Source organism: Haemaphysalis longicornis, unplaced genomic scaffold (genome assembly GCF_048455015.1).
Source record: "Haemaphysalis longicornis isolate Haplotype H1 unplaced genomic scaffold, Haemaphysalis longicornis Haplotype H1 scaffold_2, whole genome shotgun sequence".
Classification (NCBI taxonomy): domain Eukaryota; kingdom Metazoa; phylum Arthropoda; class Arachnida; order Ixodida; family Ixodidae; genus Haemaphysalis; species Haemaphysalis longicornis.
The window spans coordinates 72399576-72471664 of NW_027526295.1; the positions used below are offsets into that span (position 1 = coordinate 72399576).

The 72089-nt window shown below is 48.8% G+C and overlaps 1 protein-coding gene across 1 annotated transcript; it reads left to right on the forward strand.

Annotated features, from left to right (window-relative positions):
• The first annotated feature begins 4114 nt into the window (after window positions 1-4114).
• LOC144167187 (uncharacterized) lies at window positions 4115-23595 on the forward strand. The gene is made up of 4 exons (XM_077696536.1): window positions 4115-4203; window positions 13147-13247; window positions 17309-17470; window positions 23052-23595. Exons 1-4 carry the CDS (start codon window positions 4152-4154, stop codon window positions 23460-23462), a joined length of 726 nt encoding a protein of 241 aa, XP_077552662.1. The 5' UTR covers window positions 4115-4151; the 3' UTR covers window positions 23463-23595.
• The last annotated feature ends 48494 nt before the right edge of the window (window positions 23596-72089 follow it).

Here is a 72089-nt window from a genome sequence, read left to right on the forward strand (position 1 = left end):
CAATGGCGCATAGAGCAATGTCTATCCGTTACAGACGACGACGAAGGCGCTTGCAGCCCGCAGCCTTGCTCGGGCTGTAATGGCTGCCTTGCCACTTAAGCCATCCCGAGTCATCTTGAACCGCCACGTAGCATGTATGGTGGAGATTGCCGAGTCATCCCCATCCTGGCCACATCTTCGTACCATATTGGCGTGGACACAATCGTCCAGAGTATGCTGGCGGTGCCGGGCAACACTGCCACCGCGGGAACAGTAACTCGACCATGGCCCCACTCCGTGTTACCAACACGTGAGACGCACATAGAGGCCAGCCGATACCAGCCGGGGAAGCGGACAGCCGAAGATATGATGTCCTCCAACGGCTGGCTCGGAATGGTTCTATTAACATTCCGTGCGTGTCCATTGCGTTGAAAGTAACTCTTGTTGGACCCGTAATGTAGTCTAAAGGGACACTGCAACACTTTCGATAAGCGCTTTCACTCTTTCCTTTGCGTCTGAAACCACTGCGAAAGCTATAGTTATAGCCAGTACGGAGCGGCACTGCGGGATTTGCTCGTCGCACCAGATACACCTTCCATTTGTCCGTTGTTTTTGTTGCTTTTTTTGCTATTGGAAAGCGTTCATTGCTGCAACTGAAGGAAAACCGGCCAACAGGCGCTTTATAGACGTAGGGACGTAATTCAAACCGTCTAAGAACGTCAAGACTGGGAAAGAGAAAACAATTTTTTTAGCAAGTTTACAAGTTTTCTGATGGGCATAGAGCAGTAATTTTTGGCTGCGCTATTTTGCAACCCCCTAATCTAAGTACTGGGTGTGTTGGGTGACTACGTTCTGCAAGCATTTAAGATTTCAAAAAAAAAAAACGTTGTAGAAAGTGTTGCAGGGTCTCTTGAAGAAAAATAACGAGAAAATGTCTTGGTGACAGAGAAAGTGCCCGTGGGTAAAACATTTGCGACTCATGACAAATACCATTGTTGTTATTAGGGGCCGCAGTTTTAGAGCAAAATCTCTATTAAGGTACGTATCGAAATGACGCCTGATTTCGGCACTGTGACCTTCAAGCCCAGCCAAGATTACGCCAGCACCGCGTACGCTTGCGTGAAGTGAAAGCGCTTAATTATTATTTCGTCACAACGGGAGTGTGCGCAGCAGGAATACAAGGAAAGAGTGAGGGCGTGTGCCATGAGCATATGTGCGCGTTTACTGCGCTCTCTCGACGCGAAAACCGAGCTATCACTTGTCAAAGTTAGGCTTCACTTCACGTTCTGTGCATCTCCTACGATGTTCAATGGAGTGGACTTAGAAGTATGTGGCGGGTGCTTGGTCGGCCACCCGTTACAGCTTCGGCTTTTACTCCCTTGCACGGTGTGCACGGGCGCATTCTTAACTGTTTATTGCCATCCCATTAGAATGCTTCGTCTAATCGCAATCATCACCTTTGTGTGTCATTGTCTGGAACGGTCATCCTCGACCGGCGGGGATCTGTGACACAAGAAGTAGATGTGGGGAATGGCGCAGTGTGTCATGCTCGCCTACCATTGTCGACGACGAAGGAGTGCGTGAAACGTCGCCTTGCTAGGGGCGGTCATCGGAGCCTTGTAAATACCTCCGGCCCTCTTCAACCCTGCTTCGCCTCGTCCTGCCGCCACGTTACAACGTATTTTTATGCCTCTGCCCCGCAGATTCGCTTCGCAACAAACAAAATATTGGTTCACAAGCGCAAACTGCGTCGAGTGATGGCGTCCAAAGTTGAGGTACCTTCTAGAAATGATATCCGTAATGTAAACGACTCTTCAGTACTGCCAAATACGTAGCTGGGATGGTAACCAGCATCCCTTCCGTTACTATATTGCCTCCCGTCTGCGATAGACAAGGCTAGGGGTTCCCACGCGTAGTTGCATTTCTCTTATTACTGCTGGCGCCTGCCGCTTGTAGACGTCAAGTATGGCATGGAATACTGCCAACGTGTGCGTTCAGAGTGGTTTCTCTTTCTTGTATTCCATCTACCTCGGCCGTGCTCGCACAGATGGCCGTCATGGAGGGTGTACTGGGAACAGCGAAGGACGTGTACCCAGTACTCCGGCGGCGAACGCCCCTGACGGCCCTTTTGGCGTGTTCGGGCTGCTTTTGCGTCACCGTGCCGATGGCCTTCCAGGTGGGACTTGTCCTTGTGAATTGTTGTTGCGTTACAGGGTGTCTCCAAGTGTCTCAGTGTAGCTGCCCCCGCTTGCTCAGGCTAGGGCCAAAACGAGAACCACAGAAAACACATCCTTAACATGGGCGAGTGCGAACACAAATCTACAGTAGCGCTCTACAGTGATTTACGTACAACAACAATGCGCCAACGTAATTGCAGCTACGAAGAAGTACTTGAGGCAAGTGCAGCAGCTTGAATTTTGGAAATTTCAGGCACTCTGTGCGAAAATGTCTAAGAGAAACCGGAAAATATTGGTAAAAGGCGAGGCCTCAGCCAGGAAAAAAAAATTGTTCAAGAAAGGCAAGCATAGGGGGACTGCTTCCGTCCTGAGCGCTTAGAGTTAAGCTATCCGCTTTACCAGTTGTTTCGCTTTTTTGTACTTAATCTTCCACGCTCGCGTTCGTTGACGACTGCCAAGATTGCCGCGAAGGGCAGTAGTCAATCACTGAGACAAATGTTAAGCGCACATATATACGTTACCAATTTTACACTGCCCTAATGGACAGGCCCACAATTATTTTATGAGCAGCAGTACACCTGTAGCACAACGCGTGCTTATGGCGTTTCAGATACGGCCTTCCTGCGCTACTTCAACGCAAAAATTCTAGCCTGCCCGTACGCGTGTCCTCCAGTTTCTCGAATTAGACGCCCAGCGATACGACTAATGAATGATGCAACCGCACGTTTATATAGGCAAACCCAATCTGAACCACTAAATCGTGTAGTATTATTCTTGTGAACACTGTTACATATAAAAAAAGCATTAGGAATATTTGCGGCAACGCACAAATACATAACTGATACTAGCACTGTTCTTTTACTTTGCACGGGCGCGTATTTTTTGCATTAGCCAACAAATAAACGCGTTCGAAGCAATATGTCAACCCATATATTCAGAAAGGGCTCCCGCCTGAGACACATATTTGTGGCCCAAAGGACAATCCCAACAGCGACAAACAAATTCAGAGTTCTTCTATTTTGTAAGGAAGGAAGCCAGAGAAGCTGTTGCCACGATGGGTTTTCGAGTGCCTGGTGCATCTCCCCGTACTTCTTCAACCCGATCATCGACACTCCTTCAATCCCCCCGAAACTGTTCTATGTGTGAGGACAAGTCTTTAATTACCGAAAACCCAACTGAATGCGAATAAATCTCCTCACATGGGATATTAATCACTTCACCTTCGTGCTTTTTTTCTTGAATGCGTATATTCAACGCAAGAGCATTGGAACTGGTTTGTTGGTACCCACTTACAAAGATGGTTTCCTATAAATTGTTCAGATTCAGTGGTACACTTTATATGGCTCTGGCTGTCGTCTACAGAGTCTGCTTTCACGGTATAAGTATTGCTTGTCAAAAATCGAAGTGTTTCAAAGACTTCAATACTTCGTTGCTGGAAATTCTCAGTATAGCTACGTGCCATATGTTGGAGCCTATTTGGTAAGCGGCCAGCATTAGTAAAGTTCTGTTTATACTGACAGGGCGATATTTAGTCAGGATTACTGAAGCATCTAAAATTTAACAGGACAAAACCGCGAGTGGAAGAAGCTTTTCGATTCATATCGAGTACTTTGAGCAGGAAATTACACTTAAAACGTTGAGTACTTTATTTTGTGCAGACAACTGTGCGAGTGCCAAGTTTCTTTAACAAACAAATCTGAACATGCAACCGCGAGTTCGCCCTAAGAGATACCACAAGTAAGCAATGTGCAAATCTCGTATAGCTTATCTGTACCTGCGTATCAACGTTTTTCAGCGAGATTGAACACTGCACCGATTGTAAGGCGAATTTGGATTCCACGCGTACACTGCAATCTAGCTTGCACCAGCTCAGTGTTGTCTGCTATAACTTGAGTTCTCTGCTAATAAAGCGAACGCATACACAACATGCACTCTGTTCGTACGCAGGGTGGCTACTACGTGAGTGAGCTCGTCGAGAGCGTTGTCTCCAGCGACATGACTCTCTGCATTGGATTTGCTCAGCTGATGGTCGTGGTGTACTTCTATGGTATGCGTTCCAGCGTCACCAGCCCTTTTCAGCGAAATGCAAATCTGTAGTTTGAATCTGGTTGGGACGAATTGGCGCCTTTGGGCATACCCACCGGAACCAGCATCCTTCTTGCTGCGGATTCGCATTGTCCCTGGGGATTGGTGGGGTACAATTCGAACTGGGATGGCCGACAGGAGGTCATTGCTATCATTAATGGCGAGAATGTTTCCAAAGAAGTAGGGAAAAGCAGAGTGGCGGCAATAATAACGTGGAACGAAACAGACAAGCCTCTACAAAGAATACAGGCTTTTCTGTAGGTGTTTTAGCTGAAACCGCGCGAGAGGCATCCCTATTGTGCATTCCCGTAAGGCCTATGATTGTGGCAAGAAGTACTCTGATGGGGCATACATGTAAGTCTTCCGTGCACCGCACAAATCGGCTGAAGTCGCTCGTTGAGACGCAACGCTGCTTTACTATAATGCGTAGCATTCTTTGCCGAGTACCCGCCACAGCCAGGACCGTGTAACGCCCTGCATTTCCACAAAAAGGCATATATCGCGGAAGTTCCACCTGTGATTACTATAATAGAGTAAACGAAGACAACTAGTCTCCCGAAATGTTGAAAAAATAAAGAAGAACATGCAAAAAATTACCGAAAATTGCAAAACGTATGACGCAAGGCGTTTCTGTATTTTGAAAGACTAAAAAATAACAAAAAATTACGGAAAACGGCGGACCGTGTAGCGCCTCGCATTTCTCCAATAATGCAGATTTCGCGGAACTTCCAAATGTAATCATTATAATAACGTACATGGAGATGATTGGTTGGACAATAACTTGAAAAATAAAAAAATAAGGAAATAATAAACGTATAGAAAATGGTAAAACGTATAAATCATAACATTTCCACATTATTGTACATTTCGCGAAAGTTCCACCTGTAATCGTTATAATAGCGCAAATGGAGATAATAGGTCTAACGAAATTGTGAAAAAATAAATAACAAAAATATGAAAACAATACGGACAATGAAAAACCGTATAACGACCTGCTTTTCCACAGTAATGCAGTGTTTGAAGTTCTACCTATAATTGTTGTATTAGCGTAAATGAGATAACTTGTAGAAAACAAATTTGAAGCACTAAAAATTAAAAACAATAAAAACTAACGGAAAATGGCGATTCGTGTTACGCCCTGCATTTCCAAAATAATGCGGATAGCACGAATGTTCCACTTCGAATCATTATAACAGCGTAAATATAGATAATTGGTCGGACAGGATAGAGAAGAACCAAAAAAATGACTGTAAAAACTCGCACTAAACACAAGCGGCATAAGAATGCTACGCGTTAGTAGATAATTCCCTGAATTTCTGGAGAATTTTTTTTTACTGGAAACGTGTCAATAGTCTAATTTACAAATTTTCACTCGCGCTGATCCGAAAGTGTGTGCTTTTTACCCGAAGCAGAGCGTATGCCCAGGGCAAGAGCCGATTGTATAATGCTATCGTGAAGTAACAGCTGTCACGAGACAACCACTAAGACTTCTACGCGGTAAACCTACGTTCTATTAGGGGTACCTTTACAATCGGTAATTCGTTTTCTCGTGCTAAAGCCGGGAGCAAGGTGCAGCTGTCACTGAAGTTGAATCATATGAGGTACAAATTCCGGTTTTTAGACGGAAAGCAGCATCAGCCTACCAGGCTGTATTTCATCCATTTCTTATTAAAGCCGCCTCTGAGCTAGTGAAAAGAGAGAAAAAAAAAACAGAGGCATTGCTAAGCATACTCCTCACGATGTAGTGAATGTGTGATGTGCGAACAGCAAGTATCACAGAGAATGCGGTCCTAAAGCCCATTACTGCCCTTGTAGATGCTAACACACTGGTTCACCGGCACCACAAGGGGGGCTTAGCCTAGATGTTTTCCCTGAGAGGCGCATCTTCCAAGGTGCAGTGAGCAATGCAAAGCTATCATTAACTAGCATTTGGGGCGAATTGTAATAATAAATCATCAACGCATAACCTTAGCCTTACCCACAGATGTGGTTCTCTCGTCAGCACAAAATTGTTTCTGGCGCATTGTTTCGACAATGTAGCTGTAAATGACGCAAACAAATTTTATATTTGCAGATTTCTCTAAAGCATATCAGAAGATGCCTTGTATAAACCTAAGGATCGAGCTACGCGTTATTCTTCAAAAATGTAAAACTCTCCAAATGGATCCATTCACTCCTTACTTCATGTCACCCATAAACCACAATCAGCGACAGGTATTCTAAAATGCTTCCTGTCATCTCAAACACACCTCAACGTTCTTTCATGGGTCCGCCATTTTTCGCCTTGTATTCATGGCGTTCATGATGCACATCAATGAAAATTATGGCTGTACGCTACTAATGAGCTTGCAGAAGCTTTGATGTCATCATTGCTGCCCCACCGATTACAGTAGCATCATCGATGCCGATCATAACGTAGGCGGCTCGCTCGAGCTACATCACCCTTCACTAATCACCACTAAAACGAGCGATCTCCCTTGTCGCCCATCTGCATGGAGATCATTGTCCCTGAGCCTAGACTGCCACAATTGGTGCCGACACCCGGGAATTGATGTCGCGGACTACGAGCAGCAGGACCGGTACCTGATTACGAAGACTCCTGCTCCAGTGGACCAGACTCTAGGGACGTACAATGACCTCTGTTGGAAGGAAGCAACGGCGGCGGAGCACACTGCTTGAGAAGCTTGAAGGCATCGCACGGAACGTCGAAGAGGGCCTTCGGAATGGAAATCATACCACGCAAATGGATATGTCCATTTCTCATGAACGGACCGAGTTTCTATTCCGACAGATCCAGAAGCTAGACAAGAAAATTTTTGTGGGCACCTGCGATGACCTCGTCCCAGCGGCAACATCGAACGAGGCGACGTTCAATGACCGAGTTGTGTAAGGTATGGCAGAGCTTCATTTTCGGTCGCGCGAACCTCCGAGCGGTGATGCTTGCATTATACCTTATGACGCAAGCCCACCGCCTTCCCGGACCGTGGCAACGTGAACGAAACTATCAGTCCTCGAGTTAACTAACTTTGATGGAAACCGATGATGCTGGCTTCAATTTTGGAATCAGTTTGAGACTACTATAAACATTAACCCCGAACTTCTACCTGCAGAGAAATTCCGATATTCAGCCAAACTTTTAACTGGAAAAGCCGCTTCCGCAATATCTGGAATGGCTCCGACAGAGCACTGTTACAAGGACGTGACAGCACTACTGAAGAAGAGGTTCAGAGGCCAGCCGCTGCTTCTGCGGGATCATTTGCAAGCCCTGATTGAATTGAAACCGGCTGCTTTATCCTCCGACGTAGATGGATTGCGAAACCTCTATGACCACGTTCAAGTCCATTGCAGAAGCCTAAAAGCCCTCGGAACGAGCCCCACTACATACTGCTCCATGCTTACAGAGATTCTGCTCCGGACGCTATCTCCACATCTGGTGCTTAGATATCATCAGTGGTCAAAGACGGCCATGACAACCACCATGAATAAAGATCCTTCGCAACATATTGACGTCCACGAGAATATCTTTTAGCAGCTCATGACTGCTTGGGGGCAAGAGCCTGAATGCTGTGAGGAAATGACACCGACTAAGTCGAACTACGAGTTCGGTCTACGAGTTCAGCTGCATACATGTCCCCAACTGTCATCCGTAGCATCCCTGCACAGTACTACATATGGGACGAGAAAATGCCTGTTTTGTTCAGAGAAGCACAACCCAGTGTCTTGCTTCTCTGAATCCATAACTTTACAATAGAAGAAGGCGCGTCTCACTCGGAGGGAACGCTGCTTTCGTTGTTTGACGCAAGGGCACCTTCCTAGGCAATGCAGGAGAAAAGTCACCGGCCAGTAGTGTTCGTGGCGACATGCTTCTTCGATGTGTAACGAAGACCAAAGGACGAACGAAAACCAGGGCGTCGCCATAACTCCAACGCAGCTGTTGAACAGACACAGGAGGTCTGTTGTGCTCCTACAAACGCTAACCGCCAACGTGTCAGGACCGACAAGAGAGTTAAACGGCAGAATTTTTCTCGATAGAGGCAGTCCGCGGAGCTTTATCGCAACGGACGTCTTCAAAAAGCTGGGTTGCGAGTTGGTCGGAAAAGAAACCCTCACTGTAGGAGTATTTGGAGGAAAAGAAATCAGAGAAACTTTCAATAGAGTACGACTACACTTGCATAGCTTGACAACCAAATCTACTGTAGTAACAATAGAATAGCTTGAGGTGAAATCGACTTGCAACCAGTTAATTCAGTTTCCAGATGAAACTGGGATCGCAGCTTTGCGAGAACATTTCATCGACACTACAAGTCTCGAGCGTGAGAATGCTGGCTACAGTGCCAACGCTGTCCTAATTGTATGGGATGCTGTGACTGGCAATATTCAATATTTAGTACCCAGACTAACAGCAGTCGTGACTCTACATGGATGGACAGTGCAAGGAAAAGGACACGAACTTTCAAGTAGAGTTCATTGCTCAAAGGTCGTAGCACTCTACACATGCACCAAACAGGCTGAATTGATACAATCTCTTGAGCAAGGTTTGGTGAAGAAAAGTATTCAAAACGAGGACAAAGCTCCGAATCATCAAGATGACTCCGTTATGTGCGAACTTGATGGGCTCATCTCAAACCAGGATGGCCGACACGCCGTTACCGTTCCCTGGAAAACGAATGCAAACCTTCCCGACAACCTACCAGTTTCCGAGAAGCCGCTCCACCTGATCCTACAAGTGGATTTACTTCGAAGAGACATAAAACATTATCTAGAAGGCTTACAATTAGTTTACAGGAAATTTGGTCGTGGCGAGGAAGAGGGTACTCACATGAGCCCCTCCCGCAAAGCAGGAACCGTCAAAGGGCATCGGACGAGCTGAAAACACGACCAATTGTGGTCGGCAACGGCGATACGAATCCACGCGCGTTTTGGACTACAGCTCGCAACGGAAGGCTAAGAAATCAAACTTAGCTCGTAAAGCAATCGGTGGATTTCAGTATGGACAGATGTTAAACCGGAAAGTGCAGCACCTCTGCCTACGGGAAATGGACAGATTGGTCTTCTAAGTGGCCGGAGAAGATGCACAAACTTCGGTATCATCATTGCTGCTCCACTGATTACAGTATCACCATCGATGCCGATCATCACGTAGGCGGCTCACTCGAGCTACTTCATCTTTTACATAATCGTCATTAAAGCTAGCGATCTCCATGGTCGCCCATCTCTGCATAAAAGTCATTGTTCGTGAGTCTAGATTCCAACAGAGTTAGTGTACTCTAGTGTTTGAAATTTGCCAGGGCAGAGTAGTCTCAATTTAATAATCAATGACGTCATTCACTAGTGCGAAATTTTTAAGGTCTATGTGTCTATCACAAACCAGGAGCAACGCCTTTTGTGCAATCGCATGGCTGGTAGTCACACGAGAGCACATGTAATCAGGTATGAATATTCTAGGGTGCCAATAATTCCGCAACCTGCGATGGTGTCAACAAAGTTGAAGATTTTATGCTGATGGAATAAGCTTCACAATGGGGCCCCGACGGCAAGCGCAAGTTTCAGGGTTACGCCGTTCAGTTTCAGGGTTTCAGGGTTTCAGGTTACGCCGAAAGCGCCCAATGTGGCGCTTTTGGCTCCAACGGCATGCATGCGTGGAGCTTGTCCACTCTGCCACGTCCGGTTTGGACGAGCCCAAGCAAGCGCGGGAGTCGCAAGCGACACACGCGCCACCGCGGCGCGCCGATGTATTGCGGGAAAGCCTGCCGCATGCCTAAGGCACGGTGTAAGAATATTCTTACACCGTGCCGAAGGAGAGCGAAAAATCCCGCGCAGGAGAGTTCGATAATATCCATTGTGAGCAAAATCGCGTTCGATATAAAAAGTTTTAAATGCTTGTAATTTTTACCAGAATTATACAAAGGTTCGATATAGGCAATAATTCGATATATCCGTGGTCGATATAAGCGGACTTTACTGTAAATGAAGTAGCAGTGTCGTACCGTTGTGTCGCCAGAAATCTTCGTTGGTCAACCACCTTCGCAGAGTGGAATGGCGGAGGAATATTTTTCTATTGGGACATTTGAGATGTGTAATCTGCATATTCTGTTATATGCAATCAGTTTTAATCTGTGCTTCGGTGCATTTTCTCCTTTTCCTTCGTTTTTGTATGAATTGTGTAAAAACGTTTTGGACTCCACATCGACTACCTAAAGGAGCCGTGAAGAGAAAACGCAACTTTGGTTCATTCAAAAGATTGCCTCGTTAGAATCATACTGACACCACTTTTAACGTAAACTTCGCTCAAATACGCTACATAATTAGGAAAAAAGGGAATGGCCATGTGACCCACTGGCTCATCCCCCGCAACACAACCTATGATGTCATGCGAGGCAGCTCTGCGATTGGGGGAGGGCGCAATAGCAAACGCAAACTAAGCAAAGCTTGCCGAACGAGGTATTTGCGCATAAATTTAGGGAACATTCTTTTTAAAGCCCTAAGAATGGTGGGGCAGACAGTGGAAGTTACGAAAGCACACGTAAACATAGAAGTACCGATGCGTATGCTGCTGTTGGTACTGCGCGTATTATGCGTGGTTTAGCTGCACAGGACTGCGGGGCTTTGGGGTTGTTTCAGACGACACTGGCCGATTGACGCAAGCGACGATGTCTTACGTGACCGTATTTGTCGAGCGAGCACCATGTTTCACGAAACGATTGTCTTTATGAACAAAACAAGCCAGGTACAAATCCGTTCACACACAAACCAAAGGCAGAAAACGGCTTGCCGCGGTGTGGTGGCGCCATCTAGGTTCCCTAACGATAAAAAAGGCCCTGTGATGTCATTGCAGACACGAAAACGCGCGATTTAGCGAGAAAATCAAAATTTTAACTTATAATAAATAATTCATCAGTGAATAAAGCATCGTTTACATTCGTACAAGCGCTGGGGGCACAATAAAACACGAAATCTTTGGAATAACACAAACTTGTGTTTGGTCTTCATGCATCGCATCCTGTATTTTTACAAATGCCAAACGCATCAGCCCAGACTGGCCAACCAAACCCTCTCCTTCTACTCCGGCCACTCTTCTCCAATCTGTAGCCTTCCCAGCGCTTTAGTCACGTGACCAGTTCATCTCGGGGTGACGCATGGTAGAAAGCGGCAACGTTGGCAAAACGTGCTCCGCCGCGTCTCTGAGTTTTCTAACGCTGCTGCGAGCGCCATTGTTTTGGAAATCTCGAAAAACTGTTGCCTTGGCAACCAGGCACAGCCGCTCTCGAATTCAGTTATGGTTGGGTGGTTGCCCACCTTACGACAGGTGGGCACGGCAGGTGTACCACTCACTCCCATTGGGAAGCGCGCGATGGGATTTTCATTGTAAAATACAGGAGGCGATGTTTCATGTTGACATCTCTAATGATTACTAAACATCGTCAACCAACACATTCCGTACTAAGATTTGGAGGTCGCAAATTGCCTCAGCAAAAAAATCCACGATCAGTGCGGCCATCAACACCACCGCGATTTCGTTCGTGCTGGCTCGGCATTCTTTTTTCGTAGATAAGCCGGCCTTCTTATGCTTACCACGACTGACTACCGCCTAGCAAAGTCGCCGCTACTTCATGTGCTTTATTTAATATCTCGATTATTCCGTGAAAGTCCGCGATAAAATTGGTATCACTGTTATCGGGACAATGCAGTCTGTTTAGTGAATAAAACATGTATTTCGTCTTCCCAGCGTTTAAAAGCGTTTGCCCCCCCCCCCCCCCCCCCAAAAAAAAAAAAAAAAAAGATCCTGGCTACGCGCCTGTGCCTTTATCCTCTTTCTTGCTGCTGGGCAATTTTAAAGACGATAGTCTTTCTTGGGCTACTTAAACCCAGAAATTTTGGTCTGTCTGTATGTCTGTCTGTCTGTCTGTGACTCGATTCAGCCACCCGGTCAAAGTGAAACAGAAACTGTGAAATAGTCTTATATACTTACAACCAAATGTAAACGTCTGAGACCCGTTTATAGGTTCGTAATTGTCAACTTTGTTGAACAAGAACGACACATTACGCAAATATAAGACAGGAAATTAGTACACAAGGGATATTTACAATGTTCCTTTATTAAAAATCATTAATGCTTAATTTTTCGATAGAAAATGATATTCTACATCTACTGCAGAAAACCGGCGCCTCCTGGCGGCACATGAAAAATCACGCGGTAACAGTAACGAAAGGTTCCACTAGCTAGGTTCCACGTTCTGCTTGGAACGCACGTGGAGCACGGCCACGCGGTTCTATAAACCTTGTAGTCGGCCGCTTTCATTCACGTGCGTCTCCGCCTTACTGCAGCGCTGGCATCGAGGAACCCGGCCTGTAGCAGTGGAACACGGTAAATTCAAATCGTATTGCGCAAAACCTTAGTGTGTTTACCTTGGGATGAGGGAACAGGAACAGCATGAGAGGTGAGCGGGAAAGCGAAGGGGGGCATTTCCTTGGCAAATGTCTACAAACACTATCCTCTTTTGACGACATTTGCAAAGAAAGGAGCAGATACGCGGCCACTTTTTTTTCTCTCAATATCTTCCACAGTGTAGAAGAAGTTTTCTGTGACGGTCCATCCAGATCCGTCGCTTCTGAAACTGCTAAGTTGTTTCGCTTCCTGAATTTCGGCGCAAAACAAGAATGAAACATTTCAGTTTTCCCTGTGTTCGTTGTTTCAAGCCAAATGACGACTGAAAAAATGGCCAAAGGCCTGATGCTTCTTTCTCCTGCCTGCGTCACTTAGAAGGCAAGGGCGGAAGATGTGTTGCACCTCCTTAACTACCAGGCGTCAGAAGGCACGCGGATCGCGTGCGAAGCAAATGTGTTTCTGTAGATGTTCAGAAAAAACCGAATAGGTGCGTTCAGTTTACCTCGTTTTCTACTGCAGGCATGGATAAACTTCTCGGGGACATCAAGTTCATGTTCGACAAGCCTCCAGTGCGCTACCTACCCTTCTGCTTGCGGTACACCTGCCCCGTCGGCTTGGTTGTGAGAATGGTTTTTTACAGTTGCCTTTACTTGGAAGCAGATCTTGAATGGACACAGTAGGGTAGCCCAGCCTTACCGAGTGCGCAATTTCGAAGGAAGGGAGATATGGTAACCCATGTAAAATATCTCTGAGTACCTAAAGTCTGCGTACCAACTTTGAAGGCGAAAGCCTGCCGTACTATTTTCACGGGTACCTTTATACACACGTCAACACCTTCTCACAGCAGCCACGACCTTGTTATGATCTTTTCCCTCTAAATTGTCTGAATCTATCTTCATCCACCTTAAATCATCTTAATCCAAATTTTTCCACCTTATCTCTTTTTTGTTCACCTTATTACATCTAAGCAATAGTAATGCACCCTAATCCATCTTAATCCACTACAATTCCAACTATTTCTATTATTCATTTATTCGCATTAATTTTTAGTCCATCTCGGTTCAGTATAATGCTCCTTGAATATATCTTAATCTACCTTAATCCCCGTCGATTAACCTTACTACTCATTACTATCAATCACATTATTCCATCCCCATTTTCGCACAGTAGCGTCATGCGTTCAGTTGTGTAGTAGTTCCAATAACACAGGAGTCTCTTCCGTGTTCCGCAACCACACAACTCCGCTAGTAGCCCTTTCATTCAGAGCAGGTAATCGTGTATACTTCCACGGTGATGATTCTGACAAGTATGCAATAACTCAATAACTGGTATGATAGCACACCCGGGCTTTGCATGGCAGTACCGCTAGTGAAACCCTTCGGACCTTTGCTCTAATAACTGTCAAACACGAACAGAAAGCTTCGATGCATTCGTGTTGCCTTGGGTGATGCGTGAAAAGCTAAGAATAGAAGAGAAACAAAAGGGCGCAGAAAAAAATAATGTAAGAACTCGATTTCTTTCAGTGATAATCGACCGACGGTGTACTGATGCACTTGTTTCCCGCTTTATAAATGAAATACGCCTCAACAATATTTCTTTCTGGCTTATCTCTGACACTTGTTAAAAACGTCGCCTGTCCGAAGAGCCAAGTGCAGTTAGCGCCTTGCAGAGTGCACCTTTTGCAGTGCTCAGCCATGTGGCAACCAGCGTTGTTCTTTACTGCTCAACAGTGCTCACGCGCTCTGTCGTTGAAACATCTGCCTGTTTGATCAATATAAGAGTTGTTACAACTCTAGGGAATCTCACAGACAACTCATGACGGAACGCTCGCTGAAGCGCGGCTCCCCTAGACATTGGCGCCAGATTTCCCTCTAGTATATATTAGTACGAAACTCTATGGGGGAAAGTGTCTGCAAGAGGCGCCATGCTACAGGTTGGTACGTATTGTGTGCCTTGTAAACGGGTGGATATTTACCCGTTCTAATCAGTAATGGTAAATATTTCCCTGTACGGGGCCACTAAGTCCCTTCCCACCCCAACAGACGAGAATTTTAGCTTTAGAGGAAGCCATCACCATGGCAATTGTAGCCTCCTTTGCAGCTTCAAAAACCTCTGGAATATGTGGGCATTTTGAAATAAAGTGCGGAAACTTCGTCCCGTCCCTAGTTTGCGCCTTTTATTTTACCGTGTCAAGACCAACTAGCTCCTCATTTAGCTATCTGATGATGCGAAACTGCCCACACTGCCTTCTGTACCATCACTGTGGGAACCAGACTCAAACTTTGAATAGTTGTAACACGATTTACAATCCGCTGAAGGGAGACGACCGAGTCTCAGTAATTCTGAAACTCTTGGCATGGCTTAGCGATGGGGAGTGGCAATGATAATCTTTGTAATGTTATCCCCAGCAGCCTCTGCTGACGTTACCAAAACTGCCGAAATAAGAGTTTTGATGAGCAGCCTTATAACTTCACAATACAAACATTGTCAAATTTTACACAGAATGTCAAGACACCCCAACTCCAACCCAACCCAGAAGCATCTTAGCCCTAAGAACGCCATTCAAATTGAAAACATTTCTGAACTCTATCGAGGAACATTGGCGAATCCTTGGAACACAGCAATAAACGGTCTAAATTCGCCGTAGTACAAATAGGCGCGTTGTTCTGTAAAAAAAAAAAAAAAACAATCAGGGAAGCTTGAACTGCCGCGCAAGACCTTAATGCCGAAGCTGTTGCAGGTGAGAATTGGCGGACACATAGTTAAGTTTTGGTATCATTGTTTATTAGATGCGACGCATCTCTTGCTCTCGGGCATGTCCCTCCATCGGCGTTGTTGTTGTCGTCGCGGCGTCCGCACGCTCACTGCACATGTGCAACTCTCTCCCGTTCTTCTCTCCGACAGCTGCATGCAACACTCTCACTCCGTCTCATTAGCATCGCTACGATCCCGTCTGCTCCGGCGCCGGAAGCGCGCGCATGCGCGACTCTCCTCCGCTGTCTCCTCTCCTTCAGGCGCTGTGAATATAAAGCGGGTAGCGCGCCGCAGCGGTTCAGTCAAGCGCTCGCTCTCCCTCGAAAAATGGCAACCAGTCTCTCTCTCAATAAAAGAAAGAAAATTACGCCCATCTTCCCGCGTATGAGAACACCTGCATGTGATGGAATGCATCCTACGCGTTCACAACACGTTTCACCCGATTTAGAGGGTCAACCCAATGTAAACGCCAATTGAACCCCCCTATGCGTCGCATCACATCAGGGTTCCCTCGAGAGACGATGGGCGTAATTTTTACATAGTTGCGTTGCTAGTAATTGTCGTCATACGCATCGAAAACGTCTTCTTCCCCGCGGCGAGTGCTGGATTGCAAAATCCTCCTCAGCATTGCAGACTTCCACCAGCTTTTTGCCATCGACTTGAGGCTGAGGTGGCGGGACCTGCAAGTTGTCGTGCGAAGAGTGGGCGCACTTGTAGCCCTGTCTCCAATCATCCATAATGGGTTTTAGAGAATGCGGCGGCAGCAGTGAGCTCTCCGAAGGAGGGTGTCTTTCAGCTTTAGCATTAGCGCTGGAGTTGTTTTTCCATGCGTGGTGGCGCTTGACGACAGCGCTGGAGTTTAACCCGAAAGTGTTTTATTCCCGGATACGCAAACATTTGAGTGACGTCATATCCGTCACAGAAGTGACGCCAGTACAACGAAGCAAGCGGCCTGTAAAGGGTGCACCTCTGCACACGGGGTTTTCTTGCGGAGAAGCAACCTTTAGAACCAAGGAGTGCTTTATACTCAGCGTTGGTCGTTTTCTGGTCTTATATTTTAAAACGATAGGGTTTTATGCCGGGATACACCAAGATTTCGCTGACGTCTTATCCGTCGCGGAAATGACGCCAGTACACCTTTGCCGAAGCGACCCACCAGCAGGACGTCGCTCGCCAAGCACACCCACAAGACAGCCGCTGACCCGCAAATCATGCTGGCGGGTCGGCGGCTATCCTGTGGGTGGAAGGTCGGAAATCGTGTCTTCTTTCACGTTTCCGAGTAGACGTGGCAGTGATTGCTGTGAAGCTAATTAATTACTATGGATGCAACAACTTATCTTCCATTATTTTTTATTCTAAGAGGATCCCGTGCCAACCTTCAAATAAAATGTGCGCTAAAATATCCGAAGCAGACGGAAGGAAAATATCAATAACCTTTCCGATTGCGTACGATCGGGTAGGGGTTAGCATTTGTGGCATTGGCGGCTCCTTTGCCCAAAATACTATCCATAACTTTTGCTTGTTACTTTCACACACGATCAGGGCATTGGCAGGTCTTGCTGCTACCCTCAGGAGAAGCAGCTTCCATGCGTTTCGCTCTACAAAGGATTCACTAAGGAATTCTCGATTAGCACCCAACGCAGGAGTTCCCCAGGCTCACTTTACCAAAATTAAATTTAAAGCATCAGTTGCAACCAAACAAACTTACCATCAAGGGCAACACCTCCAAAAAGCGATGTTTTGGACCAGTCGCCGCCTTTATTGCGCGAACACAGTGCCGGAGTCAATCTCTGTTTACGAATATGTCTGTTGCGTTATGCGAAAGCCGCCTCGAAAGATATATTACGCCTGGATGTGTCAGATACGTCGTGGCAAATTCGCGTATGCTATTGCCTTTACCGGATGTCGATCTGCGCATGCGTGGCAGGTGATAGGACTGTACTCTCACGCCGTGGGACATATGGCAACGCCGAGCACGAGTCTGCAGAAGTTTCCCGAGTGGATCACCATGTTCCAGGTGTGCATCTTCGCCGTCGCGGTGGTGCTCATCGGCGCCTTCGTAGCCAGCGAACTCGGGAAACACAAAAACGTGAGTAGCCACAATTTTGTGACTCTTAAATAGTTGCCTGCCCTCTTAGTTTTTGCCTTCTCTAGAACCAAAAATGGAGAGCGCTGGTTCGTTGATTGATTTCGTTCGTTGATCGACGCACCGACGCAACGCAGGCGATGATGCGCGCCGCAGTGGTGGGCTCCGGATTCATTTTGACCACGTGCGCCGAAATCTCGTACACACGGGCATTTTTGCGTTTCGCTTCCATCAGAAAAGCGGCCACCGTGGCTGTTAATCGAACCCGCAACCTCGTGCTCAGCAGCGCAACGCCTTAGCCACTGAGCCACCGCGGCGGGTGCAGTAGTTTGTGATCACGAGTAGTACACAAAGCGATGACCAGCTTGAGCGTGCCACCGGGGGAATAAGCTGGCTGAATTTTATTAAAAGCACCCTGCAACACTTTTTTCAACTTCTTTATTGAAATCTTAAGTGCTTGCAGAACGTAGTCACCCGACACACCCAGTACTTAGATTATGGGGTCGCAAAGTACCTCAGCCAAAAATTGCTGCTTTGTGCCAATCAGATAACTTGTAAACTCGTTCGAAAGATTATTCTCTCTTTCCCGGGGTTCACGTTCTTCGACGGCTAGAATTACGTCACTAAGGCCATGCAGCGGCTGCTGGCCGGTTTTCCTTGTTCGAAATGAAAGCTTTTCGATAGCAACTTAAAAAAAAGTCACAAAAACAAAACAGAATGGGAAGGCGTATCTGGTGCCGCGAGCAAATCACGCAGTGCCGCTCCGTGCTGGCGATAACTATAGCTTTCGCAGTTGTTCCAGACACGAAGGGAAAAATGAAAGCGCTTATCGAAAATGTTGCAGGGTCCCTTTAATGTCGGAGCTGTTAAAGGTCGTGCGTCACGATTAGGTAGGAGTGGGCTCATAGACTCGCTGGCGGCTTCGCGAAATCCGCTTACCATAGACGATTCCCTTGCGCGAACAGTAGAATTTGCGCGGCTATGGCACCGTCGTTCTCGGTGAGCGTCCGCTGACGTTCGAAACGATAAAAGTAAACCACCACACCGCTGTTACAACTGATCTCAAACAGGTTGGAATTAGGTTACCTATTTCGTAGCGTAAGCTACACTGGCCGAGGCTAAGCAGTTTCGCGTGGGCCGGGAAGGGCCGTACTGCGCACGCGCGAAGAGCATGAGATTGGATTGGATCAGCTTGGATTGGATTGAATTTGAGTGTGATTGGATTGGATTGGATTAAATTGAATTGTATTGGAAATCCAATCCCATTGTAGTACGGTTGTGTAAAGAATTGGGTCTCCAGATTCGCCAGTCTGCGCATTCGAGAGGAGTGATGTCATAGCCGCGGCAGACGCACTGGGGCTGGTGCGTGCCCAGCTGTCGGCTCCGTTGCGCAGTAGCCAAGTCTGTCACTGCGCCGGAGCCGCTTGATAGCCGTTTCGCGTGGCTCCTGGAGAGCCGTGTTGCTCATTCGCAAGGAGAAGTGACTGGACTGGAGGGAACTGGATTGGATTGGATTGGAAATCGTTTTAGCAGCAGTAAGCACGATAATCAGCTACTCCTAGATAACCAGGAAACCTAAGAATAACCAGCTGAACCTTAGCTCACGCTACGTATATCCTGGCATAGACGAGCTAAGCCACTGCTAATTTTTTATGGAGGATATCTGGGGCACAGTACGGGGTGTCACCATCTGTGGTTGCACGTGAGTGTGAAAGGACAGGATTTGTGTGTATTTGCGCGAAATGGTAGGCGACGTGAAGTCACATACTGTGAAAGGGGCGGCAAGATGCTGCTATCGTTTTTTGACGCATTTTTGTTGTGAAGTAATCGGATGGGCGGCCGTTTTGTTCTATACATTGGAAACCTATCTGTGGGGTTTTTCGTTTTAGGGGCTTTTTTTTAAACCAGCAAGTAAAAATGGGGTTATATCTCTCAAACTGATAACTTTGGAGAATTGGTGTTTTTGCAAAGCTATACTGAAATTCGGGTTAAATCTGCAGATTTTCGATGTAGCACACTGAGTTTATATTATAGTGGGGTACTATGAGCCTCCTAACTCTAACGCGTCAAAATTGGTGTTAGTTTCAATCTGGGAATCATGAGGACATCAAGGTTTTGTAGCAGATACTGCCGAAAATGTTATCTTTTTTTAAATAAATCAGTAATGATGACACTAAAGAGCATATGTTTGATTCCCAAAAAGCTGGTCATTGACTTTTTACACATCATTGTCTACATGCATTATCACTTGCATGCGCAACATGTCGGTCTGCATTCGAGACCTGTCCGTTAGGTATCTCAGGTGTGAAGAAGTTCATTCGACATCACAGCATCCGTTAAGTAGGCACGACAATGTCGATGCAGCATTTTCCCGCTTGGGGTGGCGAGCGGCAAAGTCATGCCAATACTCAATGAGTTCGAAAGCTCTATCTGTGGGGCTTGCTTCCAGCATGTGCTGGTTGAGAACGGCGGACCGTCCGCCCACGGTTGTGCAGATCGCTGCTTTGAAAAGGTCCATTCGGGGATACATCGCGTCGAACCCGATTCTCCTGAATCATGTTCCAAGTGTAAAAATCGGGTGCAATTGGGTTGTACAGTTAAAACTGGATGTAATGAACTTCTATGTAACGAATTCCTGGATTTAACGAAGTTTTTTAATTCCCCATTTCCACCAGCACAGAAGTCCATGTCTTTGCGACCTTTAGTTACAAAGGCGTTGCGGCGGTTAACCTTGATTAACCAACTCGCTATGCTGAACAGTCATTGCTTTCTGAACGTTTACTAAAAAATAGACTGGCGAAACGAACAAACTTACCGAATACTAGCACTACTTTAACGAGCCAGCAGCTACAAAAACGTCTAGAATCGCCGAAATCCAAATGAGCCATGATGATGGTAATGAACCGACATCCGGTTCATTACCATCCGGTGGCTGACGCAGCACCGGCTTGAGGTTTCGCTTGTGTAGCGTGACACCACGTCGCAAGGGCAGCTACATTTTACTTTTTTTAGCCCGCGCCGCAAACGACCGTGCTTTCCAACGCCTGAGTGCGGTGTTGATTTGACACTTAGGTTTTGAGGTGCTAAGGCTGCCTGTCGGCTTCTAGTCGCGTGTCTCCGCTGCTATCTGTGGTGTTGGTTCGTCTGTGGTGAGTTCTGCTGCCAGAAAACGAAACCTCATCTCTTTTCAAGACAAGCAATTGAATGAGTTCGCTGCCCGGTACTGTGTCCCAGCTATAGCACCCTCTCAACAATTCTGAGCACGTAAGTGAGCGTCAAGTTCGGAAAAAGGCGCCCTTTTCAACACAATTTGGGTTCTTGAAACTCGTTTGGAACCGAAAAGTTTCGAAAGGCAAAAGTGATAATTACGTTACGCTTGTGAATACAGGGGTAAGTGACTTTGCCGCTTTGGAGCGCCGTGTAGTGCCTAAGCTTGTGCGAAAGCTACAGGGGCAAATCACGCAGTTATCTACTGTGCAATAAGTCCTTCAACGGTGAGTTCACTTTCACTGATGTCTAGCATTCTGGTTTCGTTTCTGCTTCTTTCACGGGAGCCTTAACTCAAAGCATGCATGTAAACCGTGAATGTAACGAAAATTTTCGAGATTTTGTCAAATTCGTTATATCCGGGTTTAACTGTACACAAAAAATAACAACCCTACCTATTTGCCGGAGTGCGGCTTTATTCCCTGTCCGGCATATTCTGTGATGCTTCGCACCGGCCTCTTGCGGCCGTGCACCGGATTCCTGTGTGGAGCGCTGCAATCAGAAAGGACGTAGCGCTGTTCTGCAACAACACGCAACAAAGGAAAATGTCGCTGCTAAAAGCGAGCAGCCTGGCAGTGAGCATAAAGTCTCTAGTGTATGTAAAACGGCATAAATTCAACATGCCGATTTGAAAATCTCCCGTGACGTTGTCTTCGTACTGCAGGTGGCGCAGACCCACTCCGTATGGCGATTATGTGACATTCTTACATTATTCTACTTGCATCAATCCTGCACTACAAACAAAGCAATAATATTTTGAGGGCACAGCCCTTTGGCGGCCGTCTATGGGCTGAGCCGCGCTGTCGGCGTAACCGAGCGAACGATGGCAAGAACGACAAGTGAAAGAAAAAGCGAACGATGAAAGAAAGCAACGGAGAAGACGGTCGCGAAATTGCCAGGGCAGGGTGGTTCGCCGTGGCGGCGCGAGCCAGCGCTCTCCGAAAGTGTGCGGTGTGGGAGCGGAGGGGGCAGTGTGCTGTGCCCGCACGAGGCGCCCGATGGCGCGACGCTTGGCGTTTGCTTAAGCCTTCGCTTAAGACGCAGTTCGTGGTCTATTACTGAGACGCACTTCGGGCCGCCGACGTAGAGGCTCATCATCACTGCCGTCGGGGGAACCTATTGATGAGTGAGCGCTGACTCAGCGCACTGCTGCTGCGCCCAGGTATCGCATTAGGGAGTATCGTAATCGCCAGCCAATGTTTTAGATGCGACTGCATCTCATTCCCTCCCCTTGTCCCTCCATACGGCGTTATGGTCCGTCCACACCCCTCCCCCTACACTATAAAAAAAATAATAGTTAGTGGTGCCCGGTTTCGATCCCACGACCCCGTGGGCGGAACGCGAGGTACATGGTGCTCTTCCCACTGCGCCACAAAACCGAGAGAGCATCAAATGCTACGAACGCGCCTTATATCCTTGACTCATTCAAACTACGTCAAGGTGCTACTGATACAACGCATGATGGGGCAATGATTAACACTTGCAATAAAAGAAAAGAAGCTCCCATTTACAGCAACAATGATGGAGTAAAGGTCGTTGCGACAGCGAAGCCCCAAGCATACCACTTAAAGAGATTGACCAAGATTGGCCAATAAAACATAATAATAATCATAAAACATAATAATCATACGTGTTCCCGACACGTTTCGCGCGATTTCAGAATCAATCCAACGGAAACACCAAGTGAACCCCACGATGCGTCGCATCTACACAGGGTTCCCCTCGCGGGGAGGTGGGCGCAATTTTGTAATCACAGTCATCAACTTCGCGGTATCCAGCACGAGGCGATGCAGTGGTGTGCGGCCGCTCATGTTGCGTCTACAGAACGAACACAAAGTAGCTTACGAGCATTAACGTGGAAAACTGGGCGTGTGGTTACATAATCGAAGCAAAACAGCGCAAAAAACAAGGACAGAGAGGCGAAGGCAAGGACTGCGCAGTCCTTGTCGTCCTCGTTCTGTCCTAGCTTTTTTTTGCGCCGCTTTCCTTCGAACTTAGGGGCGATTGAACAGGAAAGACATTCTGTGTCGGAAACAACGCCATGAATATTCAAACTTACGAATAAGTTTAATGTCTCTGGAGCTGCGTAATGTTTTTCGCGATGGACCAACCCACCCGCAAATTAAAGCCGAATCAGCGGGCATAACATTCAAGATGGACACTGACACTTAACCGCGTCGCGTATATAAGAGCAGTCCACTTGTATACGTATAAACGTTTGTACGTTGCCTTCGCAGTTAATATTCCAAACGTTCACGGGTCAAGTTATGCAAGATTACAGCTGCACAGTTTCATCCCACTGCTTTCACATTTGCAGGACCTTTACGGTGCGATGGAGCCCGAGCCGACGTACGGTCCGCGGGACCCCGCGGAGTTCATGCGCTATCAGATCACTCAGGCCGACAGGAACGCGCTGCCGTCCTTCCTGCCATCGGAACGCCGCCGCGAAGTGCTCGAAATGGCCGCACTTGCGCTCCCTTCAAACGCCGATGCGGAGACTCCGGGGTCCGCGACAGGAGGCCGCCCATCCCCAGCCACGCCAGACAAGCCCAAAATCGTGTCCGCCACATCGACGAGCTTCGCTGAGGGCAGCGCGGGCTCAACCCCGGGACGTCACGTTAGCGACGGGAAAAGCCCGGTGTCTTCTACGAAAAGCCAAACCACCCCCAAAGAACTCACGAAGAACAAAAGCCCGACGCGTCGAGTCGGCAAGCGGAGACACCAGTGATGACATTCGCGTTAACCCCAGCGTATACTTGTTATTTTTGTGAAACGACGTTTTTTGCCCCTTTTCGGTGTCTAAAGCTGTGCACCCGACTTTTATCGAGTTATTAATTATTCTAACGGCAATTGGAATCGGTCTTGTGCGCGTTGTTATGACGCTCGTGCGCTAATAAGCTTATGGTGGATGGTTAAAGTGCGTTTTGTGAGTCTTAATGTGACGGTCTATTCGCACGGAACGGGCCCGCGACGATTGGAAAAATTATCATCGTTTTTGGTGTAGCAGTTTCAGACACACCTTCTGCAGTTTCGCCAAGTTAAAGGGGCCATGAAAATAAAATGCAAGTTTAATTCATTCAAAAGATGGCCTTGTTAGAATCATGCTGACACCACTTTTAACGCAAACTTCGCCCAAATAAGCTGCATAATTAGGAACAAAGGGAGTGGCCATGTGACCCAGTAGCTGATTTCCCGCAACGGAACCTATGATGTCATACCAGCCAGCCCTGCGATTGGCGGAGCCCGCAAAAGCAAACGCAAAGTAGGCAGAACTTATAAGCTTTCCGAACGAACTATTTGCGCTTTAATTTAGGGCTCATTCTTTTTATGTCTGTAAGAATGGTGGGACAAACAGTGGAAGTTACGAAAGCACACGTAAACATAGAAGTACCGATGCCTGCTGGTGTTGGTACTGCGCGCATTTCGTCAGACGCACATCCCTGCGGGGCTTTGGAGGTGCCTCGGAGGATACTGTCCGATTGACGCAAGCAAGGGTGTCTTACGTCAGAATATTTGTCGAGCGAGCACCATATTTCACGAATTTTCTCCATCCCGGACTCAGGAATACCACCCACGCAAAAGAGGCCTAACCGCCTCTCCCTCTCTTTAACCCTGTCTTGTACATTAATAAAGTTTTTCCTCCTCCTCCTTCTCCTCCATGAACAAAACAGGCCAGTTTTAAATACGGTAGCAAACAAACCTAAGGCAGAAAACGGCTGGCTGCGGTGGGGTGGCGCCATCTAGATTGATTCACAGTAAACAAGTCTCCGCGCCACACCAAGTTTAGCTGGAAGACCTGTTCTTATGATGTCATCGCAACCGTCGTTCAAACATACGTGTTGGCGCGAGAATCAAAATTTTAGCGTAAATTGATTAATTTCGCAGTGACTAAATTATCGTTTCCTTCCGGGCAAGCCATGGGGGCACTATAGAAGGCGAAATCTTTAGAATAAAACAAACTTGTATTCTACCTTCATGCCCTTTTAAGCAGCGCACGTGTCAACGCTGACTTGTGACTTCCAATGCGTTCAGCATATTTTCCGCCCGAATAAAAGGAGTTCGAAATCGGTTTAGTTTTAGCAAAGGCAATCCTCACTACAAAGTTTGTCTTTGGGGACATTGCTAAATGCAGAAATAACAGCTCACAGTGTCATGACACCTTTTCTGCCACGGAGACAGCCCATCGCGCTAATTCCTAACTGCAAGATGCAAACGTGTTTCCCGGAGGAAAATAAATTTCTTGCCTACATACAAAGCATACTGGTACCATTTGACAACTAGCCAAAAAAGAAAATATCGCTTGAAGAAAATGCTATCGATAAAGGGTTCTCCATCGGTATAATATCTTAAACAGTGATATTTTATAGAATATTTTTAGTAGAAGCCCGGCAACTTACAACAGTAGATTAGAAATCAAACCTACAACCAACACAGAATCCACGAAAGAAGCTAAACTTGACCATACGGCCGCTCGGTATTCGATAGTAGGTTTTTGCGAACGCCACGCTCAAGCTTAGACAGCTCTGCGGTTGAAATTTCTGAGAATGTGAAGGTCAAAGCCTAGCTGGACCTCATACTGCTGTGCTGTAGAACCTGGTTAAACGTCGTTGCACTTGACCAAGTTTCTCATGTTTGTCAAGTTTATTTAGCACCGCACACTTACACAGGAAGCAGTGACGCGAGGGTGCAGGCAAAAAGTATTTTTCCAGACTTGACCAAGGCCTACACCCCTGATACATTGGCAGAGAGAAGAACAGCGTAGCGTATCCTATTACATCCTATGTTGAGCCAGAGAAACAAATGTTAAAACAATGCGGACGTTTTAGGCCCCACACGTTCTGTAACAAAGAAAATAAACAACACGTACACACACACACACACACACACACACACACACACACACACACACACACACACACACACACACACACACACACACACACACACACACACACACACACACACACACACACACACACACACACACACACACACACGCACACACGCGCGCACGCACACACGCACACGCACACACACACACATACACGCGCACACACGCACACACGCGCGCACGCACACGCGCGCGCGCGCACAGACACACACACACACACACGCACACGCACACGCACGCACGCACGCACGCACGCAAAAAAAAAACAGAGAAAAAGAAACTGCCTGGACGGTACCCTCAGAAGCTCGTTTCTCTTATTTGCCATCGCGAAGAGTGTACTGTTCGCCCTTTCAACCTCTCAACGCGGCTCGTGCATGTCTGGCCTACTCTCTTTAGGCGTGGTTGCTAATTGTTCTTGTTGCTTTTTCATTGATGGCGCATACCGTACATGAACGATGGACCGAAATACTTTTTCTTTCTTTATTGCCTGTTAAAAACACAGAACAAAACATACACACACAACAGACAAGATTCCTCACCAACTCATTTGTTATCTACTGCACCTAGAATTTTTTAAAACATGCCAGAATATCAAGAATGCTTGTCCACTCCGGCGGGTCATGCGGGGCTTGATACACATGGCGTATGTGGCACACAGTTTCAATGAAATTTTCCCTTACCGGGCGGGCATGGGAATCTGCATTGCCGAGAGATTTTCTAGTTTTCAACAACGGGTGTAGGCTCAATAGCATTATCATGTCGTACGAAATTCCTCCATCATTACAACGGGCAAGTAGCGAATACCGTGTGAGATAATGGGCAGTTATTTTTTTAGGGTTCTTTTCATCACATTCCAGTGAAACACAGCGTCCCAATAATTAATAAACACATGTTCTACAGTTTCTGGGGTTTTGCAAAGACTACAAGCAGTGTCCCATGATACAAACAAACCTTTTTCACGCAGCCATGTTTTTAGTGCTAGTGTGTTCGTGTGTAGCTTAAAAAAGAACGACTTAATTGATGGTTTTTCTGGCATTTTCCCCCCTCCTCAGCACGTCTTGACCCGTTGTGCCAATATAATTTCTCCGATAAAGCGGAACAGGCAACATCCTTTCCACTAAATCGCCGTACAACATTTTCTCATGACTGTACTTAGACACTCTTGAGAACCGAACAGTTAAAAACTGGAAGGCCAAGATAACTCCACACAAATACACGCCTACGGACCTTCCCCCGATCGGCCAAAAGACGGGGTATCTGTTTTGGTATAAAACGAAGAACTTTTAGCACGATTTATTCAGTCAATAGAATTAATTGACAAAGCGGCCAAAAATCTGTTTTTTAAGTTTACAACTACCAACTACAAAACGCCGAAGATCCGAATCAATTACGACTTTTAAAGTTTACAGCACCTAATTCCTAGCCTCTTAAATCAACGCCGCCTGTATTAACATTGCCTGACGCGTCGCGCGCTTTTCAATGGGAAGGGTAGGGACGCTTAGTTCAGGCACTGATCCGCTATGTGGCGCGTGCCGGCGGACATCTCGCCTTACGTCACTGCTCGCGAGTCGCAAACGCTGCACCCACTTCTACGACGTGTGTCTGTCAGCTTGCCTGTTGGGCTTCAAGGGCCGTTTCGCTTACATCTTAGCCGTGACGGGGCGCTAGTTCTGTGGCGCACTGGGGATCTCGTTCAACGTGTCGCTCGCTTCATACTTGCTGCATTTTTCCAAAGATAAAGACGGAGGCGGACTGAAATAGTCTAAGAACATACTGATTGTCGGGTAGACATATAGCTAACAGAAAAACTATATTTTCGGATGGGGCAGCCGTTATTTTACTGATATTTTTCTTTCTGGAGAATTTAGAGAAGAAAAAATTGCGTGCACGTTTTTTGTTCAGGCGCTCACTTCTACGATTACTTTCCAGTAATATCACGTGCTTATAAACTTCAGAAAATTATAGGAAACAAAAGGATAAGCAGCTGCGATCCCGCCACGCTGTCCGGGCGCTTCTACAGTACAGTCCTCAATTTTAGAAATGCGTACCGATGCGGAGTGCGAACAGGGGGGTCAAAACAATACCTAAATGCGGAGGGGATAGAGGGGGGATGCCCCACTCAGAAAATTTCAGGGCCTGTGATCAGAGTAGATAAGCGCGCAAAGCCGGCATCAGCCTGCGGCAGCGCAAGGGATTTTGCTTCGTGACCAAGGAAGTTTTATCAGTGACAGGCCAAGCCAGACAGGCATGGTGAAAAACAAGAAGGCGTAGGAGCGCCGCCTCGGGAACGCTAAACAAACTTTCCACTATTTTGCATAGTTTCCGAGAAGCGGCGCTGGCTGGCGGACACTAAAGCACGCTGGAAGGCTACGGAGCGGGGAAGGGTAGGAGAGAGCAACAGGAGAGTGGCTGTTTGGCCATTTTTCGCTCACGCGTTAGGCACTGTTTATACAGGCGGCGTTGCTTAAATAAAAGCACGAACGTAATGGACATAATTGACCAGTGCCCATCTCTTATTTCTTTCAAGAAATCATTGACGTCGTTGGTAATTTCTTTGTGACGCTGACTGCTTATCTGTTTTTGTTTTACAATGTACCTGCGTTTTTGTATATCATACCGTTTTTTTATAATCCCCAGTACCTATACATACCATGTCTACGTTTCCTGTGTGTTTGTATTGTAATTGAGCTTGTTTCTGTTTCGCCGTTATGCAGAAGGCAGGGAGTCAGGAACGCAGACAGGTGCAGTTTGGCACCTCTTGTTCCTGTTCCTTTGGTTTACTGTACTTAAGAAAGTGAGAATGCTAATAAATAAATAAATAAATAAATAAATAAATAAATAAATAAATAAATATTACAATTGGAGGTGAATAATAGGCGTCCTCTAACCTTTCTTTGCGCGCAAAGCGTCACCCTTTCTCAGAACCCTCTTCCGAACCTGCTCCCACTCTGTTTCCCTTTCCTGGCGCTTGATTTCAGGCTCACGCTGATCGGCGCGAGCAACTTCAACGTTTTTCGGGCCACCTCTTTTTTTCACCTCACCACGGGAGTGCTTGTGAAACCATATTGCCGCGAATCATGCATTGGGTTCGTTTATTTGTTTTGCTTTTACCGCCCGGCTGCGCCGGTCTGTGTTATCTGTGTTCCAAAGGAAGCGAGTGTTCCCTTCTTTATTTCTATGCCAGACGTGTTATCACTTTCTCTTTTGATAGGGAGAGCGTTTCCAACTAACGTCAACAGCCCAGAATAATCTTTGATCTACAATGTTTGGATGTAAATTGACGGTTAGAGAAACACTCGCACCGAAAGATAAAAGCGTGCAGAGCAGACGCCGCGGTATTGGACCTACTGACGCTCGCCCGCGCACTTCACTTTGTTGACTGCTGCTTCGCCGCCTGTGTATTTTTTTAGTTGTTATGGGCACACAAGTTCACTCCACTAAACTTGTTTTCCTTGAAGACAACTGCGTCGTCTTTGGCTTTGTGACGATATTGTATTGGTTTCCAGCAAAGTGACAATCCAGGTATTGCGCAAGTCGGCGAAGTGCTAGGTTTGACTAGGAGCAGCAACCGATGCTGAGGCGACGAACCCTTGACGACCTGAAAAGAGAAAAGTTCAAACCTGCCAAAAGTAGGAAACCCTTCATGGAGCTAATGAGACCCAGACCATGCGGGTTTAAAATACCTCTTTGGTATATGTATGAACGTTTCATCGAGGAAGACGACGACGCGTAGACAAACTAAATGGAAATCGACCGACGTGTTACTGGGTTAAAAGGGTCTGGTTGGTCCTGCATAGATGAGTGGGAATGCGCTTAAAACCGAAACATGAACGTGAAGGAAAGAGACAGCAACAGAAGACAACAGCGCTCTTGTCTTGCACTGCCGCATTTCTCTGTCTGCTTCCATTGTTTGTAGTTTTAGTGGTTTACCACTCAACCTGGCGACGGTAACCAGAGTCTGAGAAAGCAGGCCATGCAGGCAGGCAGGCAGGCAGGCAAGCAGGCAAGCGAGCGGGCGGGCGGGCAGGCAGGCTAGGAAATGAGGTAAGGTAAATAAACTAGAGGTAAACTAAAAAAACGCGGTAGCTTATCGCGAAACGCAGGAACATGATATTGGGCCTCCTCGATTTACCAGTCCTGTACGGCCCTCGGGAAGTCCGGGTACTGCGTTCGAACTGGAAGTTCCATAGAATTACATGGAATAATCGAGCGCCGGCTTACGTCTCGGGCAGTCCACGGACGATCCGGGACTGATAATCGAGGAGGCCCATAGCTGGATGCATCAAACTGACTTGATGAAGCCGTCCAAATCCATTACCGGAAGAATAGTTAATGACATTAGTGCGTATCACATGAAAAAGACCGAGGAAACAGGGAAGAGCTGAGACAGCTAGAAACCTGCAAAGAAGCTAGCAATTCTCAAAGATCGCAGGATAGCGCTAAAAGATAAACAGGGCAACACTACGCGCAGCCTTACATCAGACAATAAAGGTAGTTGATCGTGTGTTTACCAGGCTGTGCGCTATAGCAAGGTTAGGAGGGAGAACCTTACTGATTTTACGAGGACTCACTAATAACCTAAAAGAAAGTACGAAAGGAGCGCCAGGGCATGAAAAGAAGAAAAGCTGCCGGTGACGACAGCGTAACCGCGTATCACGTAAAGTGTCTAGGAGACATTGAACTAAAAATGACTCCCCTTGCACTAGTTGTGCAAGGCTGGAGAAAAACCAGAGCTTGGGGTAGGCTTAGCTTCTCCGCACCCTGAGCAGAAAGAGCACGTTCCCCGTACGGCGAGCGGAAGCCTAAGACTTTCACCCTCGACTTTAACGGCCGCCAAGACGTCTTACGTCACCTCCAAGCGACTCACGCAGGGCTTTCCTGTCTTAACGACCCCACCCCGGACCAGACAAAAAACCTCACGTGGGCAGAACAACGTCCTCCGGCACGGGGGGGATCAGGGGGAGAGGGGGGCTGTCGCGACCTGCGCGCCACGGGTCTGCTGCGCCGAAGACGGGAACGACAAAGTAGGGGGCTCCTCTCGTCGCACAAGCCCATGCGCAACCGTGGACGACGCCGGGCGCTCCTCACGAGGCGCAGGCTCACTTGCGCTCTGTATTTTTTTTTGCTAAAGCCACTGCGCGAAGGACGGGCCGGGCGCCTTGCATCAGGGAATTTTTTTCTTGGTATTTTCTTTTGCTAATGGTGACGGGCCGAGAAGGATTTATTACCTCGCCTCCGCCGGAGGGGCAGTTGCCACGCGGACCGTCCCGCACCGCCCCCTCCCCCCGTCCCCCTCGTCTCACAAATGGCGGCACAATGCGGCTCCCTTCAGGGGCGGAGGATGTGTTCTACGAACTTAAAAGAGCAAAAAAAAATATCGCATGAACATTCGTTTGGCATGGCATATATATATATATATATATATATATATATATATATATATATATATATATATACATATATACAGAAAGAAATGCCGGCAGCCTACAACGCCAAAGAAGGCATAGGGGAACGGTTTGATTATTTTTTTACCGTCAATGATGTTACATTATTTTACTTTTTATTAGGTGAGAAAGGAAGAAAAACACGCGCCCAGAGTGGGGACCGAACCCACGCCTTTCGATTACATCTCGAATGCCTTACCAATTCGGCTATCTGGGCGACTGTGTTCTCCTTCACGTTCTGGGGTATTTATATTTACTACAACTGTATCTGACGCTTGAGGGTGGTAGCCAGCGCCACTCAGACTACACGGGGAGAAGGGGACCTTCTTTTCAACCCCCGGGGCGTGACGCGAACGTCTACAGCCTGTCATAAGCGGCTAACTGGCGGGAAACCCTCTTATGCTACCTTGGCATCAAGGCTGCCAGAACTGAATACCCCAGAAAGTGAAGGAGAACTTGTCGCCCAGATAGCCGAATTGGTAAGGCATTCGAGATCTAATCGAAAGGCGTGGGTTCGGTCTCCACTCTGGGCCCGTGTTTTTCTTTCTTTCTCACCTAATAAAAAATAAAATAATGTATCATCATTAACGGTAAAAAAATATTCAAACCATTCCCCTATGCCTTCTTTGGCGTTGTAGACTGCCGGCATTTCTTTCTGTATTTCCTAACGAGCCCCTCATTTATTTCCAAACCCTACATATATATATATATATATATATATATATATATATATATATATATATATATATATATATATATATATATATATATATATATATATATATACAACTAGCGTAATTATAAACGCATTAAATACAAACAAATCATTACCCTTACTGGAAGAATACTGCTGCATTAGGGCTGATGACACACATGACGCTAGGTGCTAAAGCATTTTTTTCAGGTGTTCCCCTGACGCACTGCACAATACAAAGTCGTCAGCAAACCTAAAGTGGCGGAGGTATTCCCTGTTTTTCCGGCCTCCGCCGTTCTGCAATCAGGCTTACTAAATATTTCTTCGTGACAGCTATGTGAGATGATGAGGTGATTTGGCTAGATGGTATCGCGGTCTTACTGCCTTTCAATCTCGAGCTTTTCGCTTTTCTTCTGGAGGAACATCCGGCCTGTATACATCTCACGTCGTCAAAAAATTTTGTGGACGTCTCCTATAAGTTCTCTGGCCTCTCAATACTTCCTGTACTGCGGTGGTTGTTTAGTGAAGCAGCCTTTTTGGTAACCTACATGTATCATGAAATAAGGTTTATTTTATTGTGCTCCCTTTTAATTACTTCGTTGAGGACAAGGTAGGCGTCGATAGTTTGGTATCCTTTTCTAAACTGAGCTTTTCTTCTCAGTTGTTTCGAACCTCGGCTGTCAGTTTGCGGTTAACCATTACCTCGGTAAACAGGTTGTATAGCATCGAAAGAAGTCTGATGAATGCTTTTTTTTTGGCTCGTTGCCGTATCCCGTCTTTCAAGAAACAATAACGTTGCTTTTTGCATACAATGGCCCCTTCAAAGTTATGTGATATTTTAAGAGCGAAGCTGTTTGTGAAATCGTAATCTTTCGTATCCCCAGTTAAAATACCAGGAAACTGCCGAGCGCGCGTACGTGAGCGAGCACACGTGAGCGCGGGTCTCGTGGCTACCACCGGGCAGTTCACAATACCAAGGTGGTGGTGGTGGTGAAAAACGTTCTTTACTGAGCTCAAGGGGTAGGGAAAGGGGTGTGGTCAGCCTCCTTCGTCCAGGAGGCCGCGGGCCTGCGCTGCATCCGTGGCTCGTTGCACCAGCGCGAGTTGACGCTCCGGCGCCGAGCTGGTCAGCGCAGACTCCCACTGCTCAGGGGATGGGGATGGGATGGGGTGAGGGTGGTGAGGACAAGAGCATACTAGGTGGTAAGTTGAGAGTGGGATGTCACACTGTGGGCAATTGTAGGGGAACAGAGATGGAGAGATGTGGGACAGGATGGTGTGGTTGTAGTATGTCTCGTTTTGCAGTCGCCGGTAGATATACGCTTGATGGTTGGAAAGAGTGATGAGGAGGTGGGTATATCCTTCTTGTGTTTGTGTAATGAGAGAGAATGGAGCTGTATGTGAGGTCGAGTGGGGTCAGTGCCTGTGGGACAGGTGAGGCTTGTCCGGTTCTTCCTGGCCTTGCTGTTGGGAGTGCCCGGTTGAGGAGGTCGCGGGCTACGGCGTGGGCCGCCTCATTCCCTGCAAGGCCGGTGTGGCCTGGTGTCCAGATGATAGAGATGTCGATGTCTTCGGGGAGGTGTTGTAGGATCTGCATGGCTTGAGGGGGTGCGAGGCCGGCTTGGTATAGGCGGCAGGCTTGTTGGGAATCCGATGTGATTGTCAAGTAGGGTTTTTGTTGGTGGGTAGTGGTGGCGTGAGCGATGGCTAGCTAGCGCTTCGGCCGTTGCTACAGGTAGGTTCCGATAGGAGGCTGCAGTTGCTAATTTACCAGTTGAGCCGAGGACTACAAGGGTTGTGTGCTTGTGGTCTGAGATCGAGCAATGTCTGTGTACCGTGTGTGAGGGTCTGAGCTGTGTCGTTTTTCAAGGAGCCTCACCCTGGCCTCTCGGCGCCCCCGGTTGTAGGGAGGATGCATGTGTTTTGGAACAGGATGGGCCTTGAGGCGTTGACGGATGGTGAGAGGAATACGTTGCGGTGCTTGCTGTGAATAAGGGGTAGTGCGTCCGATGTCCTGGAGAACTTTTCTTCCTGCTGGTGTCAATATGAGTCTCTGGAGGTGTGATGCGCGCTGTGCTTCCAACAGTTCACTTAACTTATTATGCAGGCCGAGTTTGAGGAGACGATCGTTAGATGTGTAGGTTGGGAGGCCGAGGGCTGCTTTGTAGGCTTTTCTGATGAGGGTGTCCAGTTTGTTGATTTCCTGCGGTTTCAGGTTGACGAATGGGGTGCCATAGGTGATGCGGATGACTATCAGCGCTTGGATTAGCTTGCAGGTATCGTGTTAAGTCCGTATGTAGAGCCTCGTATTCTTCGGATGAGGTGTGTTAGCTGTGTGACTGTTTTTTGGAGTTGTGGTAGAAGGGCCGCTCCGGAGCCATCGTAGTGGAAAGGTACGCCGAGCACGCGGAGTGTGGTAACTTGTGAGATGGGGGATCCTTGAATGACGACTTGGGGATCTGGGGTAGTGGGAGGGGGTTGGCCTCTTGTGCGGGAACGTACAATCAACAGGGCCGATTTGTTAGGTTCTGCTGTGAGGCCCCTGGGTTGGAGATAAGCAATGGTGGTGTCGATGGCTTGCTGGAGTGCGTCTTCTTGTTCTCCGCTCGATCCATGTGTCGTCCAAATGGTTAAATCATCCGCGTATAAGGCATGACGAATGCCGGGGATATTGTCTAGTTTGCTTGGTAATTGGAGGAGTGCGATGTTAAATAGTAGGGGTGAAATTACGGACCCTTGCGGGGTGCCTTTGGCCGGTGTTTCGAAAGTTGGGGATTGTATGGGTCCGAGTCGCAACGTGGCTGTGTGGTTTCCCAGGAACGCCTTGACGAAGCGAAAGATTCGGTGGCCGCATTCGGTATGGTTGAGGTTTTCGAGAATGGCTTGGTGTGTTACGTTATCAAAGGCACCCTTAACATCTAATGTGAGTAGGGCCTGTTGGAAAAATCCGAAAGGAAGAAGAGGTGGCCATTAGCAGCTGCCTCCTACTATCACCATCATTGTAGAGTGCCATCCGCCATTAAAAGGAATCACTCACGTCCCGCGGTCCCCGCCTCGGTTCTTCAACAAAATGGTGCCGTGACCAGGATCAAAGGATAACACAGTTGAAGACCTGAGTGCGCACCGCCCCACAACGATGACGTGAGTGACCGCAACGATGGGACTGAACTGTCACCGCTGACCATTGACCGCAAGCGTCCACAAGAAAACTTAAGGAATTGAGGACGAGCCAAACGTGCATGTACCGAATCCCACCCCCTCAACCATTATACCGATTCTTGACGGACGTCTCGCGGAGACCACTGAAAGACAACAACAACGGCTTCGACATCAACGACAACGGCTTCGACATTCCACCGAGCGTGATCCTTCTCGACGACTACCTAGACATTAACGACGTCGAGAATGGACCTGCAAAACCTTTGCCAAAGAAGAAGCGTAATCCGACAGGACATCAAAGCACTGATCGACGACATAAAATCACGCATTACTGACCAGACATCATCAATCGGTGAGCTAATTTTGCTGAAAAAAAGTTTATTAGAAAAATATGAAATCCTGAAGAAACTGGACGGTGAAATTGAAGAGCTTGTCGAATTGGATGATTTAGAGAAAGAATGTGAAGCATCAATAGAATTCGAAGATTCAATCCTGCTGACAAAATTTAGAATGGAACGATTGTTCCCGGAATTACAAAAATATCCTAGCAATGACACTGTAGCAATAGCCTCCGAACAAGACGACAGCACCATAAAGAAGAAAGAGTCAGCACTAAAGAACAGTGGCCGTCCTAACGAAAACAGCGATTTGGCGGCACCTCCGAAGGACGATCGTCAGGAGCCCCATGTCACCGCACGAGCTGGTACTTTCAAAGTACAACATAATGCCTCAATTGACAAAGTGCAGGCAGAGGCTCCTAAGGCTTGCTCAGATGAACTGACAAAAACTTTTTCCACAGTTGACGCTGCAAGCGATGAACGTGTATCATTATCTCCAATGAATATAAAGAGGGATAGAAGCGACGACACTACATTGGAGGTACCAAAAAAGAAGTCTTCTGCGCAGGATTTTGAAGAGATTAAGAAGTGTGCACCGCACAACGAACGACTTCATGGAACCCCAAAGGTGAACCAAAGAACACTGCAGAAACATCGACAGATTGACGCAGTTACAGGCGCACCTGTCGATCGTTCAATTATATGTTGCCATCACGGAAACACGACTTTGGTGGGGATTTTATTGAATAGAACAAAACGTGAAGACTTTATAACCCCGATGCCAAAACAACGACGGCGAAAATGGCGAAGCCGGACAACCCTACGACAGGCACGTACAAGTAGCACAAATAAGGCTCAACCGAAACGTGTGATCCAGTACAATGTGAGACTAAAAGCAAGGAATCAAGGGAAAGCCACATGTCGAAGGACCTGTATACACCTGAAGAGATACATACGGTACTTGAATTTCCTTAGGACCCGACAGTCAACCCGACGACCACGCCGCATGAAGTTTGTACGAAGTCTGCAAGGTCGTCATCCAGGACGGACGACGGTGCAATCGACTCGATTACCCTGCTCAGATTCTGCAAGGCGCAGGTATCACAAACGCACCAAGCATCGATGGAAACGAAAGTATAGACTAGACTAACACAGGGAGGCTACGACGTTCATGACAAGGATTTTGAGCACATTGAACTGATCACGGGACCTTAGACGAAAGTGTTGTGTTGAAAGACGAGTGCTTGCTTGATGACCGTTGAAAACTGCAGTCCTTCACGTCATGCCCATTCTCCTCCGCCATTTATCGCGTGGCCGGGAGGATGTTGGAAAAATCCGAAAGGAAGAAGAGGTGGCCATTAGCAGCTGCCTCCTACTATCACCATCATTGTAGAGTGCCATCCGCCATTAAAAGGAATCACTCACGTCCCGAGGTCCCCGCCTCGGTTCTTCAACAGGGCCTTTGGAGCGTCACGGCTGAGGTGGTCTAGTATTTGCTCTTTGATTTGTATAAGGATGTCCTGCGTAGAGAGGTGCTGGCGAAAGCCGAACATTGTTAGGGGGTACAGGTGTTTTTCTTCTAGGTGGTTAGTTAGGCGTTGATGTGCTAGATATTCGTAGATTTTTCCGAGGCATGATGTCAGGGAAATAGGTCGGAGTGTGGTGGGTGATAGAGGCTTGTTAGGTTTCAGGATTAGCGTGATGTCGGAATACCGCCACTGTTCTGGATAGGTGCCCTGTTGCCAGTGATGATTGTAGCAGTCAAGGAGAACTTGGAGGGTATCTTCGCTTAGGTTGCGGATGGTGCGATAAGTGATGCGGTCCTTACCCGGCGTGGTGTTGCTGGTTAGCCGGGCCAGGATGGCTCGGAGTTCGGCCAGGGTGAAGGGAGTGTCAAGGGCTTCGTTAGTTGGTCCGGTGTATTGAATGTCCGGTGTGGAGGGGTAAGTTGCAGGATCTCCGAAGAGGTGTAGCTTTATGGATTGCAGGAGGTCTCTTGGGGGGAGGGCACTATTTCGTATGAGTTGTTGTATCCGGTGATTCGTTTGTTTGTGAGTCGAGCTATTGTCCAGGAGATATCGCAGTAAGTGCCACGTTTTCTTAGTGTGTAGGGTTCCTTGCAGTTGGTTACAAAAATCATGCCAGTTCTGGGTTTGGAGTTGGGCTGCATATGTCTGGGCTTTCTGGGTCAAAATGGCAATGCGCTTTTTTAGGGTTCGATTGTGTTTTTGGCGTTTCCACCGCTTTGTGAGGCTCCGCCGAGCATCCCAAATATGCATAAGGTGGGGGTCTACCGCAGGTATGTCTTCCGTGAGGGCAATGAGTTGGGTGTGTTTCCCGACCCGATGCTCAAGGGCTTGGGTCCAATCTTCCAGGTTTTCGCCGATGGGTGGGAGGTCTGAGTCGTCGTTGCGAAAGGCTGGCCAGTTGGTAAGATGGGCAGTGCCTTTTCTGCGTGGTTTTCTTTCGAAGGGTATGCTCGTCGATATTATATGGTGATCACTGCCAAGTGTTTCGCTTAGGCAGAGCCAGGTGGTGTTGGGGCAGTTTTTTGAGAAGGTGAGGTCCGGTATAGTGTCGCGGGCAACGCTATTTCCGATTCTCGTAGGGGTAGTAAGGTCGTTTTGGAGGACCAGTTGATTGTTTTGGGCAGCATGGAGTAGGGCAGTGCCCTTTTTTGATGCGAAATGATAACCCCATGCTGGGTGGGGGGCATTGAAGTCGCCAAGGATAAGTAATGGATTATTGCAGGCCTTCCGTGTGGCTTCATGTATGAGGTTGTTTATGGTTTTCAGGTTTTCGGATGGCGGGCTGTAGATGTTCAGGATATAAACACTTGGGTTTGACGGGCGGGTCGGGATGAGTTCTACAAAGGTGTGCGGGATGGTCTGGTTGAGGTAGTGGGGCTGGGCTGGGTGGGTGTTATGTACTAGTATGGTGGTGCGGTATTGAGGGTCCTGCTGAATGCAGTATACTGAGGCAGACGGGGGGTGGAGGTGTTAGTTTCTTAAAGGGCTGCTACGTCCGGGGGCTCAGTCTGTATGAAGAGAAATAGTTCGTGCCGTTTGCTGTTGATTGATTAAAGGGTTTAACGCGCCGACGCAACGCAGGCGATGAGGCGCGCCGTAGTGGAGGGCTCCGGATTAATTTTGACCACCTGGGGATCTTTATCTTGCGCCGAAATCTCGTACACACGGGCGTTTTTGCTTTTCGCCTCCATCAGAAAAGCGGCCGCCGCGGCCGGGAAACTGCCGTTTGCTGTTGAAAGAGCGGCAATTCCACTGGTACACTATGATGGTGTCGGCCATGGCTTTAGTCATAGTATGGTTTTGTTTGTGAGGTCGTCCAGCTGTTTCTGGAATCGTTGTTGCTGCTGTCTGAACTCTTCAAGCATGACAGTGAAGGTGTAGTTGTGCTGAGGGGGTAGGGGTGGGTAGGGAATAAAGGGATTTGAGCAGTGGGAGCATTCGTGAGTTTGGCTGACCAGCTCACCTTTGTTGGGGTAGCTTTTGGTGTCTCCTTGCTGATGACCGCTGTTGGAGGGGAGAGTGGCGGGTAGTCTTCAGCTGGAACCTGAAGAAGCATCGCTTCCGCCAGCCACATCCCTGAACAACAAAACCAAGGAAATTCCTAAAGCTCGCGTGTGCGTGCCTCGCGACGACCGCCCAGCGTCCCCGGCGCACGTTTGTCAAGCCAAGCATACCCACTTAGGAATATTGGCTAAAGAAAAGAAAAACTCCAGCTTCACCGTAATCGTGGCAACACTTGCTCGGAACGAGAAAGACCCGTCACAGCGGACGCCCCATTCAAGGTGATGTCCAATGATTATCAAGGAGCCTTCAATAAGGCAATCAAGGAGGCAAAAAGCACCGCTGCCAAAATCGCGCACGCACGTATGCGTGTGAGGGGGAGGGCGGGCGGGGGGTTGGAGACAACGAAAAAAAGAAATTGAGAAGCAGAGTCCTTCTGTTAGCTTAGGTATGTACCCGTAATATAAGGGCTGCCGTAAACACATGTGTAGCCTATGAAAGCAACATTTTTGCGCAGGGCACGTACTATTATGAGCAATATGAAAGGGATCATAGGAACGCGTGGCAAGAAGCTTCGAAACATACTCGGAGCGATAGGCGGATGGCGCTGTTAAAATCAAAGGGGGAAGGAGGGTGCTCTTCCACTGACTGTTGGCACTCCCACCGCGCTGGGGTTTCTACAAAGCACCAGCTTACGTCATTTTGGCGGATAATATGGTATCGTCTGACAGCCGATAAGACGCACTTCGGGAATGGGAACGATTGTTAGAACAGCGTTCCCCTTTCCACTTTGTTTTCGACGGCAGCCGCTGCGTATCACGCATACCTGGGTCTGAGGGTGTTTTCTATGCGTTCCTGTGTTTCTTTTCATATTGCTCATAATAGTACCTGCTTTTCGCTGGTGCATTTTATAAACGCGCCCACGCATTGTCATCTTCGAAAGAGGGTTTTAGGTTGCATAGTTTTAAATTTGGAATTGTTGTGCCGTATCGGACAGGATGAGATAATAAGCATCGCCCTGACTCGAGCTAGAGGGTAGCTTCTGACAACCTAGCCCATATCTACAAGTAATGAGCTCGGTAGATGCGGCTTACAGTATGGGGACGCTTTTTTTTCTGCGCGTCTCCACCCCCCCCCCCCCTCCCGCCCCCGTGAAGCCGACTGTTAAGCGCTGGACACATGTACGACTGGTACACGCGATTCGCATGCGACTGATCGTTACGATTGATCGTTAGGACCCGTTTTGGCGTCGATCGCTGGTCGGAGGAGGCTCACGACGTGCGTCTGGCAAGCCAGATGCAGTCGTGCCATCGTTGCAATCGTCGTGAGGCCACAGCCAATGAGAGCCCGCTGAGCCCCAACCCCCCGCAACCGGCGTGCGTTGCTCTGGTCGGCTCGGGTGTTGGAAACTTTAGGCTTAGCATCCTGGCGGATATTTGATTGCCGCTATCTGTGTAACTGCGAATGACAATCCGTAACACAACTTTTCACCACACTATCATCCCTTTTCTCGCATAAGCTACTTCTTTTTAGCGATCAGATTGATTCAGAAGAGCAGCGACAAGCGCGGTTGCTACCGTGGTCTGCGCCGGTTCGAGCCGCTGAGTGTGCCGAGCTGGCAGGCGCGACCGGCGTGTGCGCGGACTGTTTCCGAAGGCAGAAAACACTTCGCGATTGCCTGCTTTATCAATTTCTTGAGAACAAACGCGCGGAATCTACAAATTCAGCTCAGCGATCGTCGTAGTTGAACATCTGCGTAGCCTGTTTCGATGTTTCCGCGCAGGTATTGCCGTCTCTCGACCGGTCGGCGCACCGTCCGCCATGCGCCGCGGGGGCCGGTCAGCGTACACGCTTGCATCGCGGCAGATATCTGATCGCCGCTTTTAAAATAAGCCCTGATAACAATCCCAAGCACAATTTTTCACCACACTAACACCTACTTTCTCGCATGTGGAACTTTTTAGCGATCAGATTGATTCAGAAGAGCAGCGACAAGCGCGGTTGCTACCGTGGTCTGCGCCGGTTCGAGCCGCTGAGTGTGCCGAGCTGGCAGGCGCGACCGGCGTGTGCGCGGACTGTTTCCGAAGGCAGAAAACACTTCGCGATTGCCTGCTTTATCAATTTCTTGCGAACAAACGCGCGGAATCTACAAAATCAGCTCAGCGATCGCCGTAGTTGAACATCTGCGTAGCCTGTTTCGATGTTTCCGCGCAGGTATTGCCATCTCTCGACCGGTCGGCGCACCGCCCGCCGCGCGCCGCGGGGGCCGGTTGCATCGCGGCAGATATCTGATCGCCGCTTTTAAAATAAGCCCTGATAACAATCCCAAGCACAATTTTTCACCACACTAACACCTACTTTCTCGCATGTGGAACTTCTTTTTAACGATCAGATTGATTCAGAAGAGCAGCGTCAAGCGGTTGCTACCGTGGTCTGCGCCGCTTCGAGCCGCTGAGTGTGCCGAGCTGGCAGACGCGGCCGGCGTGTGCGCGGACTGTTTGCGAAGGCAGAAAACGCTTCACGATTGCCTTCTTCATCCATTTCTTGTGAACAAATAAGGGGAATCTACAAATTCAGCTTAGCGATCGTCGTAGTTGACCATAGAGCAAAAACAGTGGGCGGAGCGACGCCGACGACGCATCGTACACGCGCATAGGGTCATGTGTCTCAAATTCACGTGTACGACAAGTCGTGGCAACAGTCGTAACGATCCGTCGCATGCGAATCGCGTGTACCGATCGTACATGTGTCCAGCGCTTTAAGCTGGATTCACACGACGGAGGAACCCTCTCACGGAGGCGGACGGATATGTGACGTCAACAGCACGTGACCGGATTATCCGGCCTGGCGGCGCATCCACACGTGCAGAGCTACGCGGAGTCACTAGCAGACGACAGCGCCGAGGAACAGGTTCCATTCCCCGCCGAGGGCCACCGTCGTCGAGCGAAAACATGCGGAGGCATTTTCTTTCGCGGAGCCACCGCGGGCTATCCCCACCAAGGGGCGGAGCCTAAAACCGGTCAGGTGAGCGCGTCCCACGGGCCAAAAAGAGAGGGCTTCTCCGTCGTGTGAATCCCGCTTTACCGGGCAATTAAAAAAAAAAAAAAAAGACGGGTGCTTTGGATTTGTGTTCTGGGAAAATACGACGTGGTTACGCATTATTTTTGTACTTCGTATCCAGCAATGAGTGGTCTATAGTACGGGTAATGTGTTGCAACACTCCTTTTCTCGCTGCATTTTGTTGGTGTGAACATGGTTTCTCTGAAGTATATGCAGGTTAAGGTCGAATCAACGCCTTCTTTCAGTGTTTGCGTAAACCGGCGCAATTGCAGGCCTTGAAACATACTTGTGCATGCTTTGTTTTTAACTATACGTTCCCGATTATTGTGTCTCTGAACTGAAACAATTTTTTGAACGTCTAAGGAACACTCGTGTCTCGAGGCGTGCCCAAGGAATGGGTATACATTGAGCAAAACTTTCAAGTTCTACTCTTTTCCCGCCGACGCGTGCGCTAACAAAAATTTGTGTAGTGACAAGGATTTTCGAAGTTCTTCTTTCGTAATCAATTATTTTGTGGCTAAATGTGTACTAGCACGTCTTTTCCTACGGTGGTATATTGTATGCCTGAATTATATTTTTGCTTGAAGTGCAACAGTGGGTACATAAAATATATATGCAATATACGAGTGTAGTACTTGTGTTTTCATGCCTTCGAATCAAAGGCGTCCTCATGTAAATTTTGAATAAACGAAAAGCAAGAAGAATGTGTTCGTAACGCTCTAATTAATACCGCGGCAAAGACAAGAATTCGACACCACGAAACACACTATTAACTGCATGTTTTCTTCGTTCACCTATAAACATGTTATTGCACACGCATGCCCAGCGACAGGAGGCGGCCGTTCCGAGCAGTGTTCTACACATTCCTCTAAAACAGAACGAAAGCTCGTTCCTCGCCCTCCCCTCCGCCCCCCCCCCCCTTCGCCCCCCAATTTTGAAACGAGTTCTCGTTACAAGTTCCTTTATTGCGAAAGGAACGCGTTCCAGTTTGTGGGATTCTACATTTCACACACTAGTGATTTCCCACCCCGCAGCCATCCGCGCTCAGCAAACATGCCGTGCGAGCGCCGGCTGCGGACGGATCCGTTGTTTGCGGAGACAGACAAAGGCAGGAGGCGGCGAGGGCAAAACATCAATGGCAGCATTTATTGCAAAGTGCAAATCAAATACACTGCATACAGACTAATCGTAGGCCATAACGGTAACATTGGGATGCGAGGCATTAAACAACGCTAGAGATCGAGATGGTTCGACTCACCGATGGCATACCGGAGCAGCGGAGCGCTGCGGAGTGCGAACGCGGTTGCGGTCTCCCAGCTCGTCCGGACGCGTCCCATTGTGGCGCGTTCCCCAGGTCAGGACAAGCGCGTCGAAACGTCCGCGCGCTACCGGATCCCCAAGACAAGAGAGCGTCCCCTCGTCATGCTACGTCCCACCAGACTTCGCCTTACGGTGGCGCTAGTATCGAGGAAGAACTGGTTCTCGGGTAAGGCAGAGGGGAAAAGGGTCAACGCTTCCACCAGGGCGACAACCAAACCGTCCGGTCGCTGGCGCCCTCCCGTATCGTTCCCGTCACGTGAGCGAGGCGCGTTGGGAAGCTAGCCAGAAAGGGGTTCGCGTGAAAGTCGCGATCCCCACATCCCTCCCTCCTAAATTCCTTGCGTACGCCGGTGAGAGCTGACTCCAGGACTAGAGGCGACGAAAAGTTCGTTCGTCGATTAAATCGTTAGTCACTGTATCGTGTTGCCTACGCCGGCTTCCACTCGTCCAATGCCACCGCTGGTAGTGTACCAGCAGGCCCGGTCGTCGCCCGCTGATGTCTGCAGGCGGATAGCTCCGGGAAGAATCGCACCAGCCAACCCAAGCAAGCGTTGCTCAAGTGGCGGCACATCCGTGATGGCCCGTGGCCGCCGAGGGACCAGACTGCCGACTCTCTCAGCCAGGCTGGTGACGGCATGCCGCACCGTACCCCTTCAGCAGGCTCGGCAGCTCGTCCGGAACAGTAGACAGCAGCATAATCACGCTCCGTCATGTGGTCCAAGCCGGGGTGGCTTAGCTGCACAAAGAAACTCCCCGCACCTTCAGTGTACGGCAGAAAAAATAGCTCTCCGATCGCACCGCCTTTGTGGCGCGATCCTAACGACAACTGCCGAGTTGTCAGCATTGCCATCGCTCTGTTAATGTCAACAAAGCCCAATAAATAGTCCAAACCCTACAATGTATAGGGCAGGAAAAAACAGGCTGCAGTAGCCCTTTGATCCCATCGATCATGTTGTTCGATGTTGAATATCACAACTGCCAAGGCTTCGGCATAATTACCAGCTTGTTAGCGTCAACAAAGCACGCCAAATTGTCCTAACCCTGCAGCGTGCAGGGTAGGGAAAATACGAACTCGATTGCATCGATAACGTGACACAATCCGATGGTTCAGCTGCTAAGTTTCTCAGCAATGCAACCGCTCTGGAAATGTCCACAGAGCTAGAACCTGTTCTAACCCTTTACGGTACAGGGCACAAAGAACACACACGGTCGCATCGACCGCCCGGCGCGATGCTTAACCACACAAATGCGAAAGCAGTATTTGCTCGCATCAGTAACACTTCATTCATACACATGAACGCGGAAACAGTATTTGCTCCCAACGACAGCACTATGTTCACACACAACACCGCTTGCGTAAAAATGCTGAAATACGTTTCAACACACTGGCGCTTAGTTTACGTGAACAGAGCTTGGTCTCTCGAGCCGAACAAGAGGGCTCCTGCGACGTTACAGTCAGCGGGCGCAAAGTTTGCCTCGCGTAATTCTCCCCGTCAGTGGAAGAGGGATGAGGACCCCCTTCAGTCCCGTCGCCCGCGTGGCGCGACAACAAAAACAAGTACGCTGCGGAAAGCAGTTTTTCAAGCAGCGAGGGGTCAAAGCAAGTCTTTCCTGAGGCGGGAGAGATTCCTTTCTCTCGCGCGAGGCGATCAACAAAAGAGGGGGAGCGCTCCATGCGCCCTCGCATTGTTCCCAAGGTCGTGCCTTCTCCGGGAGGACCGGCTGTGAAAGCCTTCGGGTCACTCACTTCGGCAAACGACCCGCATCCAAAAACACAACAAAATAAAACGGACCAAACGAAAGAAACCCTGAACGTGCCCGTACGTGCAGCCGTGAGGAGACATCTGCTTTTTAGGGTCCTACACGCTCGCTGCAACACAAGCAGCTTATGAGCGAACGGCGCCTACCGCATTCAGCGGTATCGGAGCGCCCGTGCCAGGCTGCAATACCAGCTAGCCTTTTGCGGCACACGTGGCCCGGCCACATGGCTCCCAGAGCCTCGACTCCCGGAGTCGACAAAACTCGGACCCAAATTGCAGCTTCCGTACACACTCACTTCGGGCTGACACAACGGCGCGGGCTCCCGGCCTCGCGTGGATGCAAACTCGGAAACCCCCGTTTCCATAAACAACAACGTCCCGACAAAAATTCGGCGACCACGTGTTAACTGGCAGCGATGTCCTGCCATATACACGATTGCTGCAAACTCGGCGCATAACAAATTAAAAACGCCGCAGCAATAAATAATTCGCCTCACTCTCAGGAAAGTTCGCCTCTGCTAATAACTCGCTCCAATCAGTTAGGCCTGAAGTCTGTTGTCTGTGCACGGATCGTCCGACGCCAGAACAAAGGATGCTGCCGTGCCTCCTGCTCGTCTCCGCAAACAAGGCCTCACGTTGGGGCGCCAGATGTGGGATTCTACATTTCACACACTAGTGATTTCCCACCCCGCAGCCATCCGCGCTCAGCAAACATGCCGTGCGAGCGCCGGCTGCGGACGGATCCGTTGTTTGCGGAGACAGACAAAGGCAGGAGGCGGCGAGGGCAAAACATCAATGGCAGCATTTATTGCAAAGTGCAAATCAAATACACTGCATACAGACTAATCGTAGGCCATAACGGTAACATTGGGATGCGAGGCATTAAACAACGCTAGAGATCGAGATGGTTCGACTCACCGATGGCATACCGGAGCAGCGGAGCGCTGCGGAGTGCGAACGCGGTTGCGGTCTCCCAGCTCGTCCGGACGCGTCCCATTGTGGCGCGTTCCCCAGGTCAGGACAAGCGCGTCGAAACGTCCGCGCGCTACCGGATCCCCAAGACAAGAGAGCGTCCCCTCGTCATGCTACGTCCCACCAGACTTCGCCTTACGGTGGCGCTAGTATCGAGGAAGAACTGGTTCTCGGGTAAGGCAGAGGGGAAAAGGGTCAACGCTTCCACCAGGGCGACAACCAAACCGTCCGGTCGCTGGCGCCCTCCCGTATCGTTCCCGTCGCGTGAGCGAGGCGCGTTGGGAAGCTAGCCAGAAAGGGGTTCGCGTGAAAGTCGCGATCCCCACAAGTTCCACTTTGAACATTGGAAAGTGTCGGTACATTAACGTTACATTTCATTTTTAAAAATAAATATGGTGTCGGATTCCTGAGGCGAAACTAAGTGAGAAAGATAAAACTCACATCGAACTACGTATGTTATAGGAATGTGGACACTGCCAGCAGCAGTTTATTAGGAGATAAAAAGAATTCTAAGAAACGCTCCTAGACGTTTTTTTTCCAGGGAGCACCGGACAAACTCCAGACATGCCTAACTGGGATTTCGGTGCTCTTCTATTGTAGGTTCAACACATATGACACTTCCCACTTCGGTCTTACAAATACGCAGTAACGTTACGGTGCTTCAGATATTCGAATATAAAGTTACTGACATGCTGGAAGGTAATTAAATGTCTTGCAATAAAACCGCGCCGACAAGTACAATACATGTGCCTTTAATGAATGCTGATTTAAAATTACAGTTTATTTAAAATACTTTACAGGCCCCCTTGCAGGGAATTTAGTAAGGCGGTTACAAAAAGTGAAGCTTTGCGGATCATACAGCACAAATGTGCGAGTAACAAACCAAAGTAGAGCAAGTAAGGACTACGAGGTTCTCAATACAATTTCCGGTTGGAAGAGGATAACAAGAAAAAATAAAAGCCAACAACGTAGTCACACACCAAATCTACGCACAAGATTTACAAAGTATGCCGAACGCGATCCGCGTAGTAGATAAAGGAAACAACCAAAGATAGCCAGGTATGTAGTCGCGACGGACGAAACAGTTCCGGTGGTTAGAAATACCCTTAACTATGTCAAAGCATTTCTCAGCCAACGCACGGCAACCATCAAGCTCGGTTCACTCACCTCACCAACGCTCAACACGCCCCCCAAGGGGACACCTCAGGGGTCGGTAATCTCCCCCTTGCTCTTTAATATCACTCTATTACAACTGCCGGACAAACTATCGAATATACCCAACCTCCGACACGCATTATATGTGGATGATCGTACCCTCTGGACCACTTTTGGCTGCAGTGGCGAACAACAGGACGCTCTCCAACAAGCCGAGGACGAAACCATCTCCTACCTTCGTCCCAGAGGCCTCACTTGTGAACCAGCCAAACCCGCCCTCCTCATCCTCAGGGCACGGTCCAGAGGACTCGCTACCCCACCCACCCCCGACCCTCAAGTAACTATATTAGGCCAACCAATACCCACAGTGCCTACTCTCCGGATCTTTGGAGTCCCCTTCCATCATGACGGCACCGGAGCAGCACTCTTCCCGCAACTGCAGGCATCCATCACACAGCTGACTCACCTTATACGCAGGTTACGCAGTAAAAATCACGGCCTCACGGAACCGGACACATGCCCATTAGTGCAAACGCTCTTACTGAGCAGAATGACATACGCCACGCCGTACCTTAACCTTCAGCAGCACGAAACCACCAAGCTTGATGCCTTAATTCGCAAGGCCTACAAAACGGCACTCAGCCTGCCCCCATATACATCAAATGATAAAGTGCTAAAGCTGGGACTACATAACACCCTTGCTGAGCATATTGAGGCTTGTGCCTCTCAACTGCGAAGGCTAGCGCTCACCCCAGCAGGCCGGGCAGTGCTCCAAGCGCTGGGTTGCCCATCACCGAATCATGCGGAGCAGCCCCAACGCCTCCCGCCCAGCATCAGGACAAGACTGCGCGTGACTCCCATACCACAACATATGCACCCCCCCTACAACCGAGGCCGGCGGGAGGCACGAGTCCTTTACATCAATAAGAAATATGAAGCCGACCCTCAGATTCGTTACACAGACATCGCCCAGGACCTCACATCAACCCGCACCACCCTTGTCGCTCTCAACTCCACAGGGCAGATTGCAACGGCGGCTACATACCGCTCATGCAAGGTCGACACTGCCGAAGACCTAGCAATCGCCCACGCCGCAACAACCCACTCAAGCCTTCACTCCCTAACAATCATCTCCGACTCCCAACAGGCCTGCCGCCTCTACCAAGCAGGCCTTGCCCCACCTCAGGCCATCCCTCTCCTACAACGGCTGCCCGAAGATCTTACAATCACACTCATTTGGGCACCTGGTCACGCTGGACTCCCAAACAACGAAGCAGCGCATGCTGGCGCCCGAGCGCTTCACTCCCGGGCATTCGCATCCAAGGAACCGGCGAGCCGGACACCTCAGTTATCCCCACCTGACTTACTCACACCCCTCGACACCATTTCCAATGCCCTCCTATCTCACTATACCCACACACGAAGAACACACCCTCCTCCTCATCCCACACTCACCAACTACGAATCTTACACATACCGTCGACTACAAACCGGTACATTCTTCAATCACGCCATCCTACACCACTTTCCCGCCACCATCTACACTTCCCACTGCCAGCACTGCAATACCCCTCTCACCATTTACCATCTAGTATTCTCCTGCCCATACTCACCTAATCCCTTCACCTCCCCCTCACTGGAGCAGTAGGAGAATGAGCTGACCAGCCTGGACCCAGCCCGCCAACGTTCCCTGGTCTCCCGGGCTCTCCAGTCAGCGCGGTCACGAGGCCTTCTGGACTAAGGAGGCGTCCCACACTCCTTCCCCTTCCCCTGTTGCTCCAATAAACGTTCACCACCACCTACACTATAAAAATGCAGTCCGACACATAGTGTAACACTATAAAGTTAAAAAAACAACCACGAATATATGAAAGTAATGAAAAAACAACAAAACACGTGCCGTCGTAAAGAAACGAAAAATTCTTTGGTTCTTCAAGCAGAAAAAAGATAATTACACAACAAAGTTACAGGATATGGCACAACAGCAAAAGAGTAGGCTGAATGAAAAAAAAATGTGAAAAATTTTAGTGGGAAAAGAATGCCCGGATGCATAGTCGCAACAAAGTAGAGTCCCTTGTTTGAACTCAGCAAGAGTTGCACTGACGAACCCGTTTTTCCGTGAACACTTCGTTGGCGATGTTGAAGAGCCATTCCACGAAAGCGCTTCAGGGTACTGACGTGTACTACACTAAGAAAAATTGGTTCACTCCCTCGAAGTTGTTTATTTATTTATTTTATTTATTGAAAATACTTTCAAGGCCCATAGGGCATAACAGAAAGGAGTGGTAAGATACATACATAAGGTGCAGTTCTTTTACACAAATGGCATAGAAACAAAAATCAAGAACAAAAGAGCGATTCAACAAGAAGCGTTGTGAATGGCTGCTTTAAAGAGAGTGGCATCAGTGATGGCAACGATGGTGGGAGGGCAGCGATGATGGCAGAGAGCAATGATGGCAGCGATGGTGTTCATCTGTAACAGCGGGTAGTCAACTTGCACCAGCGCGACAGCTCATCCTGTGCCTCGGCTGGGAGGGTTTGCTGCCTAAAGGAAAAGAAATCCTCGTGCGCGGACGAGGTGGCAAAATCTGCGCTGGATTGCTCGGTCACCGCAGCCAGCTCTGTATTTATGTCGCTGGTCGCCTTGTCTCACACAGAACTGTCTGGGATCCATGATAGCTCACAACTTGGGATTAAGCAACTGGCGACAACGAGCTCGCGCTTTCCTTTGAGGGGTCCAAACCTGCAATCCCAAACAATTCCCTGTTAGCCGGTGATCCTGAAATCCCGGTGACCCTTCGAACGACCTCGCAGCGAGCGCAACGCTCCCTAAAACAACGCACCCGCGCCTCTCGCGCAATAATGCGGTAATTACCCCTGACCGTATACCGTGGTTTGAAAAGGTTCCTGCCGCGCCGCTCGGACTTAGACAACCTTTCCACGGCAGGGAACAATTCTATCAGCCAGACGCGCATCCCGGCCTCCCCAGACAAACGAAGAAAGTTGAAAAGAATTCTCGCGGCTGCGCTATTCACCCGTCCAACGCCGCGTAAGCTCAACCGGCGTGAAAGCAGGCAAAAGTGGCGGCCCGCTGCTTCATTATTATTCTGCCTTTGACCTTCGAGGAAGCACGCCCCGCGGAAGGGCGGGAAAATTGGCCAGCTTATGGGAAGAGAATCGCAGTAGCGACTTGCGGATTTTCGTACTCGAGCCTTGTCATCAAAAACAGCCAATTTCTAGCGATGTAACGTTTGCAGAAGGAACGCCGTTCCAGCCGTTCCTTCAAAAACCTAACGAGGTGCCGTTACAGTTCCACCGACCCTTATAATGGAACGGTGGCGTTCCTCCGTTGCTCCAAAAAACAGCTTGTTCCTGGAACGCCGTTCCTTGTAACGCCGTTCCGTACAACACTGGTTCCGAGGCATCGGCTGCCACTCACCCAACTTTCGCGCCTCGTGCGATTCGCGCCTTCTGCCATTCCCGAGCGGCCCATCAGTGCCATCAAGGAGCGGCATCAGGCGCGAAAGTTGGGCGAGCGTCGGTTGCGGCGGCCCGGCTGCCGCCGAAAAATGACGTGAGCAGCGGCCGCGACGTCAACAGCCCCCTTTCTCTCCTAGCCACTTGTTGCCATGACAATTAATACAACGTTTTTCAGACCCCACGTGTCACTCGGGGAGGATTTGGCGCTGTTGGCGCGAATTACGCGGGACCACGGTGGATGCTACAGAGGCCGCCCCATGGGCAGGCGTAAACCTAGCCAGAAGAAGCCGCAAGACAGTTTTTGGGGATACGCCATTCCTTTGTTCCTTTCGTTTCGCGGATGTGAGACCGGAAAGAGGACAGGAAGGGCCTCGCGTACGGCCCGCAAAGCCCGGAAAACCTGTGACGCAAGAAGCCCAAACTTGCGGGCGCACGCAAAGCACGCAGCTCCCGCTTGGGTACTGCGCATGCGTTCTCGCGCCCCGCAAGTTCCTTGCGTGCGCAAAGTTGCTGCGTGCGCTAAACTAAAACTGTCTTAAGTGCGGACACAAAAAATTACAATTTGCAAAACAGCTTAGCTGTTGAAAAAAGTCAGTATGCGAGAACGCGGTGGAGGAGGAAACCGAGGACGGTCGGGCAGCAGTTACCAAGTTTAAAGCCCATTCTATGTGGTGCGAATTACCCTCTCTCTATATAATTCGCTGTTCCGGCGCCACTCGAGCAGCGAAACGATCGACTTGTGGTGCTGCCGAAGCTATGAAAATAGTTTTGTTTTGCCGCACGAGTGGTGCTGCAGCCGCGATTTTGGCAGTTAAATTCGCACCATGTAGAACGGGCTTAAGCACGCATGCCGTCGGGGATTCCGAATACCGCACTCGGAAAACACACTACGTCGCTGGCGCGAAAGCGCTGTTTGAGCGAGTTTGTGTCCTACAAATAACCGACAACAGCTCAGATGGCCATCCACCTTCACAGAGCGGTACGGCACTGAATGTTTTGCAGGAAAACAAAAGCGGGACGCTTAGAGTCTGCGTATTCAAAGTTTTTTTTTTATAATGGCGCTGCTCTCCCCGGTCTACACTTTAGGAGAGGGCACAGCCAGCGTACAAATGATGGCACTTAGTGTATCGGTCACGTCAATACACCGCAGAAGGGAAGGACACACATGTGTTTTCAACTGTAACTGTCCTTGTGGCCGAGTGAGCTAGCTGTTTAACAAATGTTTCCGGTACTTCCAAGTGGTTGCCGCTCATGGAACTCATAACAGTGGTGTTCGGGTGCCTCCAGTGGGCAAGTGGTTCGTAGAGATCCTGCAAGCCTAAGCGGCCTAATGATGTGCAAAAGATGGTTGCGTCGAACAGCGCACATGTCAGTCTCGGCGTGGCTAGCCACCAGTTGGGGCAGTAATTGAACAGCGAGTACATCCAACCCACATCCACGGAGCCCCAGATAACACTGTTAAGAATGAGGGTTGGCACAAACCACATGGGCTCTTCTGTTGTCTCCGTCTCCCAGACCCTGCACCAAATTCTCTTGGAAAGGTGGTGCAGGGAGTACGCCGCTCGGCAGGAGGGGCGCGCGAATTCTTTGGCTTCCCGGTATAGCCGGTGTTCGAGGCAGCTCCGGTGCTGGAATGTGCGAAGGAATCGGCACGGAGATGGTCGCAGAGGCTCGACCGCACCACTGCCGTCACAGAGCGGCCTCGATGTCTTTCCTCTGGCCGCTTCAGTCGCAGCAGACTGGGGCAACTCGAAGCCGCGGCTGTTGCTGCCGCCGGTGGGGCGGCTGTCGGCGAGGCCACTATCTTGATGTCGGGCTGCTGCAAAGGGAATTCTGCCTTCGGCACGCCAGGTTGCAGGGCCCTCGACACCGCCGGCAGGAAGGAGGGTGCCCGGAATGCTCCTGGTTACACTTCAGAACAGGGCTGTCGACGTCCACACGCAGGGTGGCTGCGCCGTGGTGAGACAGAGTTATGATGACGATGATGATGAAGATGATGACTTCCCGGCGACGACGGCTATAGCGTTTTTTTCGATTATGATTATGATGATGGCTGCGCCGTGGTGAGACAGCGTTATGATGACGATGATGATGAAGATGATGACTTCCCGGCGACGACGGCTATAGCGTTTTTTTCGATTATGATTATGATGATGGCTGCGCCGTGGTGAGACAGAGTTATGATGACGATGATGATGAAGATGATGACTTCCCGGCGACGACGGCTATAGCGTTTTTTTCGATTATGATTATGATGATGTTGCTGGTGGTGGTAGTATTAAGTGCGAATGCACTTCTTAAGCGAGCCTGAATCGTCCGCCGCCGTAGTCCGCATAGCAACAGCTGCGGGTGCGCGCGCTCCTCGTCTTCCCTAGCAACGGGGGAAGCTGGGCGCGCGCTGCCTGGCCGCGTCCCCATGGCTCATTCTTGTTGTTCCTGCTGACATGGCACATACCCACGTGGGGGATTGGCCAGGAATCGGGCGTGAGAAGGGCTAATGCACCCGCTTAAAGGAGTACTGACACGAAATTTCAAAGCTGAGATTCGCTCTAGCAATCAAGTACAACGACAACACAAATAGGTGTCTGTGAATAAATGCATCTTTCTTGCTTTGTAGTTGTGTGTGTGTGTGTGATCTCTATTTCGCGAACATTAGCGAACCGCGCAAATTCAACTCGTGCATTCGCACTTTCACATTCTTCCCCTCGGGGAAATGCGGGGAATTTTTTTCCAAGAAGGGTTTCATTTATATCCGCGGGGGATTGCGGAAGCTACACATTTACCCTAAGGGCTACATTCCTTTGGTTGTGGAATTTTTAGAAACACGTATAATCTGTTCTTAAGATTTTTGCCATTAATAATTGTTTACTGCAAAATCGAAATAAACAGTTATGAATCGCAAATTTATTGTAAACATCTGGAAAAAATATTTCGTGCTACGTCAGTTTGTTCAACCTCGTCAGTAATTGAATTTCGGGAATTCCTGGAATTCACCGTGCGGGTATTCGTATGAGTGATAATAAAATACAGGAAAATACTGGGCCACTTTGCAGGTGTAATAAATATTCTGCGAGTTTTTGTAACACACTCGATTCATGTTGTATTCGTTTGGCTTCGTTAACGTGAAGGAATAAACACTTCTGAAATTCTTTGCTAAGGCGAAAGCACACAACTTTTTTTTTTGCAAGCGGGATCGTTTTGAGGTTCAGAAAATCGGCGGTTCATAAACGTTCTGCAAAAACTACCCACGCGTATGTTGCCGTTTGATTACAACGTCGTGCTATTTATTTCGGGGTTGTTCCTTGAAAACACTAGCTTTAGCCGTTTTCTGAACCAGATGCGTTCGGAAGGAACCCATTCAATCAGCGAAGACGGTAACAATACTGGGAACCAACTATTTATGACAAGAAAATAGTAACTCAATATTAGCAGCGCTGCTGTTTAAGCCGGCGAGCATGCGAAGGAAAACCTCGTCTAGCAATGGCGTCATCGCGCGCGCCGCCACCACTGCACCTTCGGAAACACTCTGCCTAATGTTCGTGGAGTGATTCTCGCGTGCTCTTCTCCTAGTCAGTTCATGCGCATTCGCTCTTCGAGTGGGAAACACGGGAAAGCTTTCGCTGAAGAGGCCGAGTTCGCGAATATGGTTGCCGCCTGTTCTAGCGCGTGCTAGCGTAGTTCACTTTGGGAGAGGTGGGAAAGCCTGATGATAAAAGGACTCGGGCTTGCCAGTCAGGAGAGAACCTTTAGCGGCAAGTTCAGAAATATGTGTGAGGTCAACTTTCCGGGTCTTGGATGAAGGGAGAGATGGGGCGACAGATCAAGAGCGCCAATCCCGGAGAAAGGATTAGCTGTGCGAAAGCCACCGCGCCGCTACTAAAGAAAAGGTGCGACGACTTCCGTCCAATCCAGACTATCGCGCCGGTGAAACGGCGGCGAGACGCCAGCGAGTTGCAGAAGATGTGCAGTTACGAGCTCGCGTACATTGTACATATTTTGATGACCGAGTGTTCAATGCTCTTTGGGGGCTGACGACGACACCACGACAAAAACTTGACCGAGTCTCCAAGCATAGCCACGCAAAAAACTTGGCTGAGTCTCCAAACATAAACATGCATGAACTTAGCCGAACCAAATATTTGCGCCAATCCACCCTGTGAATCTGGTTGGAAAGCAAAGCTGTAAACGGCACCCACAACAATTACCCATGTGACGTCCCTTAAATTCAGTCACGTCGCTCTACAAATAGTGAAACCAGAGAGGAGTCAAATGCACTTAACCACACCCTTTATTACTTCAAAGAGGTATTCTTGGTAATGTTAAATCACTGATGATGCATGAACGTTGGTTGGTTGAGTTGTATTGGTGCAGCACATGAGTGGAAACCTTTTCATGAAATTAAAGGACACTCGAACCCGGTGTTAGACGATCTCACTTCTCCATCTCTGCCGCCGCGGACGGAGGCGACGAAATCGGCGGCCGAGACGATGGAGGACGACGAGAAGAAGAAAGAGAGGAGGAGGAAAAGGAGGAGGGGGAAGTACTTCTATAAAGATTTCTGAACAGCCTAGAGTGCGGCCAAGGGGAGTGGTTCCTTCTTCAGTGGAGCCCATATGCAGTCCGCGCCGCGTGTTCTCTGTCCACCAACTGAAGTTCGGTAAGCAGACAGGGGCTGGACAGAAGCATCTCCCATTTATCTTATTGGGTAGTTGACGGAAAGAAAGGGAGGTGCTCAGGGCTAAAGTCGCACACCCCGGTTATTTGGTAGAGTGTTCCTACTTCTGAGCAATATTTACATTCACCATCGTAGCGATTCGGGTGCATGAAGTGAAGACGCGTCGGGTGCGGGAAGGAGCCGGCTGCTATGTGGGTAGTTTGTTTTTCTCTGGAAAGGTCAGAGTAAGGCAAAGGTGGGGTCTTTCTCTGAAGGCGATATTGCTGGGTGATGTACCTGAACGAGACAAGCGGGATTATGTCCTCGCGCAGCTCCTTAGCCCGGGGGCTAAAAGCGCAGGTTTGTTGGTGGGCCGGGAGCATGAGCGGATGTCCAGATGAACTGAATGGAACTGTTTGTGGACTGGGTTTTTAGCAGACGCAGTGCACGTCAGGACACCCAACCCGGCTGGTAATTCCAGTAGTCTTATTGGCAATCGGTTACTACCTTCCGAACCCCTGGTTGAGTGAGAGCCAAGGCGATGGCTGCCTCTTCTGCTGCTATCATGTCTCGAGTCGTGTGTGAAGCACACGCAAGGAGGTTAGTTCTGGAGGTAGCCACGATGATTGCGTACTACTGCCCTCGAGGTTGGGATGCATCAGTGTACTTAAATTAACTGCATGATTCCCATAGGGGGTGGTGTTGAGCGCTTGAGCCCATGCTTGTCGGCGACCCTCGTCGTGTGAGGGGTTCATATTTCTAATCAAAGGGAGCATCTTTAGTTCTTATCACCAAGAGTGCGGGTGTGAGAGTACATCAAGCGGAGTGACATTCTGTGCTGCACAGCCAATGTAGTGAAGGATGCGATGACCCACCGCAGTTCTGCTCATTCGGAGCTACTAATGAGAAAGATGGCCCTCTATCAGCTCTTCCACCGTGTTGTGGAGCCCCGTGCTAAGCAGGCTCTTTGTGGACGCTCACAGGGGAAGACCAATGGCCTGCTATGACCACCTTGCCGAGAAGCAGACAGGGGTTGCCGTAAGTGATTCACGAGAGGAAAAAAAGCTTGAATTAATTGAAAGGTATCGGATTCCTTGAGGCCTCTCTTTTTGGTGTCAACTAACCTGATCATATGTATGATTTGATTGATGCTGTTTGAGGCGCTGCAACGATACGCCACTCGGCGTACGGCCTGGAGATGTAGGCACAGGATCTTGATGCTGGGGCTTGGAGAGATGGCCTGGCCATCAAGGAGTATTTCAATGTGTTCCTTAATTTGTCGTTTGGCGTGAGGACGGACAACAAGAAGCTGTGATTTTTTACGTGACCACTGGAGGCCGCAGGCTTTAGCACATTGGTGCACTAGAAGTAAGACGCCATGCATTGGTGTGAACTTCCCTTAATTATTGTAACTCCTAGCCCGCGCACAAGGCGTGCCGAGGGCCATTAGACGTGCCGTGGACGGAGCGCACAGCGGCGCGTGAGGTGGCGTGACGCTATCACGTGGCATTCAGCGAGAATACAGGGGGTAAACCCGTAGATGTGCTTGGTGAGTCCACCACCTGTCTACCTGGTCTCCCCGTGGGCTCGTAGCTAAATCGGTAAGACAACGAGGTTTCGCTTTGTTACACTGTTGGTTCCAGGTTCGATTCCTTGCGTTGCCAGTAAATTCTTTTATTTGTTCGTGGGAGTTTTCTGTTGACACTAACGGTCGCGAAAGAACCCTTGGGGGTAGAGGTATAAAGCTTTGCTTTAAAATAAGCGAGTTTCGGCGTTTGCCCAATATTCGCGCCACTAGTGCGAGGCTGCCCGATGTTTTTGTTTTACCCGTTGGTAGGTTGACCATTCTGGGCATCACTGGTTACTCCCGCTATTGGCTATTAAAACTGCGACTGCTAGTTATCTGCGAAGCCTACTGAGCTACACGTACGCAATCATTCGAGCACACTGACGTTTCTCGATTGGTTCCAGATTAGTTCCTATGACACACCAGTTCCGGCGGTTTTCTGTATTCCCAGCCGGCGGGAATTCCTGACTGTTTAAACTTCCTTGGAGACTAATTATGGCAAGAAACGAATCACTCTATGTCGGATACCTATTGGTATAATGTCCCACCGGGGCGTTACCGGGTGCTGCTGCTAGTAAACATTTCCGGCTTTAGCCTTAGAAATTAGGGGGATGCTCAAAATTTCCCTAATATGAAGGCCAGAACCCAGTTGGACCTTTTTTTTTATGTGCTGCTGAGCTTTGTGTTGATCAGCTGTTGTTGCCTTCTATTTAACTCTGCGGTCCCGCCCCTGCCCACTTCATCAGCCCATCGGCCAACCACCACCCTCCGAATTTTTATACTCCTGCTAGCCATCGCCAGAAGCCTCCTGTTTGCCTCCGTCTGTGGCTTCACCTCTCAGGACGGCTCGTATTGCATGTGCGGCTGCCCCCCCCCCCTTCCCCCTTGGAGCTTCTGTTTCCCTTTACCGGCACGCGCTGCGTCCGCCTTTCTCATATCCATCCTCGGACCCACTTCCCGCACTGCTGTTACCGTTTCCTGAAACGCGATGCCAGCCCCACGCATCCCGGCCCGCGCCCTTTCCCGGTGCGCGATCACCGTCACAGGTGCCACGGCTCGCGCAACTTGAGCTGCTCGACTACCTATTTTGTGCCCCTAATAACGCGCGTGCTTGAACCATGCAGAGATAGACAAAATAAACTTTATTGCAAATTGTAGTTAGGAGGGGGTGGTGTCCGGTAGTTGCAGCTTGGGGTTGCAGCTACCCAGCGCCGCCTCCCTTTTCTAGGTCGTACGGATTAGCTGCACGGACACTTTCAGTGAAAAAAAAAACAGCCGTTCTGCCTGTGGCTAGTTCCCAAGGCCGTCGCGCCACTGGGTATTCCTCCAATCAAACTCTAACTTTCCAGCCAACCCGTAAACACTGCCACATCTCTTCGTGTGCTAGGGTTGGAAATTACGGCCTCTAAGTCAGCTGCCATGTGGCTTCAATCTGCCTGACGAAAAGCGAGCCAGATGCTTCATCGGATCCGACTCACCTCGCAGAAGTCTCGTGGCTCCTGCTCCAAGATGGCCCGTCTCTTGGGAAGGCCAGTACTGCAGCCACGACTGGTTTATAAGGCGCAGTTCCAATACATGACAGAGACGGAGTGGGCCCGACTTGTGGCCATTAACAGAGCCGCGATGCGCACCACCACCTGCCTCCTTATAGAATGACCCCGATACGATCTCTCCAGGCTGAGGTTCAGCTGAACACGCTTGACGAAGTGGTTGAACTACGTATCTCAGGCCGTATGCACAAACGTAATTTTGTTACGGAGGCAGTGGCTGTGAAATAACGCGAGAAGGAGACAAGGGCCGGGTGTTTTCCCCTATGGTCACACCTACTTCCTCTTTATTCTCTATTAACTGGAAGCCGTTCCTAAGCGGCCTCTTCTTTCGCAACAGCGGCCTCAGCTAGCTACATGAGATGTTACCCGCTTCATAATATCGGCCTGGAACCAGGCCGCCATGGCTGTATCAAGAGATTATGGACAATCGACCACTGACTCGGCTTCACACTCGATCGACCGGATAAGCAGGTGCGAGAGTACCACTACTGACGGCTGAGACCAGGTGGTAGAGACCTTCGTGGACGCTGGGCCCAGGATGCTGTTTTATCTACTGTGATGCAGTGTCCTCTCTACCCAGTCGCCTCTCAAACCTGCCTCTACCAAACCATCCGCATCCTGCCATCTCTACTTGCGAAGCTCACAGCCATCCGGCATGACCTACAGGCACTCACGCCGACCCTACAGAGCAGCCCAGTGGGTTCCATTCTGCATGTTTATGCGGGACTACACGGCGGCGATGCGGGACTTGCGCCGAGTAGTCAACAATGTCACTATTTCAAGGGGCATCCACACTTTACTAGACACGTACCCCTGCCCTCCGCGGATGTTGTGGATCCGGCGGAATAAGCTCCGCGCTCTCATTGCAGCAAATAGAACTTCTCACCCTAGGTCTATTCCTCGGCCGCTGCCAATGCTGACAACAGGTCCACCATAAAACGTTCGCTAACGGAAGGAAGATCTGCGTCGCGCCACACGTGCCCGCATCCCATCGTGTGGAACGGAGCTCCCCAGTAGACGTCCTCGCTGGAAAAATGTTTCGCTGCGCATACTTGGCGTTCGAGTGGCTCTCTCACTTGCTGTGAACCTGCTGTGTGTGGCCACCACGCTACCATGCCCCCTTCGATGACACCTGCCTCTTCTTAACAGCTCCTGCAGAACAATCTGAGCGGATCATCTATTATGGGAGTGTCCTTCACTGGGCTCAGCCAGAATTCGACACCTCAGAGGCACAGGCCTCCATCCTGGAAGACCCCAGCGCTGGCTCTGGGGACTGCACCTCCGCTCCCTTCTTGCCTTCCTCCGAGAGGCAAATGCCTGTCTGTTACTGTAAATGGGTTATTTTTATGCCCAAGGGTTATTTTAGCAATGATATTATTGCTAAAAAGGAATATTTGTTACATGCCCACATGGTATGGTCCTTCAAGCCACATGCACGGCAGTTGGGGGACTGATACAGGGTGCAGTGTGGCGCGACAGGGCCGAGTGTTGGTTTGGGTTAAACGGCAAAGTGTTTGAATGAGGCGACCAAGGATACATGCTTGGTGAAGATACGCCAACAGTTTGTGGTTTTCGAAGGGGGATTATCAGGGACAGCTGGGGCGCCACCCCGTAGCCCCGCGGGGTCCCAGCACGCACGATCGCCTGCTGCCACGGACGAACAATCCCCATGGGCGATAGCGCTAGGGCTGTGGCACCACCGTCCGGTGCTGGCCCCGCGGCGCTAGTGCTGAGCCAACCACGCGCGGAGAATAAACAAGGACCCCAGTTTGGGCTCACGGGGCTGTAGCGTTCGGATGTGTTCTCGCCTCGTCTCTATTCGAGTGTCACGACACCTTTAATCATTTGTAGGCGGTTTGTAACAGACATTACCCGAAAATTACTTTTCATGTAAAAGCGGAAAATAAGGAGGAGAGCAGTATAAAGTTTTGCTTGAAATTTCATTTATCTGCAAATGGCAAATTGTGCACATTGCTTCAACAACGTTCGCCAACGTTCTCAATAATTCAAGGATTCCCAAAAGTGTGCAAAAATGAGCAAGTTCATCGACGAACTGTTCAAACCGCATGCTCGGCTATTTACGCAGGAATTTCTGCATGACACCTTCATCGCTAAAGCTTCTGCTATATAAGACCATTGTGCGTTCAAAACTCGAGCACGCCTCCTCGGTTTGTGATCCCGGCCTCGATCATCTTTCAAACACCTTAGAATCAGTACAGAATCGCAGCGCACGCTTCATACTGTCCGACCATCATCGCACTGCCAGCATATCCTCCATGAAGCTTTCTCTAAACTTGCCTCTTCTTTCGTTACGTAGAAAATTATCTCGCCTCAGTTCATTTCACAAAATTTAGTATCACAACCCGAGTGTTTAACAGGAACTCTTTTCCTCACCCGCACACTTATGTGCGCGTACTGTTACGCAAACAAAGTTAACATTCCTTTTGCGCCCACGAAGTCATTCTATCACTCTTGTCTTGTAGAAACGTCTCAAAAATTGAATGACCCGCAATCTTCAACTGCACCTCTTGCTAATACCCTCGCTTTTAAAACCGCTGTCGTGAATTTATATAAACCTCATTGATTGTATTTCGGAATACTGCATAATATTTATATTATTGTGGTGCTTTGTCTAACGTGTTTTATTTTTTTCCTTTGATTTTTGTATGTATTGCTGCCAATGTATGTTCAATTTTCCATGTATTTTATAGCTTTTTTGTGATTATTAAGCAAACAACCATTCCCTTCTGTAACGGCATAAAGTTCCCTGAAGGTATTGAAATAAATAAATAAATAAATAAATAAATAAATAAATAAATAAATAAATAAATAAATAAACAAGCAAATAAATAAATAAATAAATAAAAAATACACGTACGCACCACCCACGCGAAGAAACAGGGTATCACAAAGAAAATATATGAATAACTTATAACCGTTTAACCAGCGAAGAAAGACAGGAATCTAGAAAGAAGCACAACGGACAATCGCTAGCGATTATCCGGTCTGCTTCTTTGTATCCCTGTCTTTTTTCTCTTGTAAAATGAATTTCTATCAATAACTGTACTTCTCCATGAAACGGGCTGATACACCGCGAAGGGCGCAAAATGGGGATAGAGTAACTAAACTGGGATTTTTGTATGTTGTGGGCAAAGGGCGACCATATACAGAGTGCAATAATATCTGCAAAGGAGTGTGCCAATCAAAGCTAACGCCATCATCAAGAAGCACGCTCTACGTGTAAAAAAATAGGAACACAGAAGGACTATAACAGAAGTGCTATTAAGAAATTTTTATGGACGCAAAAAGTGCACGTGTGGTAATCAGCTGTCGTGGGTTTAGTTCATGACCAATGGCACCGAGTGCGAGACTTGAAGAACTAGCAAAGAGCCCGTGCAAAACAGCGTCAAAAGAAACGAGGGGGAACGAAGCACCCCCTGGACGACCATTTTTACACTGGACCACCATTTTTTGGTGGAGCAGAGTTTGTTGTTTAAAGGAACGCCACGCTTGCTCCACTCAGCTTCCATTGAGCAACTCCATGAGCTGTGTGTACGAACACTTCAAATGGATCAGCGGCTGGTACAGAACACGAACGCAAAAGCCACTGAATTCTGCCACAAAGATGGTTGCAACACACGCCACGGATGCCGGGGACGGTGTGGAAAACCACGTCTTAAGGGGTCCTGCGAACAACTGGTACATCCAGGTCAAGAAGAACACGTACTCGTTAACGGCGCTGAACAGAATATTTCAACTGAACACCATGGCTTTCTGTAGGGTGCCGGTTTGTAACGTGCATTGCCGAATCGAGTTGCCGCGGAAGTTCACGGGGCACGTCATTCGGCACGTGCGGCGCGAGGTCCCGTTGGATCCCCGGTGTATCCGATGTTCGAGGCAGCTGCGATGCAGGAATGCGCGAACACATCGGCACGGAGATGGGAACAGAGCTTCGAAGTCCCCACGGCCTTTCTCAACGCAGAACCGGCACGATGGTTTCACGGAGCACGCCTCCGCCGCAGACGACTGGGGCAAGGGGTTCCATATCCAGCGCAACTGCCGGTGGTGGAGTTGGTAGGGCTGCTATCCCGGTCGTCTGGCGCGGCGGTCACATCTCCGTTTTCGGACAGCCTGTCTCGACGACTGTCGGCACACTTCTCTAGCTGGCCGTCCCTGCCGCCACTCCGTGTAGGGTTTATGAAAGTTGCATTGGACACGCAAGATGGCTGCGCCATGGGGAGACAGACTGATATTGACGGTGATGATAGGGAGGGGGATCTAGGTGGTAATGATGATGACCTTGATGAATTCTGTTAGGTCCTAGAGTGGTGACAGAAAAAAGCGCGAACATTTACTGCAGTACGGTTGGAGCTTATAACTAAAATCTCTTCAATAGCAGAAACGGAACTAGACAAAACGGAGTGATATCAGCTGTGACGTAATATAATGACGCCCTGAGAACCTAATCACAATATCGGAGTGTGTTGCGCCACGAACCCACTTAAAGACGATGGGAAGCTTCTACTTGGCGATTGCCATAATGATTTTTGGGTGGCGCGAACCTACAAATGAGTTATCAATGGTTCGAGCGGGCGCAACTCTCCACTCGTAGCAGCCCATTAACAAGAGAAAAACAAGATGAGAACCTAAAAAACCATAAATTCACAAACAGTGGAATAATTAAAAACCGCATGATCGGTTACAACAAAATTTATTGTTTTTAAAGAAGTTTTGATTGCTGTATATGTTGGAACATTATCTCGGTGACCTGCGCAACAATGCCTCTTGGGAGGATTATAAGATTGCTGCCACCCTCTTCCCCCTTAAAATCACAAATTGCCATAAATAAGTAATGTCGAAGTTATTATGAATGAAGCAACTAAATTAATCACTATATGTTATGGCGCGCCGTAATCGAGGGCACCGTATAAATTTTTAACATTTGGGGATGTGTAACGACGCGCGTTGAAATCTTAACACACGTGAGTAATTGCTCTAAATTGTTTATCCGTTTAGAAAACAAAATTTAGGAAATAAAGAACTATTTTATCGCAGGAAGTTTTTGTAGAGGGAGCTACACTGGCCGAAGTACAGCAGTTTTGCGTGGCTCCAGGAGAGTGGTCCTGCGCAAGCGCGGCAGGTGGCAGCCGGGACTACTTGATCATGTAAGGGGAGGCCGGGTGTGGAACCGATGGCTCGTGCGTCGCAGCAACACAGGCGTGCGCCTGTAGAACCACACCCCAGGCGTCGAGCGTCTTCGCCGACCTCCGTTCCGCACGTGGCGGCCCGGTCCACTTCATGATCATGCGAGGGGTGGCCGGGTATGGAACCGATGGCTCGTGCGTCGCTGCACCACCGGCATGCGCCTGCGGAACCAGCTTAGCTGTGAGACAATTGGTGACGCTGCGCCGGAGCCGCTTGATAAATATACATCTCTACCTATAAAGAGAAGTGCCCGACTGACTGACTGACTGACTCATCAACGCCCAGCCAAAACTGTTAGACCTAGAGACTTGAAATTTCACGAGTTTATTTGCGTCATTGAGTAGGTGCTCACTAAGGCGGGTTTTCCAGAAATTGCCCTCCGAACCGAAGAAAAGGGCGAAATTGTGGTTTTGCGAATTCGTTATTTTCTCGGTCACCCATTCACATATCGAAGCGCTTTTTGCTGATTTAAGAAGCCCTTAAGAATACCTAAAAAGTAGTTTTTGGATTTCGCCCTAACCTACACCAGCGAGGTGATTCCGCATTCCGGATCTAAAACGGTGTTCCTAAAGATTCTCGAATAAATCTTTCACCGATTCAGTAATCCAACTGATTTTTGCTAGAATATGTTACTCATACAAATGAATAGAACCGTTTTTAAGGATTTCGCTCTGCGACACCGCTAAAAGGGTCAAATTTTTTTTACAAATTACACGGCTGATGAGCCAAAAAGGCCCGACAGGTTATGTACACGTCTAGCCAAACTGCTCTTTGAAACTGCTTCAGATTGCAAGGGCACGTTCTGATTACGGTGTTGGGGGTCAATATTTCTTAAAATATTAAAAATTCCACCATGGAGAGAGTTTAAAGCGGTAAAATTGTTTTTCACATATTAATTTTTTTCCCGCCCGCCATCGGATATATCGAACAGGTTTTTGTTGAGATAGGCAACTTACTCACTTATCTCAACACTGTTATACAACATTTTTCAATCACACCCTCCCAATAGAGGCAAGCGGGATTTCGGGAAAACACTGTGTTTTTACACTTTCACAAATAATCCCCCAGCCAGTTGATATATCCCATTCGTTTTTTCTTGAAAATGCTGCCCATTTAATTGCCCAAAAACCACTTTCAGGATTTTGTCCTAAGATGCGGATTAGAAGGCGAGCGACATTTTTTATTCTGCATCCTTTTGGACGTAAAATTCAGTTGAGTTTTCCCGCGTTCGCTTAGCGGTCGCCATCTGTTGACACCTTCGGCAACTACGCGTCTCCAGTAGGAGCAGGTGTCATCTCTACCTATAAAGAGAAGTGCCCGACTGACTGACTGACTGACTCATCAACGCCCAGCCAAAACTGTTAGACCTAGAGGCTTGTAATTTCACGAGTTTATTTGCGTCATTGAGTAGGTGCTCACTAAGGCGGGTATTCCAGAAATTGCCCTCCGAACTGAAGAAAAGGGCGGAACTGTGGTTTTGCGAATTCGTTATTTTCTCGGTCACCCATTCACATATCGAAGCGCTTTTTGCTGATTTAAGTAGCCCTTAAGAATACCTAAAAAGTAGTTTTTGGATTTCGCCCTAACCTACACCAGCGAGGTGATTCCGCATTCCGGATCTAAAACGGTGTTCCTAAAGATTCTCGAATAAATCTTTCACCGATTCAGTAATCCAACTGATTTTTGCTAGGATATGTTACTCATACAAATGCACAGAACCGTTTTTAAGGATTTCGCTCTGCGACACCGCTAAAAGGGTCAAATTGTTTTTTACAAATTACACGGCTGATGAGCCAAAAAGGCCCGACAGGTTATGTACACGTCTAGCCAAACTGCTCTTTCAAACGGCTACAGATTGCAAGGGCACGTTCTGATTACGGTGTTGGGGGTCAATATTTCTTAAAATTTTAAAAATTCCACCATGGAGAGAGTTTAAAGCGTTAAAATTGTTCTTCACATATTAATTTTTTTACCGCCCGCCATCGGAAATATCGAACAGGTTTTTGTTGAGATAGGCAACTTACTCACTTATCTCAACACTGTTATACAACATTTTTCAATCACACCCTCCCAATAGAGGCAAGCGGGATTTCGGGAAAACACTGTGTTTTTACACTTTCACAAATAATCACCCAGCCAGTTGATATATCCCATTCGTTTTTTCTTGAAAATGCTGCCCATTTAATTGCCCAAAAACCACTTTCAGGATTTTGTCCTAAGATGCGGATTAGAAGGCGAGCGAGATTTTTTATTCTGCATCCTTTTGGACGTAAAATTCAGTTGAGTCGCGTTCGCTTAGCGGTCGCCATCTGTTGACACCTTCGGCAACTACGCGTCTCCAGTAGGAGCAGGTGTCATCTCTACCTATAAAGATAAGTGCCCGACTGACTGACTGACTGACTCATCAACGCCCAGCCAAAACTGTTAGACCTAGAGACTTGAAATTTCACGAGTTTATTTGCGTCATTGAGTAGGTGCTCACTAAGGCGGGTTTTCCAGAAATTGCCCTCCGAACCGAAGAAAAGGGCGAAATTGTGATTTTGCGAATTCGTTATTTTCTCGGTCACCCATTCACATATCGAAGCGCTTTTTGCTGATTTAAGAAGCCCTTAAGAATACCTAAAAAGTAGTTTTTGGATTTCGCCCTAACCTACACCAGCGAGGTGATTCCGCATTCCGGATCTAAAACGGTGTTCCTAAAGATTCTCGAATAAATCTTTCACCGATTCAGTAATCCAACTGATTTTAGCTAGAATATGTTACTCATACAAATGCATAGAACCGTTTTTAAGGATTTCGCTCTGCGACACCGCTAAAAGGGTCAAATTTTTTTTACAAATTACACGGCTGATGAGCCAAAAAGGCCCGACAGGTTATGTACACGTCTAGCCAAACTGCTCTTTGAAACTGCTTCAGATTGCAAGGGCACGTTCTGATTACGGTGTTGGGGGTCAATATTTCTTAAAATATTAAAAATTCCACCATGAAGAGAGTTTAAAGCGGTAAAATTGTTTTTCACATATTAATTTTTTCCCGCCCGCCATCGGATATATCGAACAGGTTTTTGTTGAGATAGGCAACTTACTCACTTATCTCAACACTGTTATACAACATTTTTCAATCACACCCTCCCAATAGAGGCAAGCGGGATTTCGGGAAAACACTGTGTTTTTACACTTTCACAAATAATCACCCAGCCAGTTGATATATCCCATTCGTTTTTTCTTGAAAATGCTGCCCATTTAATTGCCCAAAAACCACTTTCAGGATTTTGTCCTAAGATGCGGATTAGAAGGCGAGCGACATTTTTTATTCTGCATCCTTTTGGACATAAATTCAGTTGAGTTTTCCCGCGTTCGCTTAGCGGTCGCCATCTGTTGACACCTTCGGCAACTACGCGTCTCCAGTAGGAGCAGGTGTCATATATCATAAATGTAAAAGAGAAGATGTACCAGTAAAAAGTGCAAAGGTTAGCCCTCGGCATCTGCTGGGACTTTCTGCAAGCTCGCGCCTCCCACAGGAAGCCCATGATACTTATGATAAAACTGTCCCAATGAGCATCGTTCATATCTTCTGAGATAGCACTTCCTACGAGGAAGAATACCCCTGACCCAGCCGGCCTCCGTCATGTGTTCCCAGCGCAATCTCCTGCCGAATTCAAGTTGTGGCTGCAACCTGGCACTCTTCCTCATATATTAAGAGCGAAAGCAAACCAAGCTCCTCCTTCTTTCATCCACTTTTCTAAACCTTGAGCTGTGGGAGAACCTGGTGACAATCAGCGATCTGGATGTCCTGACAATACTTCCTCCAGAGTGAAGGCTGCGCACTCATCACATGGCTTTCTGAAATAGGGAACACTCCCACTTCGCCGGCTCAATAAAATCTTTTTCACTCACTGACTCATTCGCTCAAACGCGCCATCTTGGTGCAATTTGTTTAGCGAGAGTTGGAGTAAAACACGAGCACCAGTCGTAACACATTACCACGACGCACCTGAAGTAGAAGCCTATATACTGACAGCAGGCAGGCGCTTCCGAGTGTGTACCACTTCCCAATGAAGTAGCCTAATATGGCGACTAACAAATACCAATTGCTGTCCTTAATATAATGGCCCACCCGGGCACCGCCGGGTACTACCGCTAGTGTGTCATATAATGCGTATACCGTGTGTGTGTCATTGAAACAGCAGTAAGCACGATAATCAAACTAATCTTAGACAACCAGGAAAACTAAGAATAACCAGCTGAACCTTAACTCACGCTACGTACAGTAATCCCTCGTTATAACGAAGTCAGCAGGACGGCGAAACATTTCGTTATAAGCGTTATTTCCACATAAGCCGGCACTCGAGAAAAGCTGAACAATTTGAGGTTTAATTACCCCACAACTGCGACAAATCAAAACACAATGTGTTCAGTGAAACAAATCTTTATTCAGGTGAGAAAAAGGCAGTTATCTTTGGCTGTTCCAAGTTCTTGACGGGTGCGAGCAACCCCTGCCTGCACCAATTTGACCGAGCATTGCATGAAGCTGTGGCCGCCGCACATGCATTAAACTTTATTTCGCAGCAGGCGTAGATATTCCCGCATCTGTGCTATAGTTGGCACTTCACCTGGATCTTCGTCCGCTAGCTCTTCGTCCTCGTCGGTGACACTAACAGCGTCAATCAACTCCGCATCCGACGCTGGTTCGCCAGCGAAAACGTGTCGAAGTCACCTTGTACCGATTTCACAGAAATTCCAGCTCTTTGCCACTCACGGAACGCTACGGGAGTTTCGCGCTGGAAAGAGCCGCAAGTGCCGTGGCTCGAGTCTGAGGTTGCTTTTGTTGAGCTCGAAAAACGATTAACCGCTCATTGTAGTGCAGAGCGCAACCATGAAAACTGACCTGTTTTGCTCTAGCGGCTTTGCATGATTACTGGGCAATTAGTTCTCGAAATGTGCAGCATTGAAGTTCGCAAAACACAAGTTTTTCGGTGCCCTGTGATTAACGGCACTGCTAAGTAAATGATTCGAGTGTCCGTGTTTGTGCACCATCGCGACCACACCATTGTCCAATGCCTAGGAAGAAAAGTCAATGACCCTACCACGCATTTAGACCGTTTTGAAAAGTCGTATAGCGGGAATCGAGCATGACCGGCTCGAGGAAATCGCCAGGGAAACACCAGCTTGCGTTTACCCGCCATGTTGACAGCCTGACACACCGCTGGGTCGCCGCCGCTCGGCGACGCCTCGGCCCGCCACTTCGATCTAAGCGGGTAAGGATCTTCGTACGCTTCGAGTGTTCTACAAGCTGTTAACACCACGCCCCGCGCACTCCCTACCCCTCCCACCCCCATTCCAGCTCACATCCGCGCACACATTAAAGTCCACCCTCTCCCTAGACACGTGCACCCCACATACCATGCAGCTCACCGGCATTCTCGAGCAGTCGCCCACTCCCACAAATACCCCCCCCCCCCCCCCCCCGCGTTACACGCCTTATACACCGACGCCGCTCCGTACCCCAACCGCCCCGCGCACTGCGCTGCAGTCATCGGGCATCACTCCCCTTACAGTACAGCCATTGCCACCCTTCCAGCCTCTAATACCACGACGGCAGAGGAGGCGGCAATTGCCCTCGTGCTTTCCCAGAGCCCACCCCCCTCTACGTCCTCTACGACTCGCAGACAGCCATCCGCCATTTTCTCCGGGGCAACATCTCCCCACAGGCCCTGAAAGAGCCCCTTTATGTAGCCCCGCCGGGCTCCTGCGTTACAGGGACATCACCCTTCACTACCGCCTCCGCCGCCACCAGTACCCTCCACCACATCCCCAACCCACCCTAGACGCAGCTCACTGCCTGCGCGTCCTCCAGACCCACACCTTCCGCCACCGTACTCAGCTCATTCACACCCACCCGCACCTTTTTGACTCCACAACATGCCTTGCCTGCGGGGCCCTCGACACGCACCATCATTCTTTGTGCCAGTGCCCAGCAGACCCCTTTCCCTTTTTCCTTCCCCCTCCCTCTGGGAGCAGGCGCTGCGCGACCCGGAGGCATCGAGTCAAGACTTGGTGACCACCCGGGCCCTGGCGGTCGCGGCGACCCTCTGGACCGCCCGAAGTCTTAGGACTGAATAGCCTAGACTGATAGACAGGGGGACGAGGCCGGGCCCTGCGTGGCCGGACCGAGTCTCTTGCATGCCGGATGTGATCAATAAAGTCTTTTCTCTCTCTCTCTCTGGACCGCCCCCACCGCCCTCACTTGATGCCTGAGTATCAATAAAGTTGTCTCTCTCTCTCTCTCTCTCTCTCTCTCTCTCTCTCTCTCTCTCTCTCTCTCTCTCTCTCTCTCTCTCTCTCTCTCTCTCTCTCTCTCTTTCTCGAGTAATGCTGCCTAAAATGCATGGGTTTGGGTTGGGACCAGAAGAAATTTCGAATAAAGCGATATTTCGAGTAAAGCGATTCCGTTATAACGCGGGATTACTGTATATCCTGGCATAGCCGAGTTAAGCCGCTGCTATTTTTTTACGATAGTAAGCGAAAAAAAGTGGAAGTGTAACGCCGGCACGCGCGGGAGGCAAAGCAAGCACAAAAAGAAGAGAACTCCCGCTGGCGCACTTTCAGGCCGGGGGCGCGCGGGCACTGCGAAGGCGGGAAATTTAAATTGCATTGGGTGGTAGCAGTGAGCAGATGACGGCGCTACAGCCCATTATGGCAAATCAGTGCTCTGCACTTCCGACAGGGAGATTTCACATTGAGTTGGGCGGATTTAATTTTTTAAAGGAAGTAATTGTTTTAGGCGGAACTATGGGCCGCTTTTAGGCGGAACTATGGGCTGCTACTGATGCTGAACGCATGATTGCTACAGGGGCCCGATCACAGTCTCGCCCGCCATTGCCGTTTTCCGCAGCACCACCTGCAGGGACTGGAAAGAGCGGATACTTTGCTGCCACAAGCCCGGCGTATACGATCGTGTGACCTCTGCTGGCGTCATGATTACTTCCTCATCGGCGCCCTGTGTTTACCTCAGGCCTTCGTCCGTGTCTTTTTGCGCCTAGTGAAAATGAATATATACCAACTGGTCCAGTTATCTGTGATAATTCATTCCGATAGGCTTCTAGGAATCCAGTTCGCGGACTGAGGCTTCCTCTGCGCCCGATGCTGCTTGCTGCGATTCGACCATGGCGTCATTTCGTCATAGACGTTTCGGCGAGTAGTCAGTGCATCGGCTCGAGAGAGGTACCGGCCAACTCCTTGCTGCTTGGCGGGTCGGTTCCAAATAAAGGATGGCACATTAAAGCAGGAGACAATGCGGGAAGCGTAGCGCTGGCGTGCTTCTTCCAACGATGATGCCACTATTTTTTACAGCGGAGCTGTGACACGCTAGTTTTCAGGGCATCAGTGCATGTGTATACCGAGCCTGTAGACCAGAAAACCTCGCTGCGTCAGAGAGAGAGAGAGAGAAAACGTTTATTTGGGTCACGGTTACTTAGGGTTGGTGGCGGAAAGATAGCTAAGTTGTACCCTCTCTCCATTTACGGCCTCTGCGCCGTTGCTTAAGCGCCTCACAGCGGCGGCACACTCCCTTTGGTTACACCGGTGTGTCGTCCACAGATGGCGCTATTGGCAAGATACAACCAACCGAAATTATTAAGCACATATAAAAGTGCAAATAGCCAATGTCTGCGCCGCTAGTGACGTTACGCATTACATCACCCCGCTGGTCACCCAGCTGCACAAAGTGGAATGTTTCTGATTTTCTTGGTTCGCCAGGAGGGTTGCTGCGCGTCTAACAGCATGCCGCTCTTCTTCCTCCGAGCGAACGACACGCGTCCGCTCCATAGCGAGCTGATAGTCCGACTGTTGATAGTTATCAGCCGATTGCAGAACTTTGGTAAAGGCGTCGGCAATGAGAGGAAGAGCTGAAAAGCGGTGTCGAGTAAAGCGGCTTCACCGGAATGAGAACGGGTGCTAGTACACATACACAGCTTCGCTGTAAAAGGAGCGCGTACGTAGTCCCACATTTCGGCGTTAGAACAAGACCGTATGGGAAAAAAACTAGCGTCATGTTGTTTTAATTATACCTTATAACTATACCGCGCTCTGCGTCTCTCCTTCCGTACATTACAAACACGTAGAGATATTAAAATGAAATCCCCAGGAATCTCAGCAATGAATATTATATACGTGCAAGTGGTGAATGCAGTTTTAATTATTGTTTGTTCAAATGTTACACTGCACGCCTCCCTGACAGGCATTCACTCAGTGCAACAAATATAAAAAGGTATTTTAAATGAGGTCGGGCCAGAAAGATGTGCTTCCGCAAGGATTCCGACACACTCGGTTGGTGCAGAACGCGCCTGGATTGTTTCTTTGTTTTGTGTGGCCCTTTCAAACAGTTATTTGTTTTAACGATACCATAGAGTTTCTTGCATATACTAGAGGAGAAACCGGCGCTGGCGTCAATGCAAATCGCAGGAGACCGTATATGTTGTCACGAGAATTGTGGCAAGAGTATAGCTTTCGGCTTTGCTGGCAACTGCCATGGCTTGTAACCTTTTAAAAATACTTAAAGGGCAAGAAAATCGACGA

Excerpts from the sequence above, each read along its gene's own strand:
- LOC144167187 (XM_077696536.1), top strand. The coding sequence starts at position 4,152 with ATGACTCTCTGCATTGGATTTGCTCAGCTGATGGTCGTGGTGTACTTC. Across the intron at positions 13,248-17,308 it reads CCTGCCCCGTCGGCTTGGTT|GTGATAGGACTGTACTCTCA; the intron begins GTGAGAATGGTT and ends CATGCGTGGCAG. Across the intron at positions 17,471-23,051 it reads AACTCGGGAAACACAAAAAC|GACCTTTACGGTGCGATGGA; the intron begins GTGAGTAGCCAC and ends TCACATTTGCAG.